Below are 72089 nucleotides of genomic sequence, written 5' to 3' on the forward strand. Positions count from 1 at the left end.
TATTGGAGAATTGTGGAGAGGAGTGTGCTTTGTGCACTTATTATTATAATAAATAATAATTATTTTGGACTTTTACCTGGTGTCTGACATGTGGTCTGAGGGTACAAGGGTGCGAGAAAGCCCTTAATCTGTCACACAGTTTAGCCGAAACATTGCGCACCTCATATAAAAAAGGATATGACACCAAATGTTACTAAATAGTTAGATTTACTGACAGTTAAAAAAATCTTCTTCTCTGGCCTGAAGGTTGTCTAAGGCAACAGCAACAATACTGGCACCTTCTGCTTTAAAAGTTGTCCTATCTAAACTCACTGAAGTGAAAAAGATTTGTGTCCAGTCATATTTTTTGAAGTTTCACACATTACTAAAAAATCTACAGCAGAATGTTTTAGCATTAAGTATGATACGTACATAAAACATTCCACAGTTCAAATGTCTTTGTTTTAATAAATGTAGTGAAATTGAAAGCAAAAGCAGATCACAAAAAACATGATAATGCACACAAAAATAATAATAGCTTATAATGTGTCTTATCTTAATTTTCTTTAATTTACTATATTGGCATGACATTCATCATTACATACATTAATATTTACATTAAAGCATATGGTCACATATACCTCTAAGAACTCTTAAGTCTTATCATTTCATTTAAAGTGTTATATTAGAAACTGAACAGTATTTTAAGAATGTTCCAATAACATGTTAGCGTATAGGGGATTGTCGGGCACATTGTGCATGGGAGATAGTTTAGGAGCTTGAATAACTATGATAAGCTAATAGACCAGGGGTTGGCACTGTTCTCTAATGCATTCTCTGTTTCTCCCTCTGCAGTCTAGCCAACTGAAATCTCCATAACTGGTTCCTCTGGACCCGCCCCTTCCTGTCATCCAGGCATTTAAACTTCCATCTTTGATCTACATGTAGTTTGATTCTTGAACTCTGTCTATAAAGACTATTTTATTTTGCTTTGTTGCAAACTTTTTTTAACTACAGGGTTACCATGGTGGCTGTGGAAAACATCTTGCTTTGTACCTGTTCCAAAAATGGCAGGCTACTGACTAATGACTGCAGACCAGTGGCACTTACATCTCATATCATGATCCTGGATTATATAAGTTCTCTAGTGATAGATCACCTGGACCCACTGCAGTCTACCTATCATACAAAGACTGGACTGGAGGATGAAAATATCTATCTGCTCCAAAAGATTTATTCTCACCTGGACAAAGCTGGTAGAATTGTCAGGATGATGTTTTTTAAATTTCCCCCTTGTTTTCAGTACCATCCAGCCATTCCTGTTAAGGGGAAAACTGAAAGGTTTACAGGTGGTTGAGCCTATGGTGCCCTGAATACTGGACACGCTAACAATGAATACTTTCATCTAATGACTTATTCAGTAGAAGTACATCAAGAAAGGCTACTGAGGCTCATCAGCAATAATGCCTCACATGGACTGTGACAGCCAAGTCACAAGTTTTTCTTTCTTTTAATTTTCTTCTTTTTTAATCATTCTGGTGTGTGGTCAGACCAAAGTGTGTCTATCTATCTATCTATCTATCTATCTATCTATCTATCTATCTATCTATCTATCTATCTATCTATCTATCTATCTGTGTGCTTTAATTTACAGAACATGAAAATTCTACTAGTCATTTTAAACTGGGAAAAGAAAAACTATCCTTTCCTTCGGAAAGACAATGCAAGCAATCTGCAATATAATTTATAAATAAATTCAACCTAAAAATATCAAGCTCATCTTTTAATATGATTGTTTCTGTAACAGTGTCTTTGTTTACCCAAAACGTTGACAGCAAGTTGGCCATGTGTTTTAAAGGTGCACCTTTTTTCACTTCAATACAGCAAATATGTGCAGTGGATGGAGGACACATGTAATGTCTATTGTTACAAAGGTTTAGGGAACAAATGCTCAGGTCTTCCAAAGGTCCAATGGTGTATTGCTTTCAGCTGTTTTTTAGTGGCTTAGAAGTTTAAGTGTAGTTTAAATATTTGGGAAAAAACATTCAATATTAAATATTTAAATATGTCAAGGAAATTAAATGAATGATTACGAAATATCACACTTTTTCACATTAGCAATACCTTTAAATTGGGTTAAAACCTGGCCATATAAATATGAAAAGATTAATAGTTCCAAAAATGAAATATACAATAATATCACATGAAATATAAGCTAAATATATATCATTTCTATAGAAAGATTTCACGAAAATTAAATTTATATAGCATGTTTCATAGGATCTGATTCCAAGGTTAGCTGAGTGGCGCTTGCTGTTCTAGATCCTCATGATACCCTTATCTCTAGAATGCAGCGTACCTACTGTAGGCTTATAAATGGCATTTCTTACACAAAGAGTAAATCATTCGGGCCTTTCACCTAACAATAAACTATGAAATCCATAATAATGGTTATTAATTTTTATCATAGCTTTTTATGCAACATGGGCAGGAACGTAAACAAAATGGTGATTATATTGGAAGGTACTATATAAAATAATGTTTATTTTCCATGTTTTTGGTAGAGAAATTCATTGTAAGTTTGAGATATATTAGTTAATATTGTTATAAATATAAGTAATGTTCTGTCATATATATTTGTAAACTGAAATGCCTTGTAAACTGTAAAATGGGGATTCTGATATACAACATTGTATAATAAAAATATGCCAGTTGCCTAAGACTCACTTTATTGTGTTTTCTAAACATACTTTTAACGTTTGCTATTGCATTTTGTTTTGCTGTTTGGATTTTTCCATATTTCAGCGGGCGTTGACAATGGTGTTTGCAAGGAATAACAACAACAACAATAACAACTTTAATTTATATGGCACATTTTCATACAAATAATGTTGCTCAAAGTGCTTTACATGATAAAGAAAAGACAAATAAAAGACAAAGTAAAAATTAGAATAAGACAACACTGATTAACATAGAATAAGAGTAAGGTCCGATGGCCAGGAAGGACAGAAAAAACAAAAAAAAAAACTCGAGATGGATGGAGAAAAAAAATAAAATCTGCAGGGGTTCCAGGCCACGGGACTGCCCAGTCCACTCTGGGCATTCTACCTAACATAAATGAAAACAGTCCTCATTGTATTTAGGGTTCTCTTGGAAGGGCTTGATGATGATGGACATGCAGACTTCTGGCTTTTAATCCATCAATGTAGGACATCACAGTGCTTTGATTAGGTGGTGATGGTGCAGATCGCCACCACAGAAAACCGGGAAAAGAAACAGAAGAGAGAGTAGCGGTCAGTACGGATTTTAAAGCCACCATGAATAGTTATTATAATGAATTGAATATACAAAGTATCAGGATTAAATGAAGGTGAAGTTATCAGAAAACCATGTTAAAGTAATGAGTTTTTAGCAGTTTTTTAAAGTGCTCCTCCGTATCAGCCTGGTGAATTCCTATTGGCAGGCTATTCCAGATTTTAGGTGCATAACAGCAGAAGGCCGCCTCTCCAATACTTTTAAGGTTTGCTCTTGGAATTCTAAGCAGACACTCATTTGAGGATCTAAGGTTACGATTTGGAATATAAGGTGTCAGGCATTCCGATATATAAAATGGAGCGAGATTATTTAAGGCTTTGTAAACCATTAGCAGTATTTTAAAGTCAATCCTGAATGACACAGGTAACCAGTGTAGTGACATCAAAACTGGAGAAATGTGCTTGGATTTTCTTTTCCTAGTTAGGATTCTGGCAGCTGCATTCTGCACTTGTTGCAAACGATTTATGTCTTTTTTGGGTAGTCCTGAGAGGAGTGCGTTACAGTAATCTAGACGACTGAAAACAAAAGCATGAACTAATTTCTCAGCATCTTTCAATGATATAAGAGGTCTAACTTTTGCTATGTTTCTTAAGTGAAAAAATGCTGTCCTCGTGATCTGATTAATATGCGATTTAAAATTCAGGTTACAGTCAACAGTTACCCCTAAGTTCTTTACCTCTGTCTTGACTTTTAATCCTAATACATCAAGTTTATTTCTAACTAGCAAAATTATGAAGTTATGAAAAAGAAAAGTAAACATTTTAAAAATAACGTAACATGATTGTCAATGTAATTGTTTTGTCACTGTTATGAGTGTTGCTGTCATATATATATATATATATATATATATATATATATATATATATATATATATATATATATATATATATATATACACACACACACACACACACATAAATATATATACTGTGAACGCTGGCCCTGGCACAGACAGACGGACAACATTTTTTCAATCCACACACTGTTTATTATATACAATATATACAAAGTCACGTGCACTCACAACCCCAGTGCCTCTTGCACCGATTTCCCCAATGTCCAGGGCCCACAGTCCTTGTGCCTTCTTGGCCGCCTCCCGTCCTCTCTCTCCAGTTCCGTCTGCTTCCTCCCGACTTCCACCCCTGACTGGAGGGAGGCAGCCCCTTAAATAAGGCTCCCGGATGAGCCCCAGGTGTTCTCGGCATTCCCTCTTTAGCCACGCCCCAGCGTGGCGGAAGTGTCGGCTGTCTTCCTGGCAGCTCTCCGGGCGCCACATAAAGTCTTCCCCCCGGCACTTCCTGGTGTGGCGGAAGTGCCGGGTCCCGGGATAATTAAGCACTGGGGCACCGCCTGGCGGTGACCACGGGCCGCTACAGGGTAGGGCTTCCATGCCCCCGACCCGTGGTCCCCAACAGAACCAGGACGGACGCCCCCTCGCGGTCTGGAGGAGGCACAAGCCCTCCTCTCGTCCTCCTGGGCGTCCGGCCGGGGACCACAATACATATACATATTGTGAACGATAGGGGCGCCCTCGCATCCTTGAACCCCTGTCCACGACTCCAGACACCAGGTAAAAGTCCTCAAGTTGACTTTATTTTGTCGCCACAGTGCACAAAGCACACTCTCCACCACAATACTCATATAATTACAACAAACCACAATAATACAATCCTCCAGCTCCTAGATGCATTGCCACCCTTCCACCCAGCTCAGCTCATTGTCTGTGAGTTTCCATAGTCCTTTTATACCTCCTGACCCGGAAGTGTTTCTGCCCAATAGTCCACAAGTCCTTATTCCTTCCGGGTCAGGGTAAATAGTTCCTTTCTTCAACCCGGAAATCCGTCGCTCTTCCTGTGACGAACCTCCGGGTCACAGGGCACGAAGAAGCCCTCTGTCCTCCCTGCAGCTCCCTCCTGTGGCCTCCACGGCATCCAGCAGGGCTTTGCATAAAAACTCCAATGTCCATGATGCCCTGCTGGTCTTCTGGGGACCTCCACGCTGCAAGGAGGGCTCCACCTGGCGGCTTAGGGGTATTGGCCGGGATAAATGGCCGGCCATCCATCACAGTATTCCCCCCCCAGCGACAAATTATTTGGAGCGGCCTGCCCCGAGAGGGAAGTCTTCCTCCAAGAGGATGTCCTGGTTGAGCCTTGATTAAAACGAACATCTTGGTCCCTGGAGAACCCAGGGGGAATATTATTCCAAATTGACATCTTGTCCCCCTCTCTCCAAGGACAGTTCCGCCAAATATGGCCCAACCTTCGGACCGTAACACTGCCTCGGTCCTCCTGGTATTCTTCCCCTACGGGCTGAAAACAATAAGGAAATGTTAGGTCCGCCCCTTTTGCTGGGAGAGAAACCCCTGCCGCCTCTAACGGTGCTTTCACTCTCTCTGCTTCTTTTCCTTTCTTGTCAGGAGACCCTCGTTTTATTATCGGGATCTCCTGCTTAATCTGGGGCTTATCTACAGTCCGAGTCTCTCTATTAAATAAAGAGAGACCCTTTTCTGTTTGCACCCCTTTACTTTTACAAATTACCGGCAGCGGCGTCTTCAGGGCTGCCTCGCTGCGGGATTCAGCACTGTCTAGCTGCCCCGGATCGATTAGCCCTTCTGCCGACCGCTCGGTTAACGTACCGACCTCTCTTGTAGGGTACGCCGTGTATTGGCACCCGCTACTTATTAAACGTGGGCCCGGATCACACCGCGTCCCTCTATTATGTACGATACGGGTCTCGCTTACCTGTATCGCCGCATCATTCATTATGGGAGGCTCCCCACCAAATCGCCGCATGTAGGCCCTCACCTTCTCCAACGTCTCTCTGGCTGCCGCTCCCAAATCCCCGACGATCTTTTCAATGGTCGTCAGGACCTGTAAGACACTCGCTACGGGCTCGATTAGTTTTTCGAGCTCCCGCAAGTTTATATAATTATTCATTTCAACCAGCAAAACACTCACTTCCTTGTTCGTGTTACCTGCCGACCGGGAGCCAATGAGCACGCCTGCTTCAGGCACGTGCTCTGACGGGTCTCGCGGAGGCTTCTAGGACTTGGAGTTCTCAGAGGGTCGAGTTGCCTTCTTCGGCAAACTGCGGTCTGTCTTTAATATTTTTTCGACATCCCGATCAGCTACTTCCCAACCCTCCTTACTTTCTTGTGGGTTGAGCGATGCCTCGCTCGCCTCCCCCTTCCCCTTCGGAAAGACCAAGTCCATTCCTTCGGGCTCGAAGGTGCAAACAGCAGGACGCGGAGCTCCTCCTTCCCGGAATGCACCGGGTTTGCTACCATGTCCCTCGTCGGCTGCCATCATGTGGAAGTCGACTTCTAGGCGCTTTGGCTTCGACAGGAGAAGGCCGTCGTCGTCGGGGAAGTCTCCTTTTCCCCTCAGAGCCTCCAGGTGGTCATCTCCAAGGTACATGCACGGGACAAGGTGAGAAACAATAAAAGGATTCTTAATGTCGTTCCCGGCACGTACCTTAGAGGGATCGTTGCTTCCTGGAGGTTTCTCCGGACTTGTAAGGCCTCTCCTTAACTCCTCCCAAGTGTCGGCCATTGCACCTACGGCACTCCCGCTGGCGTTGTCGCTTTGCTTGCCCTTCTTCTTTCCCATTTTGGACTCGGTTTTTTCGGGTTTTGGCGATGCTGTGGTGATTCCTGATTCCGTAGTCTTCTCGGGGTTCGTTATCCACAGAAATATTTTATTCAGGTCCTCTGCAAACGACGCTAGAGTATCCTGCCGTCTACGCCACTGTGAACGATAGGGGCGCCCTCGCTCCCTTGAACCCCTGTCCACGACTCCAGACACCAGGTAAAAGTCCTCAAGTTGACTTTATTTTGTCGCCACAGTGCACAAAGCACACTCTCCACCACAATACTCATATAATTACAACAAACCACAATAATACAATCCTCCAGCTCCCAGACGCGTTGCCACCCTTCCACCCAGCTCAGCTCATTGTCTGTGAGTTCCCATAGTCCTTTTATACCTCCTGACCCGGAAGTGTTTCTGCCCAATAGTCCACAAGTCCTTATTCCTTCCGGGTCAGGGTAAAGAGTCCCTTTCTTCAACCCGGAAGTCCGTCGCTCTTCCTGTGATGAACCTCCGGGTCACAGGGCACGAAGAAGCCCTCGGTCCTCCCTGCAGCTCCCTCCTGTGGCCCCCACGGCATCCAGCAGGGCTTTGCATAAAAACTCCAATGTCCATGATGCCCTGCTGGTCTTCTGGGGACCTCCACGCTGCAAGGAGGGCTCCACCTGGCGGCTTGGGGGTATTGGCCGGGATAAATGGCCGACCATCCATCACAATATATACATATAAACATATCTACATATACACATATCTACACACACACATATCTACAGATACACATATTTATATATTTATATTGTGAGACATGCCCGGACACCATCAGACAGACACAGCACCTTTATCAAAAGGTCTTTTATTTTTTCTTCCATTACACCACACACAACTCAGTCCCGCACAGTCCACTGTGCCTTCTTGCCTAAATCACCTTAATCCCGGGCCTTTCTCTTTCTGTCCCTTGTCACACTGTCCCTGTAACTGCGTTTCCTCTCTCTAAGGGAGCCTTGTCCTGCTCCCACTCCCGACTCTAGCTCCCCGACTGTAGGAAGGCGGGCCCTTTTATTCTCTCTTGGATGTGTTCCAGGTGCCCCTCTGACGTCACTTCCTGGTGTGGCGGAAGAGCACCTGGAAGCACTCCGGGCGTCCCTGGAGGGATTCTCCTCCATCTTCCCGAGTGTGGCGGAAGTAAATCAATCCCGGGCCCTCTGAGACTCGGGGCACCCCCTGGCGGTGGCCACAGGTTAAAATAGGTGTAAGCCTCCTTGTTCCTCTCCTGTGGTCCCCCTCTGTTCCAGGGCGGTTGCCCCCTCGTGGCCCTGAGGATGTACAACCCAGCTTCCGGTCCTTCCAGGCGTCCCGGCCGGGTCATAGCCCCAGCAACTCGCCACAATATATGCACATCTACATATATATAAAAATATATACACATATCAACATATATACACACATACATATACATACATACATACACACACACATATACATATACACATACATACATACATACATACACACACACACATTTTTATATATATATATATATATATATATACATATCCACATATATATATACACATATATATACTTACAGTATCTACATATATATATAAACATGAATACATACATATATATCTACATATATATATATACTGTATAAAGCACAATCCCCGTGCTTCGCTGCTTTTAAATTTTTATTAAGAAGAAAAGAAAACCTTTTTAAACTGAGGGAAAATATACCAATAACTATCTGTTAAGGATCTCTTTGTATACCACGTTGTCAGTTCAGCAGTCCAGTTGTAATATGACCAAGCTGTGCACTGAGATTACTTTTAAGAATGCAACATAGTTTTGTCCAGGAGGAAAGCAATGTTGCCTCAAATCAATGGCAACCTTTTGTAGGGTGTGTCCCTGAGACTTATTAATTTTCATCGTGAAGCAGAGCCTTACTGGAAATTTGAGGCATTTCAATTGAAATGGGAGATCAGAGGGTATAATGGTGATGCCAGGAATACATTCATGTTTTATTGTTCGTTTATTAAGATTCTTATAGTTATTGTGTAGCTATTCGAGACTTACTTTACTGTTCAGGTACCCATTTCCTTTATTTAATCCGCGGCTTGTACGTTATTTTTTGTTCGTTTATTACAATTATAGATATTTATTGATTCCTTTCTTTAGCTGACTGCCTGCTCCTATAAGACTCTCCGCTGTTTTTTTGTGAAACAGCCTTTACACAGCTTCTCCGCTGTTTTATAAACAAATGACATATAAAGCCATCACCTTGTCAATTGTGTAATGCGTTTTTTGAACAGGTTTGATGCTTGGAAGTGATCACTCGTACTGAGTTCAGTCAGTTCACGTGAGCTGCTCTATTGTGTGATGTTACGATGTCCACAGCTTTATTTAATGTTAGCTAAGACCCGCCACTTAAAAGTTTCTGGCTGCACTCTGGTTGTAATATGATGAAGCTGCGCGAGCTCACTCTTGAGAATGCAACGTATAATTGTCCAGGAGAGAAGCAATCTTGCCTGAAATCAATGGCATCGTTTTGTAGGGTCTGTCCCTGAGACTTCTTACTTCTCATCGCGCAGCAGAGCCTTACAGGAAATTTGAGGCATCTGAATTGAAATGGGAGATCAGAGGGTATAAAGGGGATGCGAGGAATACATTGAGTGTGGAGAAACTCTAGAGACAACGTGTGTATTTTTCTGTGAGTATTTGGTGGCAGTGTGACGAAGTTGCTTCCGCAAGACCGTGTTAGCTGTGGAGCTCAGCTCGTAGCATATTCTTTTCCTACCTTGTCAATTGTGTAATGCGTTTTTTGAACAGGTTTGATGCATGGAAGTGATCACTCGTACTGCGTTCAGCCAGTTCACGTGAGCTGCTCTCTTGTGTGATGTTGCAATAGCCACGGCTTTATTTAATGTTAGCTAAGACCCGGCACTTAAAAGTTTCTCGCTACAGCAATGTTAACTCCGTTACAAAGTGATCCAAAGTCTCGTTTATACCTCGTGTCTTCTCATTAAACTTGTATCTCGCGAATAAAGTATTCAGCGTTTTTCTTTAGCGCTTTTTGGGAGCTCTTCCTTCTTTTCTACATACTGCGGTCACAATCAGTTGACGTGTTAACGTGGGAGGCGTGATGATGTCACACGCAGCTCTGCGCCCCCACGGCCATCGAGCTAACGTCCATTACAGTATATGGAGAAAAATAGGTTCCAGTTATGACCATTACGCGTAGAATTTCAAAATGAAACCTGCCCATCTTTTGTAAGTAAGCTGTAAGGAATGAGCCTGCCAAATTTCAGCCTTCTACCTACACGGGAAGTTGGAGAATTAGTGATGAGTGAGTGAGTGAGTGAGTGAGTCAGTGAGGGCTTTGCCTTTTATTAGTATAGATAATCTCATTGTCTCCATTATTGCCAATCACTAAGATTTCTGTTTTCCCTTTATTTAGCTTGAGAAAATTACTACTCATCCATGCTAGTGAATTAACAGCGTCTGGGTCATCAGGTGCTATTGATAAATACAGCTGTGTGTCATCAGCATAGCTGCGGTAGCTCACATTGTGCCTCGAGATAATCTGACCTAACGGAAGCATATAGATTGAAAAGAGCAGTGGACCCAGGATAGAGCCTTGTGGAACACCATATAGGATATCATGTGTCTTTGAGTTGTAATTACCACAACTAACAAAAAATTTTCTACATGCAGGTAGGATTCAAACCAATTTAAGACACTGCCAGAAAGGCCCACCCATTGACTAAGGCGATTTCTAAGAATTAGACACAGATCTAAGTCTTCTTCCTAATATTACTTGAGGATACTGGCTCTGTGAATAATGCATGAGACTTCAAGTTGCTTTACAGGCAGCAAGTACCCTAATTTCTGGCAATAATATGGTTTTAATGGAGTCCCAAGTGTAAAGGGCCTCCACCTGTTGTTGTCCTTATGGATGATCTCTGTCCTCACATCCCATTGCCATCTCAAGAATAATGGTCCTCTTTCATTTGCCAAAGGTAATGTATATATTTCTCTGTACTTTGTTGTTTATGTGTTTCTAGTTATTAATTTAATTATTAGTTCATGTTCACAGCCTTTATGAAGTAAATGTCTGATTTGCTTTTTGTTACAGTACCAACTACTAAGTGACTGAAATTGTTTTTATTATATAGACTAGATTATAATTAATACCTTTACTTTTATACTGTGCAGAAAACATTTTTATATTCTTTTATTATGGTAAACACTCTGTAAATAAAAGTAGCCATGAGTCACAGTTAACAATGAATTCAAGGTGGACTTCCTTTCTTACATCAAGCTGGATGGAGTTAGCCACGTGCACTGGTCACTACACTGTGTCAAGACTGACTAATCTATCAAAAATTAGATTAAATAAGCTAGGTTCATTTACATAACAGAGTCAAGAACAATTTTGATTTACACCAAATAACATACAGATAAATGGTCTACTCTTCTAACGCACCTATGCCATGACATTACCTAAAGGTCCCAAAATTGCTAACATATTAGAAGTCTTTGGCACACATATTTATACCTAAAGAAAAGCTTATTTATAAATTCTTAATATAAAATAAAATGTAATGACTGCCTTATAACTATAGCTAAACAGTTAATATTTAATAGCAATTTTATCATGCAAGAAATACAATAACAGCACATCCAATTTATTTTCAAGGCAAAACATTTCAAGGTAAGGCAGTTATAGTCACTATTTAATTATCATGGCGCCAGAGAGTAGCAACATTGCATTTTGATAAGCAAAAATTTCTATTTTGATTTGACAATAATGACCCTATAAACGTAAACTATTATTTTAATAAGAGTAATTAATTCAACAGGTTTCTTGTGGGTCACCAAAATATTTCTGTAAATAAAAATACTGTGAAAGGATATAATACTTTCCTTGAAGAATTCCTGAATTTATTGTATTGAAATTCCCACAATGACAATACAACAATGGAAAAATACATGGGACATTCAAAACGTTTCTGCACTTTTTTTAACCCTCTTTATTAAGAATTTCAAAAACAAATTACCTCACTTTTTTACATAGTCACTTTCGTTTGCGATGCAATTTTCCCAGAGTCATACCAACTTTTTAAAGCCCAATTAATTCTCCTGCCACCTTCACCGTTTCCAACAAAAATATAAAAGTGCAGAAACTTTTTGAATGTCCCTCGTACATTCCCAACAATGTATACATAAGGCATTAAGTTTAAAGAAATGGGTTCTGATTATTTTGTTTTACAAGAAACTGGAATTGCTCTGAAACAATGTTCAATTACACTTGTGTTTAAATTGTTAATTCTGTATTGTTTCTGGAATGTGTATGAAGGTCTATACAGGCAACCAACGAGTTATAAAAAGTATATGAAAATCGATTTCATTTCACAGGCGGCATGGTGCCACAGTGGGTAGCGCTGCTGCCTCACAGTTAGGAGACACAAGTTCCCTGCATGGAGTTTGCATGTTCTCCCTGTGTCTGCGTGGGTTTCCTCTGGGTGCAGGTTAGGTGCATTGGCGATTCTAAATTGTACCTAGTGTGTGCTTGATGTGTATGTGCTCTGCGGTGGGCTGGTGCCGTGCCCGGGGGTTGTTTCCTGCATTGCGCCCTGTGTTGGCTGGGATTGGCTCCAGCAGACCCCCGTGACCCTGTAGTTAGGATAATAGTGGGTTGAATGATGGATGGGTGAATTTCATTTCATAATACTAAAGATCACTCTTAAAATTAATTTTTAGATTTTTTGGTTTAGTTGACAGCTAATTAAAACATTCTAGCATCTGCTTCAATATTTATTGAGTGCTCAATGTCATGTGTCATTTAACACAGGTTTAATTTAAATTAGTTGTGTGAGTGAGTGAGTAAGTGTACCCTGCAATGGGCTGGTTACCTCTCCATGGTTCTCTCCTTACCCCTTTTTCTGTCTTGATAAATGATTTGAAAGTGGCAGAATGGAAGGAGGGAATTCAACAAAAAGGAAATACAAGTAAAAATGTAACTGTTCAAATGCTGTAGCACATCTAATGCACAGTGGCATAGTGATTAACTTTGCTGTTTCAGGGCACCAGTAACCTATGTTCATATCCTGGCCCAGTTAATTTTTCTCTGTATGGCATTTGCACATTCTTAGCACATGTGGGTGGGCTTTGTCCAGATACTTTTTGTTCTTTGAACATTATGAAGATGTTCAAGTTAGGTCAACTGGGGACTAAGAATTGGCCCTGTATAAGTGAGTGTGAGTGTGTCTGTCTTGTGAAGGGATGCTACTTCGCAGCTTATGTCAAAAGCCACTAAGATAGGTTTACTGTGTAACTGTAATGGAGAAAGCAAGTTCAGAAAATAAAAGCATGCTTAACTTTATTGCCTTAAGTGAAAGTTTCCAGAGTATCATGATAAATTTGTGTTGCAAGGTTTCTGGCAACTCCTACCAGATAGTATCCAGTACCGTTACAGGGAATTTGGAACAGGGCACTGTTTTCAGTAATGGAACGTAATAATGTCCCTAACTTCAAAGTCAGCATTAATTAATGCAAGGAAGATGCCAGCCTAAGCTCATTATGATGAAATTCAGGTGGGGAATTATATTCTCATCTAAATACTGCATAACCTTGCTTCTAAATTATTGTGGTTAAATTGATTAAATATATTTCTGCAGCTACTATCATTTATTAGCCAGTATATACTAAAACATGCTTTACAAAATGCAGTCTTGTCAATGTCCTATTCAGTTATCCAGCATACAATATTTATGTACTGTATATACAGTATAAAGGTGAGGATGAGGTGAATTCATCTTCTCTGCTTTTGGATATTGCATTACAGCGTAATCACATTTTAAAATCATCACTGTAAAATATATTAGCTTAAATACATTTATTACAGTACAGTTCTTCTACCACTTACCACCACTTATAATAATATTAATAATAATAAAAGAATGAAATTTTGAATCAAAAAAGAGTCTGAGTTTTAACAACAAAGAAAGCATACATTTTAAGCTGTCTGGTGCAATAACAACTCACTCAAGTAGTTCTTTACAACATTACATCATTATAATTCCATGACTGATCTAATTAAAAATTGAATAGAGACACAATGCAGCAGGTCTGTTGACTTTTTAAACTTTAAGTTCACAAGAGGCTGTGCCTTTCCTATATAATGGACAGCCTGAGGCTCCTGAACAAGTCTGGCATGCAGCAGCAATGACTGTATTTTTATATTTATGGGTATTACTTACTTTAATGATGCAGGCACTTGTTATTAAGAAACCATTATGCAAAATTCAAGACCAATTTATTTTAAATGGCTTATACAAAGAAGGAGATATTATTTTAGGTGCAACATTTGAAATAAGCTTTAAAACAGTAGCTCCAGAACTGTCCTTTACATCTAAACCCCACCAATGGAAATGTGGAAGGTAAGAGAAAAATATTTTCAGGAATTCAGGGCATTTACATTTGTAGGAATGGGGAAGAAAAAAACAGACAAAAAAATTGAAAAGTCAAATGTAAATATCAATATAATTATATTGTTCTTCTTAATTGTTTATATCTCAATTATTATTTTGGAAAGCTTTCATGCTTCTCTTCTATTTACATGATTACAATGCTTAACACAAACATTGTGATGCACTATCTGTAACATCATCCCCTGATTCTGCTAATTTGTTTTATTTGTGTTTCCAACAGCCCTGATTATCAAGTTTTTCAGTGGGCACAGACAATGGCCTTTGCAATTGAAGAAATAAACAAGAATAAATCACTTCTCTCCAATATTACTTTAGGTTACAGAATATATGATAATTGTGTGAATTTGCCTGTGGCTTTGAGAGCTGCTGTATCTCTGCTAGGGGGTCTGGATGACAGCATCTCTGATTACAGCTGTGAAGGACTCCCCCCAATTGTGGCTTTTGTTGGAGATCCGACTTCATCAAGTTCCATTGCAATATCAAGGATACTTGGGCTTTTCCGAGTCCCTATGGTAATTCAGATTTATTTTGTAAAAACATATAAGTTTAAAAAAATAACAAGCAGTTGGCAAATTAAATCTGGGCAATCATTTTCCATGTTAGACTTTAAATATTACAATATTTTTAAAATCAGCAATGAACATGATATAATCTAAGTGTTAGTCCAATTCGACAAATATTATACATACATGACTACAATAAAAATTAAGATTTTTTTATCCATCAAAATTAGATTATCATTCATATTTAATTCATGCATAGCTTTGATAATGCAGCAGATATTTCTGTTGTTTAGAGATGCTGCAGAGATTACACACTGAAATGTTAAACCCAGATGTGTTTTCCAAAAATGTTTGCATTTATTTTGTACTATGTCAGAATATACAGAATATACAAATATACAAGGGTGGCACGATGACACTCATCCTTGCATGGAGTTTAAATGTTCTCCGTGTCTCTGTGGGTTTCCTTCAGGTGCTCTGGTTTTGACCAGCCATCCAAAGACATGTATGTTAGGTGATTTGGTGATGCCAAATTGGCCCTAGTGTGTGTGCTTGTGTGTGTGTGTGTGCGCGTGTGTGCGTGTCTCTGTGTGTGTGCGTGTCTCTGTGTGTGTGTGTGTGTGTGTGTGTGCTTGTGTGTGTGTGTGTGCGTGTGCGTGCGTGTCTCTGTGTGTGTGCGTGTGTGTGTGTGTGTGTGTGTGCGTGCGTGTGCGTGTGTGTGTGTGTTTGCCCTGTGATGGACTGGTGCCCTGTCTAGGGTGTGTTCTTGGACAGTGCACTAGCTGGAATAGACACCAACTACCCCCGTAACCCTGTCTTGGATTAAGCAGGTTAGAAAATGATGTGGCATAGGTATTATAAATTTACATTTTTAGAATATAAAGAGAATAAGAGACAGACAGCATGAATTTAAATGTTGCCTTGTTCAACCAAAAAATCCTCTAGAATGAGAGATTGATTTTAGAATATATAGATGATGTAAAAGCTAAAAGCTTGATTTTTGCAAAAGTAATTAAGGTGATAAAAACATGCAAAATGTAAGAAAAAATGTTTTAACTTTAATATGTTCATACATATTTTGTTTGTACCATCACATTTAAAAAAAGTTGTGTGTGCAGTTTGCATGTTCTTTTCATACCTCAGTTTATTCCAAAGACCTGCTTTAAGTGGTACTAAATTAACCAGATGTGTACTCTGAAATGGGCTGGCATTTGTGAATCATTCCCGCCAGGGATCTAATTTGTTTCATTATAGGCTGAGCTTTCACAAAACCCTGTGAAAGAAAAATCAGATTCAGAAAAGTAAAAGAAGAAGAGACATTTATGTTGAATAAAAATTATTATCAACTAAGAAGCACTTGTACAGTTTAAAGTGTAATATATGTACATTTGCCAACTGCTGAACATAAAATGCATAATGCAAAAAAGAAAAACTATGTGTATAAAAAAACATTTTATCAAACAATAATTATTCCACTATATTTTAACCTATAAAATGCTTCACACATACTTTCTGTTTTATAACAGTATATACAGTAGATGTGTCTTTTTGCATCAACAGGTCAGCTACTTTGCCACATGTTTGTGCCTAAGTAATAAAAAAGAGTACCCCTCATTCTTTCGGACAATCCCAAGTGATGCCTTTCAAGTGACAGCCATGATGGAAATTATTAAACATTTTAAGTGGACATGGGTGGGTCTTATTGCAAGTGATGATGACTATGGTCAGTATGCAATGAGGAACTTCAATGAAGAAATGAAGGCAATAGGATGTCTTGCCTTTTCAGAGACAATCCCTAAAATCATGACAAAGGAAAAGCTTCTTCGTATTGTCAGTGTTATCAAGGAATCCACTGCAAAAATCATAGTGGCTTTTTCAACAGGATTAGAAATGTCTTTATTAATGAAAGAAATGATTCATCAGAACATCACTGACAGGCAGTGGATTGCAAGTGAAGGGTGGAGCACCTCCACGTTATTAGCTGCCAGGGATAACTTCAATATTTTGGGAGGAACCTTGGGCATTGCAGTCCACAGTGGACAGATGAAAGGGCTGACAAATTTTCTTCTTCAAGTACGCCCTGATTTGGACCCTAATAACAATTTAGTTATGCAATTTTGGGAAACAATGTTTGCATGCAAATTTGTTGAAAGTGGTATTAATGAGAGTGGCTCTATAATACCTAACAGTAAAAAGTGCACTGGTTTAGAAAGCCTTGAGGGCACTGACACGGCCTATAGCGATGTTTCCAACTCACGAATTTCTTATAATATTTATAAAGCAGTATACTCCTTGGCCCATGCACTTCATAATTTAATGGCTTGTGAACATGGAAAAGGACCATTTGAAAATAAAAGTTGTGCCAACATTGCCAGTCTTCAGCCTTGGCAGGTAAGAGATAATCTGTAAAGCCTGAATGAAATGTATGAACTGCAGCAAATGAATGCTAGAGAATGGTTCTTTTTATTGCCTGTAAATAAATTTGGATATTTTAATATGCAGTCTCAGTCTGTCTGTCCCAGCTTTTTAAAACCTTATGTTAGATGTAATTCTTTTTCAGCTTTTACACTATTTAAAGAATGTTGATTTCATTAATCAGTTAGGAGAAAGAGTGGCTTTTGATGAAAATGGTGATGCTCTTGCCATCTATGACATTGTGAACTGGCAACTTGACAACAGTGGAACTGTTAATATTAAAACAATTGGCGTTTTTGACAAAGCTGCAACTTTGGGCAAGGAGCTATATCTTCAGGAAAACTCTATGTTTTGGAAGTTTGACAATGGAAGAGTAGGTAGCACTACCTCTATCAGTGTTCATTATTTTGCTTTAATGCAAAACAATGTGTTGTTTCTCTGAATTCTCATACTCCAAATTTATGCACTGTTCTTATATTTCTTTTTTGTTTTTTAGTGTCCACAGTCGATATGTAGTGCAAGCTGTTTACCAGGTACCAGAAAAGCAATAAGGAAAGGACAGCCAGTTTGCTGTTTTGATTGTATACCATGTGCAAATGGAGAAATAAGCATGCAAAATGGTAAGTATTTAACATGACACCATTAAATGGTCCTGGTAGTTAACATTCTGTGAAACTGAAAGGAAACTTAGGCCAGGAATGAAATATGAAAATAACTACATTCATCTAGAGGCAGCATGGTAGCAGAGTGACCTGTTCCCCATGAACATACAGTATATCATACTAGCTGTCCCCCGTGGCTTCACCTGCGTATTAGTGAAACAGGATAGTGAAAAGGGTCCCGCCTGGCTCCCTACTCCTGATGTCATGCTTCCCCCTCCCCTCGGCCCACAGCCTTTTTCTCAGATTAGCGTGAATATATTGCTCCTGCAAGCGAACTATGTTTCTTAGCGTGATGAGAGAAGTGACAAAATAAACTGGAATGTTCAAGAAAATTATAGAAAAAATCCTTATCTAATCTGTTAAGTAGTTCTTTCAGTCACTAGCTAAGCACCCTGAAGCTGGTGCGTAAGGAGGGCCTTGCCCCCCTCCCCTTAACCCGCTGCGTGTCTCTCGTGATTCATGCAAATAAATCAGTACCACAAGCAAACTATAATACATAGCGCACTAAGAGAAAAAAGCCTGATCTAAATCCATGAAGTAGTTCTGTCGTTTAAAGCGGACAGGCATACAGACAGACAGACAGACGTAGGATTTTACATATAGAGATATTACATGGATTTGAAGCATGAATGAATAAATTATCTATTAATTTTCTGAATACTGTTTTTCTAATCAGAAATACCATAAAATAGTTTTTTTTTATGCTGTAGTGTACACTGAATATGTAGAATAGAAATAGTTCAAGTTCAAGCACTTTATTGTCATTGTGTAACACAATGAAATTACTTTTTGTGACAGCCCAAAGGTGCATTTAAAGAAAAGTCAAATAATTCCAAATATGTCGTATACAGTGTTATGTGATCAAGTAACCAGAGCAAATTATTATTGCTCAAAGTAGAGCAGCATAAATTGTTATTGCTTCTGTTAATGAATAGTTCATTAAATATTATATATTATATTACATTAGTATATTGCACATTAGGGCTGTTCGATATAACGATATATATCGGATGACAATATGAAAACGTCTATCGCTGCACATTACGCTATCGTTTGTTTCGTGGTGTCGCAAAATAAACTGTTTACGGCAATATTTTTTTCATTGTTTTGATGGCCACCACGTGGATGCAGACACACTAGCATGGCTGATGAAGACGAGGCAACACCAGGTAGCTCCACACAGAAGGACCTTGTTCCTAAACGAGGGGCTACCTCTGTAGTATGGAGATGGTTTGGATTTGAAGAGTCTGACACGGACCAGAAAACGGTACTGTGCAAATTATGCTGCAAACCGATCGCTACCACAGACACCAACACGACAAACCTCTTCTACACCTCCGCAAAAAGCACGTGAGCGAGCATGCAGAGAGTTTACAACTGAGAGGCAGGCCACGTAGGATATTACAGTTGTAAAGGTGCTATTTAAACGAGCATGTTAAAAGCTTGGAAGATTAATTGCTACCAAAACAATTTGCTTAAGGCATAATTTTCCCTGCAGCGTTTGCTGTCAGCGTTAATCTTGTTAAAATTACTGTAGCGTCTTTTAGACGTAATGACGATCCGAGACGGTCACTTAGTTAGTTCCCTCTTTATTAAACACAAACAAAAAAAAATGGTTGCTGTTGGCCACAACCACTACGAACAGACAGCAATCCAAAAACAAACTCTCTTAGCTAGGGGCGACAAGATCGTCGTCCACTCCTCCTTTTTCACAGCGCCCCCCCGCCTTAGCTCCACCCCCCATCCCTCCGGAACCTCCTTTACCTTCCACTCTATTACAGTCCATCAGAAATAACAGGGACAGCAGAATAAATAACTGAGAGGGATGTAAATCACAGAACACAAACTGCAGAACAGAACTCTACAATAAAGAACAGAACGCTACATTACGTTTACGCCACAACTGCATTAACGGCAAAGCTCCGTTAACGAGTTACCGCGGATCGCCCCGTGCTGGGGGCTGGACAGCATCAACACGTTAGCGCCGTCCAATCCCACGCTCGGGCGATCAGCTGTAACTCATTAACGGAGATTTGCCACACTACAATGTGCAAATTAACATTTTACTAGAATGTAGCCTAAAAAATATTATATTTAATATTATATATTTAATATATTTTTGTCGTAAGCCTTATTGCTGCTACAGTTTGAAGTACAATGTTTACATTTGGTTTTGACAGTTAATGTTAGACTTGTATTTATTTTGTTTTAAGGGTTTATTGGCCTTATATAGTTTAGTTGTTAGTGCTTTGATCCTTTTATATTTAATATATGTTGTGAGAGTTATTGCTGCTACAGTTCACATTTTGTTTATGTCAGGCATTTTATATAGCAGTATTTTATATTGGGCCTTTAGTAATTTGTTTTTGAAAAGTGTTTTATATTTGATACATTAACATTTTATGTTTACATTCTAAGTCAAACATTTGCTCAAATGTTCTAAATAAAAGAACAGAAATAATTACAAGTTGAGTACTTCTCATTTTTCATTTTTTTCATTTAAATGAAAAAAAAAGGAGTGGTGATTATATAAACTATTCACTGAATACAAAGAAAATGTACTATATCGTGATATCGGGATATGAAATGAAATATCGGGATATAAGATTTTGGTCATATCGCACAGCCCTATTGCACATAAGTGATATAGCTTATTGCACGTGTTCAATTAAAAATGATCTCAGACTGAGGAGATTCAGAGTTCAGAAAGTTTATGGCAGATGGGAAAAAGCTATTTTTTAGTCTGTTTTACATGTACACGCATCTACCTAAAACGTATGCCTGATGGGAGGAGCTCATACAAAGAATTTCCAGGATGAGTTTTGTCCTTGAGAATGTTTTTGGCCCTTCTCACACAGCAAGTCTTATACAAGAGTTCGAGTGATGGCAGTTCAGTCCCAATAATGGCCTCTGCTACTTTTACGACCCGCTGTAGGACTTCTTTAGCAGCCTTGGTGCAGCTGTTATACCAGGCCATCAAGCAGTTAGTTAAGATGCTCTCTATAGTGCATTTACAGAAATTAACCAGCAGCTTCTGGGGGAGGTCAGCTCTCCTCAGCTTCCTGAGAAAATAGAGGTGTTGTTGTGCTTTACCTATTATAGCCAAGTTGCTGTCAGCCCAGGACAGGTGCTCTGAGATGGTGACTCCTAGAAACTTATAAATTGTTATCAGACTGTTATTGGTCTTTTTAGTGGTCCTAAAGTCCAGAATAACTTCTTTGGTCTGTTTGGTATTTAAGACCAGGTTGTTGGTGTTGCACCATGCTGTCAGATTCTGAACCTCTTCCCTATATGCAAATTCATTGTTATCTATTACAAGCCCAATGACAGTCGTATCATCCGTAAATCTAACAATAATGTTTGATTGGTGGATGGCTTGACAGTCATGGGTGAAGAGTGCATAGAGAAGGGGACTTAGTAAACATCCTTGTGGCACACCAGTGCTCAGGTTAAGGGTGGAGGATGTGTGTTTGCCCATCCTGACAGACTGGGGGCGGTTGGTGAGAAAATCCAGTAACCAGTTGCATATGGATAGAGCAAGTCCTAGTGCATATATTTTTTTGATCACCTGGTTAGGTATGATGGTACTAAATGCAGAGCTGTAGTCAATGAAGAGCATCCTGACATAGGCGTTGGGCATTTCCAGGTGCGAGAGGGCAGCATGTAGAGCCACACAGATGGTGTCCTCAGTTGATCTGTTTGACCAATAGGCAAACTGGTGTTGGTCTAGATCAGCTGGGATGGAGGCTTTGATGTGGGTGATTACCAGTCGTTCAAAGCACTTTGCGATGACAGGGGTGAAAGTTACTGGTCAATAGTCATTAAGACAGGTTATCCTCGGTTTTTTGGGAACAGGTACAATGGTTGTGGATTTCAGGCACAAGGGGACTACACCTGAGGAGAGAGGTTGAATATGTGTGTAAATACTTCCGCTAATTGGCCAGCGCAGGCCTGGAGCACATGTCCTTGCACATTATCAGGACATGCTGCCTTCCTTGTATTGATGTTTTCAAGTGCCCGCCGCACATCATGTATGTGTACGACAAAAGGCTGTGAGTCTTCGGTCAGCTCGAAGCTGACTGGAGGCTGGTTATTTTCCTTGTCAAACCATGCAAAGAAACTGTTAAGTTCCTCTGCTAGGTTGGCATTGTTATTGGCCAGTGTGTATTGTACATCATTTTTCTGTTTGTAATCCGTGATTAATCAGATGCCTTGCCACATCCGCTGTGAGTTTGAGTTGCTGTCAAAGTCCTCCACAACCCGTTGTTTGTACATTAGTTTAGCAGACTCGATGCCCTTCTTGAGGTTAGATGTGGCAGCTCTATAGGTTAAGGTGTCTCCTAATTTAAAGACTTTGTCCCTTTCCCTGAGCAGCTGTTTGACTTCACTATTCTTCTATGGTTTCTCATTTGGGTAGACATTAATCCTTTTGTTGACAGTGACATTGTCCACACAGTAATTAATATATGACAGCACAGATGAAGTATATGTCTCTAAGTCTGTCTGATGAAAAAATATTTTCAAGTCTGTTTGTTCAAAGCAGTCTTGGCAAATGGCAGGTTCAGGCCAAACTTTAACAGTCTTGCTAATTGGATTAGTACTGTTGATAAGGGCTTTGTATGCTGGAACAAGAAACAATAGAGATGATCAGACTGGCCAAGGTGGGGGCGTGGAATGACCCTATAGGTGTCTTTTATGTTTGTATAGACGTGGTCTAAGGTGTTTTCCCCTCTGGTTTTACATGCTGTACACGCTTGTAAAGTCTGGGGAATACATCTTTACGATTTGCTTGATTAAAATCCCCAGCAATGATAAAAACCTGCATCAGGGTGCAAGTTCTGCTGTTTACTGATAACGTCAAACAATTTTTCAAGCGCTGGCTTAACATTAGCCTGGGGAGGTATGTATACTGCCATAACAATAATGGCAGTATGTTCTCTCAGTAGGTAAAATGGTCGGCATCGTGGCATCAGATATTCCACGTCCGGACAACAAAACTTGTTGATTGTAGTTACTGTATATTAGTGCACCACGCATTATTAGTATAGACACACAGTCCCCCACCTGTTTTCTTACCGGAATCGGGGGTTCGATCGGCTTGATGGAGCGTGCAACCTGCAAGTTTAAGTGCTGTGTCCGGTATGGTGGGATCCAGCCACATCTCCAAAAAAATCAAAAGGCTACAGTCCCTTGTAGTTTTATGTGTGGAAATATCCAGTCGGAGCTCATCCATTTTGTTTGTGAGTTATCTAGTATTCTCAAGAAGAACGCTAAGGAAGAGGGGTTTTATCCAGAGCAGCCTTTAGCCTAGCTAGTAATCCTGCTCGCTTGCTTCTTTTTTGCTTCCTCTCCCTGTGCCGTTTACGTCGCCGTCTTCCAACTTTAGGAGTCAACGTAAGTCGTGGTTATCTGAGAATCTCCTGTGGTACTGCTTCTGTGTTATAATAATTATCTGTGCTATTAAAGCCGATCTGTAGAAGCTTTTGACGACTATAGTGGATGCTCGCTTCTGTGTGTAAAACGATGAAGTTCAATATTAAGAACGATAATAGCAGAAAAGAGCACCTATTCAGGGAGCACAAAGCCGCAGCGTCTGTGCGCACCGCCATTATTACCAATTGTTAGGTACACCTCATACACCTCTTTTCATACCTGAGTGGATCTTTTATTTTATTATTTTCTTTATTTTAATTTGGACTGTATATCACATACAATAAAACTAAACTTTACAGGCCTAGGAGAAAGGAAATGGGCAAAAAGGTATATAAAGTATGTTAAAAACGCAATGCAGTTTCCCTTAAGGATCACTTTAAACTTTATTTAAAAATCAAGTTTATCATACTGAATCACAAACTGTGCCTTAGCTCCCTACTACCCAGGTGTATTACCAAAGCACTAACTAATGTAACATATACAATATATTATTTTTTTGAGCAGATTCCATCGAGTGTCTTCAATGCTCTGACGATTATTGGTCAAACCCCGAAAAAACGTGGTGTGTGCTAAAAGAAGTTGAATTCCTGTCGTATGAAGACTCCATGGGAATCGCTTTGACAACACTTTCTTTATCAGGAACTTGTCTATCCATTTGTGTGTTGACAACTTTCATCTATTACCGAAACACACCTGTTGTGAAAGCAAACAATTCCGAACTCAGCTTCCTCTTACTCATATCTTTAACACTATGCTTTGTTTGTGCATTATGTTTTATTGGAAAGCCATCCCATGTCACCTGTATGCTCAGACATGTAATGTTTGGGATCAGCTTTGTTTTGTGCATTTCTTGCATTCTTGTGAAAACAATTGTTGTAATAATGGCATTTAAGGCTACACTGCCTGGTAACAACATTATGAAGTGGTTTGGTGCTGCCCAGCAGAGAGGTACAGTTTTCTTCTTTACATTTATTCAGTCTTTAATATGTATAATATGGTTGTCTACAGCCCCACCCTTTCCGGCTAGAAATTCTAAGTATATCAATACAAAAATTATTCTGGAATGTGACATTGGGTCTTTGACAGGCTTTAGCTGCCTCCTGGGGTACATTGGACTTTTGGCTTGCATTTGTTTTTTACTGGCTTTCCTTGCAAGAAATCTGCCAGACACTTTCAATGAAGCCAGATTCATTACTTTCAGCATGCTTATATTCTGTGCAGTCTGGATAACATTCATTCCAGCCTATATTAGTTCACCAGGAAAATATACAGTAGCTGTGGAAATATTTGCTATCTTAGCATCAAGCTTTGGAGTGCTATTGTCAATATTTGCTCCAAAATGTTACATCATCCTACTTAAACCAGAAAAAAATAACAAGAGAGTTCTAATGGGAAGATGAGTTCCCAGTCGTTTATGTAGCATTAGTTTATTTTTTAAAGTAGTCCAAGCAACAAAGTCAACTCTGAGCTCTTATTCTTTACATATGATTATGCATAAGTATTTTCCTGATTTTCTGGGCAAGTGTAATAAAGCTGAATTAACGTTCATTTTGTATGCTGTATATTATATTTTAAACCAAGTACTATTACTTATTATAGGTGCTACTATGAATAAAAAGAAACATATGAAAAGTTGTTTTGAACATTGTATGTACAATAGAGTTAGTGTAGTGCTGTATCAGTGGGCATTTAAAAGGGAAAAAAAGTTTAAAGTTTACTTCCATGATGAAAAGGAAAAAAAGTTAAAGACACAATATTTCACCTTTATAGCCTCCACACGTGATGAAGACTATACAGCTGAAACATTGTGTCTTTATCTTTATTTCCTTCTCGGCGTGATAACAACCATCAACATTTTTTTATTTTATGCATAGGTTTCAAAATAAATGCATCCAATGTTTGATGATCTGACAAGCAACAGAAAAATGTATTTTTTCAGTGTAATATTTTTAAGAAAGGAAGATGGGATGAAATGCACTACATGTTTTATTGTATGTATAATCTGTATGTGACAAATAAAATTTGATTTGACTTGATTTTAATCTATTGTTATCTCACAATTCCGGAGGCATTAGCACCACCTGTGTCACACAGCTATGTGGGTGTTCCTTTGTGTAATGTGGTGTCCTTTCCTGCATCCTGATGTGCATGTTAGGATAAAACGCAACTTATATTGGCCCCGTATGCCTGGGTGTAGTTGAGTGTGTGACTGTGCCTATTAATGGACTGACACCTCAGCTACTTTTCTGGGGCAACACCAGGGGCCTCATGCATAATGCCGTGCATAGAATTCACACTAAAACATGGTGTAAGGACAAAAGTGGAAATGTTCGTACGCACAAAAAAATCCAGATGCATAAACCTATTTGTTCGCCAACTTCCACATTCTTCCGCTCCATAAATTTCGGTCAGCGTGAAAAGTAACGAATGTGCACACGCCTGCTGCCGCTCCCCAAATTCCTCCCAGAATTATACCTCTTTGAATATGCAAATCAATATAAATAGCCCTTAAGCTCAGCGTTTTGTGAAAAGGCAATAGCAAAAGAACAGGGGAAAATAGTAGAAATTCAGCATATACCAAGTGGAGGCAAGGAAAAGCGTACTATTTGTTGGTTTAAACAGTGGTTTACACAACAAAAGGAAGTTGATCGAGTGACATAGAGTGTCGGAAAAACTCGAAAGCTCAAGTTCACAAAGTCGCACAGTGCCCAAAATAAAAAAAGAAATTGTCAGATATCAAAGTCACCGTGAAAAGGCGAGTTGTAGCCCACCGTCTGAGTGCCATATGGAAGCCTATTAGAGTACAGAGAAAAAAAAAATAGGCACACAGTAGGAAAAAAGCACAAAATGTCAAATTTCATCTCGGAGAAAGTAGGGTGAAATGACATCTTTTATTGGTGTGGACGAAAGCCGAGAACAACAGAAGGCCAACACCAATAAACAGTAAAAAACAATTTCTATTATTCTTGGTGGCAGAGGCTGCAGCACCTCACAGCTCAGTTTGTCATAGGCAGCCTAGCCTACTGAGCAGGAAGTCTACCTTACTTTAAACTCAAATTTGTTGAAAAGAAGAAAAAAAAAAGAAACGCAGCAGTTCATTTTGAGGTCACATAGAGTTTGCAAGTAGCTTAAGATGACACATTAGATCAATACAGGAGAAGTACACAGTAGTCTTTAGATAAGAAGAACTGTCTGCATATTCAAAATTCCAGGTTCCCTATTCAAAGGCTATGCAATTCAGCTATGGCTAGTTTTACAGAGACATCACTTTGCAAAACACATACTTCCCTATTCTTCTGCACCATCAGGGTTACAGTGCACCCGGAAAGTATTCACAGTGCATCACTTTTTCCACATTTTGTTATGTTACAGCCTTAGTCCAAAATGCATTAAATTCATTTTTTCCTCAGAATTCTACACACAACACCCCATAATGACAACGTGAAAAAAGTTTACTTGAGGTTTTTGCAAATTTATTTAAAATAATAAAACTGAGAAATCACATGTACATAAGCATTCACAGGCTTTGCTCAATACTTTGTCGATGCACCTTTGGCAGCAATTACAACCTCAATTCTTTTTGAATATGATGCCACAAGCTTGGCACACCTATCCTTGGCCAGTTTGGCTCATTCCTCTTTGCAGCACCTCTCAATCTCCATCAGGTTGGATGGGAAGCGTCGGTGCACAGCCATTTTAAGATCCCTCCAGAGATGTTCAATTGGATTCAAGTCTGGGCTCTGGCTGGGCCACTCAAGGACATTAACAGAGTTGTCCTGATGCCACTCCTTTGATATCTTGGCTGTGTGGTTAGGGTCGTTGTCCTGCTGAAAGATGAACCGTCGCCCCAGTCTGAGGTCAAGAGCGCTCTGGAGCAGGTTTTAATCCAGGATGTATCTGTACATTGCTGCAGTCATCTTTCCCTTTATCCTGACTAGTCTCCCAGTTCCTGCTGCTGAAAAACATCCCCAGAGCATGATGCTGCCACCACCATGCTTCACTGTAGGGATGGTATTGGCCTGGTGATGAGTGGTGCCTGGTTTCCTCCAAATGTTATGCCTGGCATTCACACCAAAGACTTCAATCTTTGTCTCATCAGACCAGAGAATTTTGTTTCTCATGGTCTGAAAGTCCTTCAGGTGCCTTTTGCCAAACTCCAGACAGGCTGCCATGTGCCTTTTACTAAGGAGTGGCTTCCGTCTGGCCACTCTACTATACAGGCCTGATTGGTGGATTGCTGCATAGATGGTTGTCCTTCTGGAAGGTTCTCCTCTCTCCACAGAGGACCTCTGGAGCTCTGACAGAGTGACCATCAGGTTTTTGGTCACCTCCCTGACTAAAGCCCTTCTCCCCCAATTGCTCAGTTTAGATGGCCGGCCAGCTCTAAGATGAGCCCTGGTGGCTTCGAACTTCTTCCACTTTACGGATGATGGAGGCCACTGTGCTCATTTGGACCTTCAAAACAGCAGAAAGTTTTCTGTAACCTTCCCCAGATTTGTGCCTCAAGACAATCCTGTCTCGGAGGTCTACAGACAGTTCCTTTGACTTCATGCTTGGTTTGTGCTCTGACATGAACTGTCAACTGTGGGACCTTATATAGACAGGTGTGTGCCTTTCCAAATCATGTTCAATCAACTGAATTTACCACAGGTGGACTCCAATTAAGTTGCAGAAACATCTCAAGGATGATCAGGGGAAACAGGATGCACCTGAGCTCAATTTTGAGCTTCATGGCAAAGGCTGTGAATACTTATTTACATGTGCTTTCTCCATTTTTTTATTTTTAAAAAATTTGCAAAAACCTCAAGTAAACTTTTTTCACGTTGTCATTATGGGGTGTTGTGTGTAGAATTCTGAGGAAAAAAATGAATTTAATCCATTTTGGACTAAATGTGGAAAAAGTGATGCACTGTGAATACTTTCCGGATGCACTGTAAAACACTTCAACAGCTATGCGGCAGTTACAATTTAAGAATCTTTTTTCAGCTTATAAAAGGATTAATGTTATACTGTCAGTTAATGCACAGCATATAATAATTGATTATACGATATCAAAAGCTACCTTAAAAGTTAGTTTAGTACATTTACAAGAATACACTCTTACAGCTTAGTGTGTGTATTGGGTTACAATTTGTTTGGTTAGCTTAACACATCCTTATTTAATGCATAAGTGACACACTTCTTATAGTTCTATTAGTACCATACTTTTGTTATTTTGAAAGGCTAAAGCATCTTAATTCTAAATATTCTTTCTCATTGGCTAACTAAATACAGTTAGGTCCATAAATATTTGGACAGAGACAACTTTTTTCTAATTTTGGTTCTCTACATTACCTCAATGAATTTCAAATTAAACAACTCACATTTTTATGCAATCGTTTTGTTCAACCCACTGAATTAAAGCTGAAAGTCTGCACTTCAACTGCATCTGACTTTTTTCATTTAAAATTCATTGTGGTAATGTACAGAAACAAAATTAGAAAAAAGTTGTGTCTGTCCAAATATTTATGGACCTAACTGTAGATTACAAATGTAAGCTTTCGAGGCAGCTAAGGCCCCTTCATGACGAAATTTCCACTTTAATCACGTAGTTTATTTTGTCATTAAAGTAGAACATCATAATCATTATCTTAAAATCATTTAATTTACTAATTTCTCAAATCCCATCGTAGCTAAAGTAGCACATTAAATGCTTTGTTTTGTATTTGATCGTCTATGTGCTCTATGTGTGTGAATCACTATGTGCTTCTTAAACAGGCTTTCTCTTCCTCCGACAGGACACAGAATCCATTACATTCGGGATATTACGGTTCTCTGAATAATTAAAATACTGAGATGTATACTTGATATCATTTTCATGATGATAGGAGTTAAAGCATGTATTAAACAAGGGAACATGGTGGCACAGTGGTTGTTAATGCCTCACGCAAGATGCTTGCTGCACCGTGCGCGACCATTGATGAAATAATTTATTGCAGCAGTACTGTCTCTTTCAAACATACTAACCCCCAATTCCTGTCCTTACTTTTCTTTCTCCAAATACCCAATCGCCACACAATCAGCTCTGTAATAGACATTAAGCCATCTGTAAGCTTAGAATGCCAAATCTTCAAAACTTTTAAGGAACATTGAAATATCTTCATAGTACATGTTAAATTATTTTATTCTTCTATCCTTCCAGTGTTGCACCAGCCCCAGCAAGAATTCAGCGTGAGGCAGGAAAAATCCACGAATGGAGCGCCAGCTCCTTGCTAGCGCTGCAACACCATAATTACGTTTAATTATTAACAATACAGATTATTTAAATGAAGTTAAAGTTTTATCTGTATAATATAATAAACATATTTTTGCTGTATTTCATCTAAAAAATTATATCATCATCATATGTAAATGCATGCTTTATAAAGTGGCTCAGGTTGTGCAATATTATAACTGTTTCGCAAGTTTACAGTGAGGTAATTGTACTTATAAATACAAAACAGTTCTACAAGGTGCACTTGATGGACTGATTGAGTGTGTTTATAGTTCTTGGGATGAAAGTGTTTCTGAACCGCAAGGTCTTTATAGGAAAGACTGTGAAGCGCTTGCCGTATGAGAGCAGTTGAATAGACAGCATGGCTGAGGCAGCGTGTGCTAGATGCTGTATACCGATAATTCTCTTTCCAATCAGCTGCTGTACAGCTGTGATTCCCCACTCAGATACACTGATATAAATACTCCGAGTGGTGCAGTGAGAGTAATATGAAAAAAGATGATCCGCTGTAGCAGCTATGGTATTAAGAGTAGTTTGACCATTCCGTGGACCATTATATTGTTACAAGTTAATTACAATCAGATGCATTAAACTAATAAACAATATGCGGTTAATTTCAGTGTATTTATAAAGCCATGTCACCAGCCATGTCACCAGGGTTCAAATTCACCTTCTACAATAATGTACTATAATATACTCTCTATATATAAAATCCTTAGCCTAAAAGTGCAACAAATTTTTGCAACGATTTTATGTAACTTTTCACTAACCCTAACCCTAACCCTAACTTGTCACGCTTTAAATCTGGCTCGTTTTAAAATCTACATATATATGTCTGGTATCATTCTTTTCAGAATTTATCAAACTTTAATGTCATGTTGTTAGATTTTTCAGATTCCTATTCAGTTTTTAAATTATTCAGTAAAAAAAATCAAGATCTCATGGCCCTTGAGATGAGACTTTGTGGCAAGAGATTTAACCACGGCAGAAATAAAACACAAAGAGTAGGACAGCTGCTGTACAGGCTTTTAAATGTCAGAAGTGCCGCACAAAATGCAAATCAGCCAGCAGCTGATTTAGCAATGAGGAGGTTAAAAAAAAACTGTATTTGTTTCCCATTGTATGACCATTTAAGAGGGGGTTTCGGAGGAGTGACTGCATCTCCTTGGGGTGTGTTCAGCCCCCCTCATCGCAGCGCGAGCAGCAGAGACACTGTGATGATGCGGGTTCACTCCACGCTCCCATCGTCCTTATGAGAACCCTTGAACCCTACACCGCTGGTAATGTCACCGATGAGCTCGGTGATGAGGCACGACAAATGGAGCAAGGGGATGGTGTAAAAAGTGTAGAAGTGCTTTTATTAAAATCCAACAAAACAAGTGTCCAAATAAATAATGCAGTACTTTCCATAATCTTCAAATAAATAATCCAGTAAAAACAGAGGTGAACAGTGGAGGTTAAAATCAATAGAAAAAACAACAATTCTTTAAAACAACGAGGTTAAAGCAACAGCATGAAGCAGTCTTTTTACAAATCCAGTGCAAACTTCTACTACTGGCGGCTCCCCTGCTTCTCCCATACAGGCCAGCAACAAGGGAGTCGCCCTAACTGTAGCTGACTAACCCTAACTGGTCTGGTGGCCTTCCGATCCCTGGCTCCGGTTCTGCTCACCTAGACCAAGACTTGGGCTCCCCAGAGACCAGGACGCTCACACTGGGGCTTCTCTTCCCAATCTCCAACTCCCCCTGCCTTCGCTGTGGTGAGCCGACCTTCTCCTAGTCACTCCTGCTCCAAACAATCACTCAGCAGGAACGACCACTACCGTCGGCCCTCAGGTGCTGGCCAAACACCTCACTCGGGCTCGCCTCTCCCAGCTGCTTATATACAGAGTGAGCCTACGCTTGCTCGCTCTCCTTCTCTCTCTTTCTCTCTCTCTCTCTCTCTCACACACACACATGCGCGCACACAGGCTTCTCTGCGCTGCTTCCTGCCTTCTTCTCTGCAATCTCTGTCTTTCTTTTCTTTCTCTTTCTCTTTTCTCCATCACTAGACACATTGCGCTACTATATATTATGGGGACGTGGTTCACCTGTGGCAATTAGACAGCTCCCGGGAACAATTACAGATGCGGACGGTTTCTCACCTGTGCACTTAGGTGAGAAACGCCCACATCACGAATTTCCTTTAGGAACCACTTCAGCCACACAACCATGCCCCCTCGCTAAGCTGCTAGTGCGGCAATTATTTATTTTAAAAGTGTCCCTTTTGACATGAGCTGTGGACCCGCTATACCACAGGTGCAAAGTTGCTGACGTGTAGCGCAGGCCGGGGGCATTGGCAATTGAAGCTAGTGGGGGGCAAACCGCCATGTATAATATAATATAATATTTTTACAGAAATAGATTTATCTGTTCATAAGAATTACTAATGAACACTTTGAAATCACTTCAAGTGTTTTTGTCTCGTGCTTCTTAACTCACTGGTACAAGAAAACCCCCACATATGATATACTGTTGATTCATCTTGATGTCAACTTATGCAAGACATCAAGATTTGTGAATTTCACCCCCTCCCCGATTTTTGGTTCTCTACAACTGAAAAACTCTACTTATAGGCCATTTTTAAACCATATTTTGTGCAGGAAATTATATTATGATTATGATAATTATGATAAAGAGAAAACCAATAAGTGTCTTCAACCTAAATGATAAGAAGGATTTGAGTACATGCAACATCAACCGACCCCAGGGATTCACCACCTAATAGACTTGAGGGATCAAAGTTACTTCTTTTCACAAAATTTTGAAAAAATGGGGATCAGTAATATAGGCATGTCATTTTATGGTATTTTTAGGTTGCTAATCATGAAAATAGCATTTTTAATATTTGATTCTTGTGATTTTAAAATAAGCTTATGATACTATAGACAGGAAAACTATTAGAAGAGACATAGAAAACTCAGGAATTCCAGCAAAACTGGTAAAGCTCAGAAAAATGTAAGTCAAGAACCTAACATGTAGAGTGAAGGAGGGAGAAATATGTAAATCTCTTCCGATCTTTCTTTGAGGAAGATTGTTTTTAAATATTGCTATAATTTTCTCATGCATTTGTTGACAAACTAGAGATCCTCTGCCGATCTTTGCTCCTCAAAAACTCAACCTTTAATTAATAGTGCTTTTGTACCAAATCATGATTACGTTCACCTGTGTGAAATCACATCATTATTGTATTATTCTACCTCATTACTAATTTGCCCCGTCTCAACCTTTTTTGTAATGTGTTACAGGCCTGAAGTGCAAGAATGGACCTATATTAACAAATAAAATGAACTTGATTGGACAAAACATGAAATATCTTTCTCTCAGTGGCCTGCATGAGGTGTGTCTGTGTATGCAAATGAAGATCTCTGGCAAATTAACAGTGTAGACGAACAGCACGACTGTGTAGACGAACAACAGAGTGGGCTGACATAAGAAAAATAGGAGATGTCTTGGACCGTAAAAAGACATGGTCTTAACATGTGCCATGAAGACTGACCTCAAGCATTCTCTTGCTTATCTAATGTGACCCAATTGTCTTCAAACTTAACTAAGAAAACAGGAACATATGTTAGTGCTGTACTAGATATACAGATGATATCAGGCAAAATCAATTTTAAAACATCCTGAGAGCAACAGAGTTACAGTTGCTAAATATACACAAGATAATCCTTAAGTGAAGAGATTTGCAGTTACTAAATATGCACAAAAAATTCTAAAGTGAACAGAGTTGCAGTTACTAAATGTGCACAAAAATTATCCAGAAATTCACAGACCTGCTGTTACTAAGCATGCATCAAAACATATGGATATATACAGAGAAACCTCTGTTCAACATGCAAATCATAAAAGAATTTCTTGACTTAGCTCAAAAATAGCAATGATATATATATATATATATATATATATATATATATATATATATATATATATATATATTGTGATGAGTGGCCGGCCGTTTATCCCGGTCAATACTCCCAAGCCGCCAGGTGGAGCCCTCCTTGCAGTATGGGGGTCCCCCGAAGACCAGCAGGGCATCATGGACATTGTAGTTTTTATACGCAGCCCTGCTGGATACCGTGGGGGCCACTAGGAGACGCTGCAGGGAGGAACAACGGATATTTTCCCTACGCCCCAGAAACACACATGGACAAGGGGAATGACGTGCTTCCGGGGTGAAGAAAAGAACATTTTACCTGACCCGGAAGTGATACAGGATCACATGGACTGGGGATTGGGAACACTTCCGGGTCAAGGTATATAAAAAGACTGTGGAAGCTCCCAGACAGCGAGCTAAGCTGGGTGGAAGGGTGGCAACGCGTCTGGGAGTGGAGGATTGGTTTATTTTTGTTATTGGTTATTATTATATGAGTATAGTGGAGGAGAGGGTGCTTTGTGTACTGTGGAGATTTAATAAAGTCAAGTATTGGACTTTTACCTGGTGTTTGGAGTTGCGGACAGGGGTTCAAGGGAGCGATAGTGCCCCCTATCTGTCACTATATATATGCTGTATATATATATAGTCACACTCGAGCGATTAGGGAGCAGCTTATGGACCTGACGAGCAATATGAAACCGCAAGGTAGGGGACTGCGATGATGTACTAAACAATCTCTTTTTATTTTGGCAGGAAAGACAAGAAAACAGCCCTTTGAATTCTTTGCCAGACGTCCAGGTCACTTCCGGGTTCCTCAGCTTCCTCCGGTTCACCAGTGATGATGTCACCATCCCACACCCCTCAGCACACTGTTTCCTCATTTCCATTCCCACCACATAAATTGTCCGTTTTGCCGCTACTGTTCTGTCTGTTGTATATTCCACAAAACTGACCATAAAACTTGCAATTCTAGAAGAAAGTACAGTATACGGGGATGGAATCCCCAACCCTTAATCCTGCTTTCGTGTTTTACAGTGGCGTAGCCGGCATAATACTGTGTCCCGAAAATGACAGAAGGGCAGGACCTGAATGCAGTGCTGAACACATTGGTGATGGAGCTGCAGAATATGAAGGTGGAGATGACCAATACGTGGACGTAGCTCGCGGAAACCACTTGGAAATTGCGGAAGTGGTAAAGCCGGAGTCCACACAGCCTCCACCTCCCCGATTGTTCCCTTATCTGACTCAGATGACATTGAGTCTTGCTTAACACTAGAATTACTGGCTCTGGTAATTCTAGTGTTAATAATATTCGAGAGGACCGCCTGGTGGTAAACTGACTTGGGGGACCAGAACAGTCAGTTCTCTGTTGTTGCTTACTGTTTCATTTTGCTGCAACAATGGGTGGCTCGTAAAACGAGCGTAACCTGTATATATGGGGAGACCAGACTTTACAGGTCCGCTAGGTGCTTTAAAACCTGGGAGGGCAAACCCAAACAACTAGTGGCTGTCCTACCCGAGCCCCCCTACCCGGTTATATTTGGATGTGACTGGCCAGAAATTAAAAGCGGTAAGCCTCATACCACTCCTGACAAGAAGTTGGGTCTTGTCATGGACAGACTGAAGTCTGCCCCAGCTGCTCTCACGCCGTGTTTACCGGTGAATACTGATGACATGGAGCCCCTGGAGATGCACATCCCCGCGCCGGACCATGCTGTGCTGCTGAACTTCAACTCCCGGCATTCCCTGCTGGTTCCCAAATGGGTGTTGATATGAAGGGTTGCTGCCATTTATTGTCCGGGGGGAATAAATATCCCTCTGCTACAATCTTTCCCTGTCCTCTTCTTTTATCTTGGCCTGGAAAGGTACTGGAATCATGTCCGGCCAGGACACCTGCATGGGGCTTCCCATTTGGGTAGGGAATCTTCTTCAGCTGGGATTTACATCCATGCCTTAGGGCAGCCTTGTCCGGGTGCAACCTCCTTCAGTCTCTTGGTCGGGATACCTTTCTGTACCCTAGGAGCCTCCTGTCCAGATAAGGGATGCCTGTCCATCCCGTGTGTCTCTTACTATATACTGTATATATATATATATATATATATATATATATATATATATATATATATATATATATATATTTGATCCTGGGCATCCACGTTCCACCACTGATCTCTGGTAAGTGTTACAGATGCCCAGAATTTGAGCTTGTGCTGAGGTGCCAGTACACGGGGCATCACAGTCTCCCTGCATGTTTTTGCTATTCTTAACTTGAAATATGAGGTCATTTATCAGCTGGTTAACAATTTTACTACGTGCCATGGTGACATTATGGTTAGTGCTGAGTGTGTATGCTGCCAGTTTCTGTATCTGCATTTGCAGTTTATCGCTGTGTCAGCATTAGCTGTTTATTAAGTTTCCAGCTTTCCTCCCAAATTCAAAAGGCACACATTAGATTACTCAGCAAGTTTAAACTGATCTGGTATAAATGAATTTGGGTTTGTGTGTGACTGTGACTTACTGTGGGCAATTTAATAACACATTCAAAGAAATAAATATTCTAAATTCCAACTATACTTGTATTTCAGAATGTAATCAGTGGTACTGTTAACATAATGCACCAAATAAATGTACTGTTGTTGTGTTCAATAACATTATACAATTGTACATTATACATTGTTTTCCACTTACTAGACAGTGCCTCTCTAGAGGATAAGTCAATACCAGTATAAAGAAAGGCTGTGATTCAAGTGCACTAGTCACTCACTTTGAAAGGATGAAACACTTTCTTTATGTCTGCATTTTTCCTAGCTTGATTCTAAATACATTTGCAACTGATGACCCAAAATGCAAGGCCATAGAAACATTTCACCTCAGCGGTATGTATAAAAGTGGAGATATAATAATAGGAGGCATTTTTGAAATATCTTCAAAAATAGTAATGCAGGAGTTAATATTTACATCTAAGCCTGGGCAATGGATATGCAAAGGGTAAGTACAACATTTAAATTTCTTGTGTTTGTTCGAATAACAATCAAATGCATCAAGACTGGATTAAAGAAAAGCCTGTGCATCACTTATGCTCATACAAATGGAAGGGTTTTTCTGTTAAGTGTGGTGAACTACTGTGAGAAGTCTGAAGAACATGAAATTAATAGTTTAGGAGAAAAAAACAAGAAGGTAAACTAGATACCCTGTATGTCTATGCCTCCTTAATATATGCAAAATCACTTTATGTATGATGGCTTATTTTATTGGTTAAGTCTGCGCCCATTATTTTATTAACAAAGTTATTCTTCATTTTTGCATGCAAACTCAAATCAGCTTAACTCTTTGAGGACTGAATATTTTTTCCAAAAAACAGTTTCTGAAAAGCAATGGTTTCACACAGAAATCAACATGAAACATTTGTTGCTGCATGTTGTGGCAGCCAGTTTGACAAGAATGTGTGGCAGGCTTGCTGCCAAACTGTCTTCACGTGGCTGAGGCAGCAGCAGCAGTGATCACGGTCTCAGTGCATTGCAATCTGGCTTCTACCTCTTATCATTGTTAAGTGGCACTCCTCCCTGGTGAACATTGCCGTAGGCATATCAGCTACATGAACCCGTTCAGCACCATGATTAGCTGGGGACCATTTAACTGAAGCTGGAACCTCATATTCGTTTTCAATCACTTGTATCAAAATCGGAGTCCAACAAGTCATAGTCCAGTTCAGAGATAATAGGCAAAACGCCATCCACACAGTAGTTCGCTTTATGCATTCATTTTGATCTCTCACCAGATGTCAGCACCATTTTTGCTGTTGTTTGCACCTTGTTACTCACACGAGCACAGGCAATCTCAGTCAAACCAGTGAGGCTAACTTTTCTTCTAGCAATGAGAGTCAAAAAACAGTTGGTTTTGTGACAGTGTACAGTTGATTACCATCGTCAGCTCCTCTTTTCGACAAAAGTTGACATCAGACCTGAAAGAGTTAAGCTACATTATTTGAATTTTTATTTCAAAGAAATATGAAAACAATATACTGTATTTCTTTAAGTATTAATACAAAGCATAACTAATAGTAAATCAATCATTTTTCCCTCTCACAGTTTTGAAATTTCGTTATTTCAGACAGCACAAACAATGGTTTTTGCTGTCAATGAAATAAACAGAGATCCTAATCTTCTGCCTAATATAACACTAGGCTATAGACTGTATGACAACTGCATGAGGCTTCCAGTGGCACTCAGAGCAGCAGCAACACTGACCTGTGGGATGGATGAACGTATACTGGATTACCACTGTAGTGGTGTTCCTCCTGTTCTCGCCATTGTTGGAGATCCAATATCGACACATTCTATTGCTATATCAAGAATCTTAAGTCTTTTCCACATACCCATGGTAAGAGATGTCATGTTTGATTCTGAAAAGCTAATACTTTATTTTTTGGCATTTTTCATACAAAAATGATTCTTTTCTAAAGTGTGTAAATAATCATTACAACTGTATCAAATATGAAATTGTATATTGCTTCTTCATTTGTTAACATATTCATCATAATCATTAAAAATTTTATTGGATTTTACTAATATTGCTAACATCAACAAATTATATTATTATTGTTCTGCCTTTGTAACCTCTAAAATAGATTGTTTTACTTAAATCATATCTCAATACAGCCAACAATTCATTTAATTATGTTTGTTTTGACAATATGCACATATAGGTCAGCTATTTTGCTTCCTGCCCTTGCCTGAGTAACAAACAAGAATATCCAACGTTCTTTAGAACAATCCCAAGTGACAAATTTCAGATCAAAGTAATTACAGAAATCCTTAAACATTATGTTTGGACTTGGATAGGAGTAATAGCAAGTGATGATGATTATGGACAATATGCTGTGAAGACACTCAGCGAGGAAGTCCAACATTTTGCTTGCATTGCTTTTACAGAAACAGTTACAAATGTTATGGAGCAGATGAAAGTCCTTTACATCACCGACATTATTAAACAGTCCACTGCAAAGGTCATTGTTGTATTTACCTCTGCAGGGGACTTTACTGCTTTGATAAATGAAATTGTTAATCAGAATATTACTGGTAGACAATGGATTGCTACGGATTCCTGGAGTGATTCACAGGTTTTGCTAGAAAAGGATATTTTCAGATCATTCGGTGGGACTTTAGGCATATCCTTTCGTAAAGGTGAAATCAATGGTCTTCAAAGCTTCCTTTACCAGATTCAACCAAATTCTGATCCAGATAATAATTTAGTTCTAAAGTTTTGGGAAACAATTTTTGGATGTCAATTCCCAGAAAATCTGCAGAATTTAACTGGTGAGCCAGATGCTAATTTTTGTACCGGTTTGGAAGATATCACGACAACAAATACAGCGTACACTGATGTTACAGAGTTAAGGGTGTCATATAATATTTATAAAGCAGTATATGCCATTGCACATGCTATTCATGATTTGATGTTATGTGAAAATGGAAATGGACCATTTGCAAATCGAACATGTGCCAATATCAGGGACATACAACCCTGGCAGGTATAATAATGTTTCAATATGATAATATATTGCATACTTGCTTGCCTTCATTTCTGTAATCTTCAATACAATATATAATATCATTTATAGAATGCCCTATATTGATTTCAACATTACAATAGCAAAGATCATACATTTTCAATAATTACCTTTGACCAGAACACTGTGTTTAACTTTATTTTTATTTAAAGGTTTTTCACTATTTGAAGAAAGTCAATTTTACAAATCATATGGGAGAAAGAATAGCTTTTGATGAAAATGGAGATGCCCTTGCAATTTATGACATTGTGAACTGGCAACAAGGTGAAAATGGAACTATTAAAGCAAAAAAAGTTGGTTTCTATGATCAGTCTCTGATGGCTGGACAGGAACTTTTCCTTAATGAAGAGGAAATCTTTTGGAATTTTGACACAGCAAAGGTTAAATAATTTATTTATTTTTGTGCTCTTTATTAATGCATATTTTCAGATTTGCTAGTTTGGGCTTATGCTTTTTTTCTGTAGATGGATGAACTGTACAAAAAGATGGAAAAAAATGTCATGTAAAATATTCTAATCCTCTAGGTTCCTGAGTCTGTCTGCAGCCAAAATTGCCAGCCGGGAACAAGAAAAGCCACTAGGAAAGGTGAACCAGTCTGCTGCTTTGACTGCATGCCCTGTGCTGCTGGTGAAATCAGCAGTCAGATTAGTAAGTTCATTTATAATCCTTCTTATGTTTCATTTACCTGGGAATCAATTATACCTAAAATAGAAATAGATTTAAATTGTATGGTTAAATATTTTGCATCCATCCATCCATCCATCCATCTATTTTCTAACCCGTTAAATCCGAATACAGGGTCACGGGGGTCTGCTGGAGCCAATCCCAGCCAACACAGGGCACAAGGCAGGAACCAATCCTGGGCAGGGTGCCAACCCACCGCAGGACACACACAAACACACCCACACACTAAGCACACACTAGGGCCAATTTAGAACCGCAGGACACACACAAACACACCCACACACCAAGCACACACTAGGGCCAATTTAGAATCGCCAATCCACCTAACCTGCATGTCTTAATTGGATTTTTTTCTATATAACATCTACAAATCATTTTCTAATGTTAGGTTTTAATTATCTGTAAAATTCTGCACATTCTATGTTAGTTAAACCATTTGATTGGAATAAAATGAAAGCAGAGAAGTGCATTATTATATTTTATATGTGAGGTAACTATCTACAGTATCTTGTCTATTTTACCCTATATTTTTTCTAATGACCAAGGGCCTGAAAGTGTTATTCTCTAAGACATAGATTTAGCATTTTCTTTAATTTCCTTCTTTGCAGTTTCTCTTATCTTAATATATACCCACATCTATTCTTTATTTAACTGCTTAATGCGGTTCAGAGGCGCCAGAGTCTATCTCAGCAGTAATGGGTGCCCTCATACACACACCCACACTTACTGTCACTCACCCCAAGTCTGTTTAGAGTTGCCTATAAACCTAACTTGCAGTTCTTTAGGATGTGGAAAGTTAACTGGAGAACAGTCCACATGTATACATGAAGAACCCAATCTTCACAAATAAGTGATCAAACTAGGGTTCAAGCCCAATCTATTGGAGTAGTGAGACCATTGCATTAACTACTGCGCCACCGTGCAACACGTAATATATTTCTGTTACCAATTTCTCATGTTATAAATAATTAAGTTTTAAAAAGTGAGAAAACAATATTGACATATATGTATAGTACCTTGTATATACAGTATTTTGAGTATCATTTTATTACTTTTGCAAATGTCTAAATTGTTTCAAAATAAATGTGTGCTATTCAGAAGTAAACTGAACCTAATATAGTGGAATATAGTGGGATAAGGAAATGCTTGGATAGATTGATGAATGGTTTATATACGTAATTCTATCGTAAAGTACTCTCAAGAATGGTTGTAGGCTAGAAAAAGCACAGACAGTTCAGCTTGCTTCTCTCATAGAGCAGCATATCAGGATACTTTGCCATAAGGATGGGTGCAGATGTAGTTATTTGCGCACCTTGGCAACTATTTCATACCCCACAGTAAGCAGGCCAGGATTCACGTTTCCTTCCACTGTCCAAAGATACAGAGTAGGTGAATTGACAATGCTAACTTTGCCCTAGACTGTGTTTAGTGTGTGGATGTGTGTGTGTATTCACCCTGCAATAGACTGACACCCTGTCCATGGTATGTTCCTGCATTGTGCCCTGTGTTAGCTGTTTTAGGCTCCAGCCCCCCATGACCCTGGTTTGGAGTAAACAGGTTAGAAAATGACATGGAGCTGTGGCCAAATTCTAACACAGACTGTGAAGTAGAAATTACTGTCAGCTGAGGGGCTCCTGAGCTGTCAAGTTATACTTCTGATGCAAAGTCTGGAAGCTATTGCTACTGTCAGGATAGACTGCTGTCATCCCAATTCTGTTTGGGCAGGTATGAGGAGAGCCCATCCATAGTCCCCATCACTGTGAAGCCTTTCTAATGTAAAATTCTATCTTTTTTAACAACCCTGTCAAAAATTTAATGTATGTTAGGATCTGAAAGAAGGGACAAAAAATGCCTTAAAAATCTGACAAGAAAAGAAATCAAAGCTTTCATGAAAGAATGGGAAAAGTTAAAAGATGTTGATCTCTACTTAGTCTATTACATTTTGAGTTCATATAGGCAAACAGTTCAGTTGTCTAGAGCAGAACCTCAGCTAAAGCTGCTAGATATACCACTTAAAACCATTATATGAGATTCATGGCAGATGGTACAGCATGTCACTCTCCCAAACTCGCCCCTATCACGTCAATGAGCTGAGAAATGTGTCAGTCCAAACTGCGGCTGCCAACTCCTGCCCCTTTGGCAATGTTGCCGATTCTGATCAGCAAGGTGAGAGATTGTAAACTGGCATTGAAGTGCATCATGTTAAAATGACCTACGCTATCTAGCAGGAAATACAATAACACAATGGCATCTTTTAAAATATATTGTCTCAGGCAAGACCATTAAGAGTGCTCCTCATCCGTCCCATATTGATGACTTAAGAAGTGCACAGCTTCTCATACCTAAAATGAATTATAAAAATGCCACCTCTGCAGTACAATGACACAGGATTGTCTTAATGGATCTGCCATAATTTCCATGGAGGATAAATGAGGAAGAATAATAAAACAGAAGATACAGTTAAGATCTTCACAGCCATGGTGTCCATGAATGTTTTTTTTTCTTTTATTTACATACACCACAAGCTGGATTTGTGCAGAATGCTTTCTCCCTTAACTTAAGGTTTGAGTCTTTTGATGAGCAAGAGAGAGACCGTGCATTACAGAGACTTTTGTATTGGTATATCAAACCATCATTAAAGTCTTGTAGGGTTTAAGATGGTCACTGTGTGCATATTTACAGAGTTCTAAAGTGGAAGTGTTGTAGTGCTACAATGTTTACACCGTGCATGTATGAGCAGATACTGGATTGAATACAGCTTTTATGTGCTTTTGACTTTTGGTTTTAATCTTCAAAATCAAAATAAGCAGCACAACTGTGCAGAATGGCACATGTAAACTGTGCTTATTCCTTAAAATATCATCACTTCCTATGCAGCCCAAAGCATTTCCCAATGATAACATGCATTAAAAAGATAATCTTTGCTTCTGTAGCTTGAACAACTCATGAGAGACGAGACCAGATAAAGGATATGATCTCATACTGGCCAGAGCATCAGGCTCCAAACTAGCAAAGCCTCGGCACAGCAGCATTTCCACACTGTTAAGCCAGTGACAACTACTGCACAAGAATGCCACAGCCACCATCATGAATGGCCCCTGCTGCCAGTCAGGCTGCCATTCTAAATTCCAATGAACGCATAGCACTGGCAATAGGCACACAGATTTACGCTTTTAGAAAAATATGATGATTGTCAACATTCTTTGCTTGAGACTATTCTAAAATAAGAAAAATAAGTCCAACATAGACTCCCAAGGTTTACATTTTAAGTTAACTAGCCAAGCCAATAAAGCATATTACAAAAGACAATAGACACAGCAAACTAATTTATAAACTGTAGTCTGCAATCATTTTTTTTCATCACAAAACATAGATTTTGAAAGAAATGTAACAAATGAAACTAAATAATTGATGAATGTTTTAATCCATGCGTAATTCAGGTGCGTGCAGTTAATGCTGCATAAGGGAGAAGGAAAATGACTCCAAACCACAAGGTTACCATTGTAATTGCTCTTCAATGTGTCATCTTGAGAATTTCCTTCATCTACCTGTATTCCATTTCACAAAAATGTGTATAGTTGTTTAGTGTATCTGTGCCTATGCCTTGAGCTGGTGTTCAGAAAACATATTAGGTAAAATATAGACTGGTTGAATGACATTATTTTCAAAGTAAAAATAATTGCCCATTATTGATCGACAGTTTAAAATGTAATGTATACAGTGTTGGTATATTAAGTTGTTGCTTGCATTAATTTCTGTTGTAATATTTTCATAGATTCTATCGAATGCATCAAGTGCCCCAATGAATTCTGGTCAAATCCTGCAAGAAATGAATGTGTTCTGAAAGAAATTGAATTTTTATCCTTTGAAGACACCATGGGAATTACATTAACAACGGTGGCTTTGCTAGGAGTTTTTATTTCTCTTGGGGTATTGTTGGTTTTCGTGCACTACAGACATACCCCCGTAGTCAAAGCCAATAACTCAGAGCTCAGTTTCCTTTTGCTGGTGTCATTAACCCTGTGCTTCCTTTGTGCTTTATGTTTCATTGGAGAGCCAACAGATATAACCTGCATTCTTCGCCACATTGTGTTCGGAATCAGCTTTGTTCTTTCAATATCTTGTATTCTAGTAAAAACTGTTGTTGTTATAATGGCATTTAAAGCCACTCTCCCAGGAAATAATGTAATGAAGTTTTTTGGTGTGACCCAACAGAGAAGTACAGTTTTCCTCTTTACATTCATTCAATCTCTTGTGTGTATAATTTGGCTCAGCACAGCTCCACCAAATCCTGTTAAAAACACGATGTACCAAAATGCAAAGATTATATTTGAGTGTGATGTTGGCTCACTAATGGGATTTAGCTGTTTATTGGGGTACATTGGAATACTGACATGTATCTCATTTCTGTTGGCTTTCCTTGCCAGAAACCTTCCAGATACCTTTAACGAGGCCAAATTCATCACTTTTAGCATGCTTATATTTTGTGCAGTTTGGATAACATTCATACCAGCATATATTAGTTCTCCGGGTAAATATACAGTAGCTGTGGAAATATTTGCTATTTTGGCATCAAGTTTTGGGCTTCTGTTTTCGATATTTGCTCCAAAATGTTATATTATTCTAATAAGACCAGAGTTAAATACAAAAAAAGCATTGATGGGTAGAGATTCAGAAAAGTAAATTGCTCCCCAATTCAAATACAATATAATAAATTTAGCACTTAATCTTAACTGTTGTCTTTTTCATTCTTAAAATATTGCTTTCCCTATTATTCTCTAGGACAAATGTGTACAATTTGTATGTTTTTCATAAGTAGTTGCTGTCATTTAACATTTCTTTTAAAAACTAACTTTATAATTCTCACAAGGTTATGTGTCTTGTAGCCCACTTGGTCCATGTTAGAATTGCATGGATCCGTTAAATTTGTGAAAAGGATTCAAAATGTAATCTTATCCTCTTAATTTAAATACACTTTTGTAACTACATTCAAAAGAATATTTGTCCAAATGTGAAGGTGTTGTTTCTTAACATAAAAATCATCACTATGTATTTCACATTCTCAACATCAATATTAAAACTTCTGTTTTGCACAGTTTTCTTGTAAGCTTGTAAATTTCTGGAATTCATAATACTTCAGAGAACTAAGTGACAACATATCTATTGATTTTAATTAGAATTTCATTGTTTACTCATATATAATCTAGAGGATTATTTTGTTAGGCTTGCTAAAATAGCACTTACAGTGGTGTGAAAAACTATTTGCCCCCTTCCTGATTTCTTATTCTTTTGCATGTTTGTCACACAAAATGTTTCTGATCATCAAACACATTTAACCATTAGTCAAATATAACACAAGTAAACACAAAATGCAGTTTTTAAATGATGGTTTTTATTATTTAGGGAGAAAAAAAATCCAAACCTACATGGCCCTGTGTGAAAAAGTAACCCCCTGAACCTAATAACTGGTTGGGCCACCCTTAGCAGCAATAACTGCAATCAAGCGTTTGCGATAACTTGCAATGAGTCTTTTAAAGCGCTCTGGAGGACTTTTGGCCCACTCATCTTTGCAGAATTGTTGTAATTTAACTTTATTTGAGGGTTTTCTAGCATGAACCGCCTTTTTAAGGTCATGCCATAGCACCTCAATTGGATTCAGGTCAGGGCTTTGACTAGGCCACTCCAAAGTCTTCATTTTGTTTTTCTTCAGCCATTCAGAGGTGGATTTGCTGGTGTGTTTTGGGTCATTGTCCTGTTGCAGCACCCAAGATCGCTTCAGCTTGAGTTGACGAACAGATGGCCGGACATTCTCCTTCAGGATTTTTGGTAGACAGTAGAATTCATGGTTCCATCTATCACAGCAAGCCTTCCAGGTCCTGAAGCAGCAAAACAACCCCAGACCATCACACTACCACCACCATATTTTACTGTTGGTATGATGTTCTTTTTCTGAAATGCTGTGTACCTTTTACGCCAGATGTAACGGGACATTTGCCTTCCAAAAAGTTCAACTTTTGTCTCATCAGTCCACAAGGTATTTTCCCAAAAGTCTTGGCAATCATTGAGATGTTTCTTACCAAAATTGAGACGAGCCCTAATGTTCTTTTTGCTTAACAGTGGTTTACGTCTTGGAAATCTGCCATGCAGGCCGTTTTTGCCCAGTCTCTTTCTTATGGTGGAGTCGTGAACACTGACCTTAATTGCGGCAAGTGAGGCCTGCAGTTCTTTAGACGTTGTCCTGGGGTCTTTTGTGACCTCTCGGATGAGTCGTCTCTGCGCCTTGGGGTAATTTTGGTTGGCCGGCCACTCCTGGGAAGGTTCACCACTGTTCCATGTTTTTGCCATTGGTGGATAATGGCTCTCACTGTGGTTCGCTGGAGTCCCAAAGCTTTAGAAATGGCTTTATAACCTTTACCAGACTGATAGATCTCAATTACTTCTGTTCTCATTTGTTCCTGAATTTCTTTGGATCTAGGCATGATGTCTAGCTTTTGAGGTGCTTTTGGTCTACTTCTCTGTGTCAGGCAGCTCCTGTTTAAGTGATTTCTTGATTGAAACAGGTGTGGCAGTAATCAGGCCTGGGTGTGGCTACAGAAATTGAACTCAGGTGTGATACACCACAGTTAGGTTATTTTTTAACAAGGGGGCAATTACTTTTTCACACAGGGCCATGTTGGTTTGGATTTTTTCTCCTAAATAATAAAACCATCATTTAAAAACTGCATTTTGTGTTTACTTGTGTTATATTTGACTAATGGTTAAATGTGTTTGATGATCAGAAACATTTTGTGTGACAAACATGCAAAAGAATAAGAAATCAGGAAGGGGGCAAATAGTTTTTCACACCACTGTATCTATGAGACCTGATTCTGAGTGGTGATGCATTCTGTGTGAAATGTGCATATGGATTGTGTGAGTGAGTTTTATCTGTAGAGATTTAAAATTCCAAAGGGATGCTATTAGTAGTGTGCATTTTACAATGCTGTGTGTTTAGTCCATGATAGCCTGGAGCACTGCCTAAGATTTGATGTAAACTCATACTCATACACCAGGGCAATCTTGTGTCACCTACAGTATCTGCCTGATCACCTGTCTCTCAGATGAAACCTACCTGAACAGCAGGCAATGCTGCATAGAACTGAGTGAAAAATCCCAATCATGAAAACTGGTCTGCCATAATCCTGGCTAAGAACAACATCAAAACCTCTAATTTAATCAAATTTTTTAACTTGGTAGGTTAACCGGTGATTAAAACATCTGTCAGCATATTTGCCAGAAAATATTACACTTGTAGCTCATTAAGTTGCTTTCAAATAATAATGGTGTGGCAGTGACATAATCAAAGACATTGAAAAGAAAAGACTCATCTTTATTCTGTCAGTAAGAAAAAGGGCAGAGAGAAAAATAAAACAAAACAAAAACCTCTTTAGAATTACTAGAATGAAATGCTAGCAGTTTAGCTGGTCATAGCATATGCAAAGCCCAGCAATTTTTAAAATCCAAACTGTCAAAAGGGGTTTATTTTAAAAATAAACTGTCAAAAGGGGACCAAACATGACAAAGTCAAACCAGGAGATGAAGAAAACCAAAACCAAAATGCTAGGCAAACTTGTAGTCAAAATGCTCACAGTAATTGAACTGCAAATCCCAAACCCACATCCTAGCAACAGCCACTCAAAATGGTAGCACCCGTTCATAACAAAACTGTGTCACAGTAAAAATAGAATACATATTTATAATAATTCACATTGTGAGAGATGGCAGGTAGTTCAACCTGGCTGGGATGCTTCTTAAATGGTAGGATGGGGGAAGGCAGCTACTTGTCGACACTGCCTCCCCCAAAACACTAGGTGGCAGCTCCCCTGGAGTATAGCAGTTCCCCGAATTCCCGCAGGGCATCCTGGGATTTGTTCAGGTTTCTCAGCCCTGTTGGGTGTCGCCAGGGGGAGCTGTCAAAGGACCTGAGGACTCATGCTTTCTCTATAGTACTTCGGGGCTTCCATCCACGTGGCTACCTTGTACTTCCGGGCTGATTGGAGGGTTTTAGTTCTCCAGCTGACTAGAAGTGCTGGCGAGTCACGTGGGAGGAAGAGCAGAAGTACTTCCAGGTCAGAGACTATTTAAAGGACTGCTGGGAACCCAGCAAGCAAGCCGTAGTCGGGAAAAGTAGGACAGAGCTTGCTGGGAAGTGTGAAGGAAAGAGAATTGTGTGCTATATTATATTTACTTGTGTTAATGGCGGCTGTAGTGCTTGGAGTTACTATCATTGAGAAGAAAATAATTAAAACACTTCTTAGTGCTTTTACTTTGTGTCCTGAGTGTCTGTCTGTTGAGGCTAAAGGGGCAACAGTGCCACCTAGTGTTCTACAACATATATTCCATTATGTCAAAAACCTTCCAAAGAACATAAAATTCATGAAGCAAAATCAATACAAAATAGAAAAAAAATTAGATTTGTACGAATTATAATATTTTTGGCTCTAGTAGAGTGCTTTCTTGTCTTCTTGTCTATGTAAATGCCATTTAAAATTTGCCATTAACTGGTTCATTATTAAAAGATGATATGAGTTGTGTATTGTTATGCGAGGCAAAGAACAAATTAGTCAAACATGACATACTGTTAGGACTGACCAGTGTTCAATTCTTCATAAACCTCCCCATAAGGTGTGAATACTATGGACGACCAGCTGGTTTGGTGGGAAAATGCAGATAGAAATTAACCAAGAAGCATGAGTCATGCACATCCTTTTCATACACCCATGAGTGACTCACAGGACTGCAACCTTGTCAATGAATCAGACTCTTAACACTAGAATTACCAGCGTCTATGAGAAAACTCGTAAATCCGGCCCACCTTAAATCCTTTCTCACCTTTCCGTCAGAGTCTTTTGTCCTGTGAATGTGTCGATAACAGCAAGCAGCAAGCAGCCTGCTATTACATCCCCCCCACCCACCGCCGCAGTTCAATTCGCAAAGAACTTTCTCAGTGCTCAATGTTTATTTTCAAGTGAAGTGCTGGAGCTTTATAGGGCAAAAAAATAGATCGTCATTTGGAACAAATAGGAATACATTTAATGTGTGTTCCATGTCAACAACAATCTATGTAAAAACGTTGTTAACAAAGAAATGTTTTTCATGTTTTAGTAATAACTAGCAAAATACCCGCGCTTCGCAGCGGAGAAGTAGTGTGTTAAAGAAGCAATGAAAAGAAAAGGAAACATTTTGAAAATAACGTAACATGATTGTCAATGTAATTGTTTTGTCACTGTTGTGAGTGATGAGTGTTGCTGTCATATATATATATATATATATATATATTTACACACACACACATAAACATATATATATATACATATCTATATATATACACATAAATATACACACACACATATATACATACATATATATATCTACATACTGTACTGTATATACACACAAATACATATATATATATATACATACACACACACATATATAAACATATATATACATATACATACATATCTACATATATACACACACAGCTATTTCAGTATCAGTGCAATACGCTGCTTGTTAAAACGGATAACTCCGCTCTTACGTGCAAGTCTGCGTGGATATTATGAACTATCGTATTTGTTCAAGTTCTATTTAAATTTTAAATAGAAGGAATTTTTATTTAGTCGACAGAAATATCTTTGGTAGGAATGGTAAAACAGACAGGAATATTATTCTGAATAAATCAACTCAAACCTTAAACAACTTATAATATTTTGCTCTCCATAAAAATATATCCTGTCTAAATTATACAAGTTAGAAATAAAGTAAACGTTAAAAGAACAAACATTCAAATTTCTTTACTCTTATGTAATTTTATATAAAAATAAACTTAGATTTTAAATATCCCAAAAGATTTTGCTCTCCATAAAAATATATCCTGTCAAAATTATACAAATTCAAATATGAACATGCTGCATAACAAAACCTAGAAATATAAATAAAATGTGTTCCTTTCAGCAATAACAAATCAAATCATTCAGTTGTCTTTGCTCATATGTCATTTTAGAGCTGGACGCCTGGCATCTTTTTGGCAACAAGTTCGTTTCTGTTTGGTGTGAGGTTCTGTGTTGTGGAGATTCTCAGGATGGATTGCAGGTGCTCATCAGTGAGGCGACTCCTGTGTGCTGTTTTGTTAGTCTTTATCACTGAGAAGAGCTTCTCACACAGATATGTGCTACCAAACATGCACAAGGTTCGAGCCGCATGTAGACGGACTTTTTTTGTTCTTCAAAGTCACCAAAGCGCCGTGCAAACTCAGTGCGCTCAGTTTATCAGCAAAGTGCGATTTGGGAACACCGTAGTGACGACTTGGTTTAACATTACTTGGCAACAGGGAAAGTGGGGCAAATTGCACTGGTGCATTTGTGTCTCCCATAAAAGCAGCTTCACTTGAAATCACTTTGTGATTGTGCACGGGTAAAACGTCCGCTGAAGTGTCAGATTCTTATTTAATTCTTCTGCTTTCTGTATCTTCTGCATTGCATTCAGGTTACCCTGATGTTTTTGTCTCATAGTGCCGTCTTAGATTAAATTCTGTAATTACAGCCACATTAGCTCCACAAATGAGACACACGGGTTCAGTAAACATATACTCAGCCTCCCATCGGTTTTAAAGGCTCTATTTTCAGAATCAACTTTTCTCTTCAGCATCGTGTGAGCTAGCTTCGCAATAACTTGCAGCATCATAAGCTAGACTTGATTAACGCGTAAGTGTTGGCAAGGCAGCTGAAGCGCTGCATTATGGGATCTGTAGTTTATTGTGTTACCAGCGCTTCATATACCCGGCCATTAATAACAATAATACAGTATATAAAATGATCTCGCGGGCGGATATAATTACGCCGGGCGGATGTGGCCTGGCCCTTGAGTTTGACACATATGGACTAAATAGAACTTGAAAAGATATATTTTTCAAATGTGATCGCGCAATTCAGATAGAGTTGACGCGCACTACAGCCTGCATGCCTCAATAAGTCATCCTCCCCTCGCTCTTACTTTTTTACCGTTCATCTAATGAATACACTGAGTATGGCTTTACCAAAACAATCATTGATGGCGAATAAAGTATCCATTATTCGAGTATGTAGATCGGGATATATATATACATATATATATACCCGCGATCGCAGCGAGAAGTAGTGTGTTAAAAAGCTAGAAAAGAAAAGGGAACATTTTAAAAATAACGTAACATGACTGTCAATATACAGTATTTGTTTTGTGAGTGTTACTGAGTGTTGCTGTCATCAAGGATTTGATTATCATTATTTCTTTCAATCAGGTTCGTATTTGTAGGATGTGTTGTGTTCAAGTTACATTCCGTGTTTGTCAATCGTTGTAAAGATGACAGGTTTCATTCATCGATTCGTTTCTTACTGCATCAATAAACAGCTCGTCTTCTTCTTTATCTGAGACCTGACACACTGCAGGCACGGGTTTTTTACACTGTCTTCCTTTAGCGGGACATTGACTTTTTCCACGTGTGCTTTGTTTCCGCAGTAGTTGGATTTATGAATATGCTTGTATGTATCAGGCGCTTCATATTTTTGCTGCCTTTTCAATTGTGTAATTCGGTTTTGTTCAGCGCTCTTTGGAACTGTTGCTTTTTATCTGTGCACTGCGTCAGTTCACGTGAGCCACTCGGTGTACATGCATCGAAGGTTCCCAGCTGTGCTGGTGCCATCTCGTGCTATGTCCATGGCTGTATTTAATGTTACCTTAGTCCTGGCACTTAAAACTTTCTCTCGCAGTTTCGCTGAGTTTGTGTCAAACACCACCCTGACCATCTCATCTTCCTCTCCATAAGCACAGTCCTTCACCCGTGAATATTTACCCGTGGCAGTTTGCTATTGGATTGCCGCTGACGGACGGCCTTATATGGGCAGGCACTAAATTACAAACTCCAGCGGCAGCCTGTCTATGAACTTAATTTAAAGTGTAGGGTTTACATCGTGCTTTGTTTCAAGTAGCAGAACTCATGAATATGGTTGTATATGTCACTCGCTCGCTTCTTATTGTTTCGCTGCCTTCTCAATTATATAATGCATGTTTTCTTCAGCGCTTTTTTGAGGTCTTCCTGGTTTTCTATGTACTGCGTGATTACGTGGGAGGCGTGATGATGTCACATGAAACTCCGCCCCCACGGCGTTGAAGCTCATCTCCATTACAGTAAATGGAGAAAAACCTCTTCCAGTTATGACCATTACGCGTAGAATTTCGATATAAAACCTGCCCAACTTTTGTAAGGAAGCTGTAAGGAATGAACCTGCCAAATTTCAGCCTTCCACCCACACTGGAAGTTGGAGAATTAGTGATGAGTGAGTGAGTGAGTGAGTGAGTGAGTGAGTGAGTGAGGGCTTTGCCTTTTATTAGTATAGATTGACAAAATGTAGACATGAAATGTATAAGGTGTGAAGCCTGAAATACAAATATGAAATAAGCACTTTCACAAAAGGTACAAGTATAACAAAACAGGTGCACTTTTATTCAAGAATTTAACCAAAGAAAAAAGAAAGCAAGTTTCGGTAGGTGGTTGATACGACAGCTTGCATGGTGCAATGCTAAGAACTGCTGCCTTCCAATCAAGAGATCGAAGTTTCGATATCAGCTGCTTCCCAAATTTACCATTTTGAGTAGTGAGTTGCTCTTATTGTTTATATCATACAATAAAAATATACATTTGATTTGCGTCTGTCAATTTATAGTACTTGTCAAAGTTTTTTTTTTCAGTTTTATTCTCTCAATCACGTTCAAGCTTCCACACCTCCCGCCCCCACATCTGACCCCGTTTTCAAATAAAGACATGGTATAACAAACAAACTTGTTTTGTTACAAACCCTCTTTATTTGAAAACCGTGTCAGATCTTTTGTGTGAACGAGACTGTGAAAACTGTGGACGTGGATGTGAGTGGTGTATGTGACTGAGAATGACTGTGGATGTGAATTTTTTTTATTCAGTTTTATTCTTGAGTGTTCCTGTTCACACTGAATTAGTATGCACCTTCTGATCCATGATGTCAAATCCACGCTGACAAAAAAAGAGAGACTTAGGTATGTATGACATTTGGAATAATTCATTCTATGACCTGTATTGTACATTTCGGAAAATGTTCTTGCACTAATGCAACATTATATTAATTTGCATACCTTCATGCAGTTGTAGTCATGATGTGACCGCGTTTTTTTTTGTTTTTTTTTTACCCTATCTTGGCCAGTGTTCCATGTTGCTGCATAGTAGTGTTTCTTTTGAACGGCAGGAGATGCAGAGGACAGAATAGTACAGAGAGATCAGTTCCGTGCTATATGCAATCATCAAATTCAAATGTTAACAGTTCCCACACACTTCCTACATTTACGACATGTGTATAATACAATACAGTGGAACCTTGGTTCACGACCATAATTCATTCCAAAACTCTGGTCGTAAACCGATTTGATCATGAACTGAAGTAATTTCCCCCATAGGATTGTATGTAAATACAATTAATCAGTTCCAGACCGTATGAACTGTATGTAAATATATATTTTTAAAGATTTTTAAGCACAAATATAGATAAGTATACCATAGAATGCACAGCGTAATAGTAAACTAAATGTAAAAACATTGGATAACACTGAGAAAACCTTGAACAACAGAGAAAACTAACACTACAAGAGTTTGTGCTGTAGTGCTACGAACCGCTTGCTAAAAACACTTTTTTTTTAAATGAGTTTTAAGCACAGGGAAAAAAATGAACATTTGAAAATGTTCATCCTTAATTTAATAAACCACCAAGAAAAGTAACATTGCAACAATGCGCGCTACGAACCGAACGCTGTAAACAGAAGTGGAGGTTAAAATCCAATAGAAAAAAAGTCTTCATTAAATACAAGGAGGCTAAAACAACGATTGGATCTGTCTCTTTAAAAACAAGCCTTATGCGTCCAGCCGTCTCTCTCTCGTGTGTGTGTGTGTGTGTGTGTGTGTGTGTCTCTCTCTCTCTCTCTCTCTCACTGCACAGGGAGAGACTGAACACAAGCAGAAATTATCAGCACGCACAAACCAAAAGGGGAACTTTTTGGTCGTAAACCGATTTGTACATGTTCTGAGACGTTTGTGAACCGAGGTTCCACTGTACTTACCACAGGCACCCACTGTCAACATGTGCTCCTGCAGCTTGGTCCGGGTATTATGTAAGGTGTTAAGAAATTCTGAAAGAGAGGGTAACACAGAATCAAGATTATTACAAAGTAGCTTAGGTGACATAAATCGTTCATTACATTTAAAACTGGGACATCTTAAGAGAATATTTATAAAGGATATTCATTGAGAATTCTGATATAGGTAATGCATCATACCAACATGTTTGAAATAAGTTAATTGTGCACTGGAGGAATTTTCTTAAATCCTCTTTAACTATTTCCGACAAACCACTGCATTCTCAGTGGTAGCCAGAAGTGAGTTTAACTTGGATGCCCACTTTACTACAAAATCCCTTTAAAGGGGCCGCTATCAGATTAGATAGATTTGGGTAACCCATGCAGCAGTGGTGAATAAAAAATTTCATTAGCTGTTTTGCAGAAAGAACAGAAGTCAATGCTACACAGAGTACACTCCTAGAGAATCAATCAACATAAACTAAAATTATAATATGATTCTTTGATGGAGGCAAATCGGTAATAAATTTTACCTTTATGTTCTTCTAAGAATGAATAGGGGGAAAGCTAAACTGACATTAGCTCTACTGCAGAACTCACGGGATTTCTAAAAGTTCTTGACATCCCTGGCGATATTTGTTTTACTGATCAAAGGATGTCCAAAAAAGAAGAATAATTGCCGCACTTTCCAACCACCTGATTACGAACAAAGAACCTTCCCTCAGACATGTCAGTAGGAGGAGGGTAAGCTGACTGTGCAAATTTATGGTAAGTGATTCCTGGATGAAGTCTAGATGTCTTCCAGGAATCTACTTGGGATGCTATTGTCTGTGCCTCAGGCACAATATCATCTAGTTGAATAGTCCCAAGAGGGCACCGGTCTTCAAACTGAAAAGAAAAACATAAAATAAAATTGAAAACAAACTAAATTATAACAAAACAAGCTAGACTGAAACTGAAAGATAACATTGGATAATAAAGGCCCTGAAACTCTTAGTACTTCCTAGTATGATATCTGAGGCTCCTTATAGCTGCTACTTCTGCTGGTACCTAATTTGACAAGAAATTGTCGGACAGCAGTCACTAGTTGAGGAGCACCTTTCTGGTACTGCCTGATGTCGTGTTTTTTTTAATAGTGCTCAAATCAAAACTTTCCTTTTTGCAAACTCTTTCAATGCATGTGGAAATCTTTTATAACATACCAAAAACTACCACAAAGGTCAGATGACATATACACAATGTGTCTAGCGACTGTAACAGGTGTGGAAGTTGACCCGGACACAGACAGGCGGACATGTTGTTCTCAACCACCACACGTTTATTTACAATATTTACAGATTATTTGGTCACTCAGACCCAGTCCAAAATGTGCACAAACCCCCAAAACAGTCCTGGCCTTACAATGCCTTGTCTTCGGGCCGCCTCCACAGCTCTCCTGAGCTTCGTACTTCCTCCTCCCGACTCCAGCCCCGATTGAATGGAGACGGCCCCTTTTAAACAGTTCCCGGATGAGCTCCAGGTGTTCCCAGCATGCCTCCTCTGGCCACGCCCCAGCGTGGCGGAAGTGCCGGCTGTCCTCCCGGCAGCTCTCCAGGCGCCGTCCTAATTCTTCCCCCCAGCACTTCCTGATGTGGCGGAAGTGCTGGGGTAACAGGTCCCCAAGGCATTGGGGCGCCTCCTGGCGGTGACCACGGGCCCCTACAGGGTAGGGCTTCCATGCCCTGTACCCGTGGCCCCCAGAGTAACCCGGAAGGCAACCCCCACGTGATCCAGGGTGGGCACAGACCCACATCCGGTCCCTCATGTCGTCCCGGCCGGGTCATGGCCCCTGGCATCCCTGACACAGGGTTAATTCATGTTTAATGTTACACTTGTATTTATATATATGCATATTTTTTATTTATATTTCCCCAAAATGTTTGTGTCCATTTTGTTCATTATGTGTTTAACATAGACATGAACTATTATTGGGAGAGCAAGTGTTTTGGGCTATTACCTATGGAGCAATTGTATGGACTCATTTCCTGTCTTCAGTAAGCACAAATTTGGCTTGCTAGAGGTAGGGTGGGCTTTGCAGAGCTCCGTAAAAAAATTTTTGTAATGTTTTTCCCTTGTTTTAGAGGAAAATTAGAAATAGGATCCCCCCAATCCACATAAAGAGTGCAGGGGCCTCAGTTAATTTGTATTTCTTTTTACCCTCCCAGTTGTATACTGTATATGTACAACTGTTTATATTGTTTGTAGAATTTGGCTTGCTGGAGAGAAAAGTTGGAAATAGGTGCATCGCCCAGAAAGCATGCAGAAGACTCAGTTAGTTTGTATTTCTTTTTACTCTCCCAGACGCCAAGGAAACTAAACTTCTGAGATTCAAGACAACTGATGTACTATATTTTCTTCCCTGATTTAAACGGAAGAAAAGAGCAGCGTAGAGGAATGTTACACAACCACATACTATTAAAGCAAAAAGAATTTTGAAAATGGTGGCACCTGTAAAGAAATTAACACAAAAAATTATGACAAAAATGATGTCACCAAAACAATGATACAAATAATAAATAATAAAACAAAAATTGAACATTATTTGTGCAGTCCTAGCTGCTTGTCCCCAAGAAGCCTGAGTTCACGACAGGGTTGTACAAATAAACAGACATCTGTGTTTGACGTTACGGATTACCAATACTATACTTCATGAACATCGTTTGTTTAAATATTACTGATAATCTTGTTTTTGCTTCTCATGTGATAAGAGTAGAAGAGAAGAAAACTAAATTATTGCTATGTTCAGGATGTATATGGTAAAAATGAAATATTTGATTGCTCTCTTGAAACATATTTATTCTGCTTGGTGACCATAGCCTAAACGATATATATTTTTCTTATTATTATTTACATTTACATGTAGCACTACTACAAGTACTTTGGGGTCCACATCTATGATAGTCTAAATTTGTCTCATAACATAGAGGAACTTATATAAGAAAGGGCAGAGCAGACCCTTTTTTACTAGGAGACTGCATTCCTTTAACATGGGAAGTAACATCCTTCACATGTTCTCCAACCCTGTCATGACCAGTGTAGTTTTGGATGCTGTGATGTGCTCGCCTAGTAACGTCTATTCAAGAGTGACCCACTAAATCAACAAACTAATTAAATGGGCAGTGAAAAATGTTGTTTTGAAAAGAAAATGTTGATTTTTGAAAAGTAAGTTTGTTTTATGGCAATTTTGTTATGCTCAGAATATTATTTTATGTATATTTTGAGCTGAAAAATGCCAGGCTTCTTCATTCTTAATGTTAGTTGAGGTGGAAACAACCCAAAATCATGTATTTGCTACACACTTTTGCTCTATATATGCATTTTTTTTCCTCTTAATCTTTCAAAATTACCTGTCATTTATGTTCACAAGGTTACAATGCCTTTCTATTGTCCAGAAGAGAGAATGTTGTTGTTGAAATATTGTTTTTTTTTAGTTATTAGCAAGGCTGGGTTAGTTTATCCATTGCATTCACCAGTTAACAAGTAAGCAAAGATAAAAGAATACACACCTTTACTGTTTTTGACAGGAATCCGATTTTGTGGATACTCTCAGCAAAAAAAAAATCTTTCACTGGTGCTTCTGTTTGATTTCACTGCTATGAATTTTTATATCTGAATTTTAGTATTTGACCTTTCAACCATGTTTTAACTTAGGTGTACCTTCCAGTCCATTTTGTCCAATTTCTCCTTGAAGCAGAATACTACCTGTTGTAAGGGACAGCTGGCAGTTCAAGTCAAAAAATCTAAAGAAAAGCACAATGGACAGAAAAAGAAAAAACACAAAAAAGGTGGAAATGGAACTTTAAACATGTGCCTGGTTTTAATTCTGTTTTTCCACTGATGTCTTTTGAAAGTGGGCAATTGAGCAAAATGATTCATGCTTACCTGCGGTGGGCTGGCGCCCTGCCCAGGGTTTTTTTCCTGCCTTGCGCCCTGTGTTGGCAGGGATTGGCTCCAGCAGACCCCTGTGACCCTGTAGTTAGGATATAGCGGGTTGGATAATGGATGGATGGATGGATTAATGCTTACTCTTCATGCAAAGCAGTGCTACGTGTGACCAATTAACTGACATTTTAAGCATTTATATTGTGCCCATTTTTGATGGACCTGTACATAAAAGTCAGGGTTAGTCACAATTAAAACCAGTGACTTTCTATCAGACATTAAGCTGTTCTCACATAAATGGCACAAATAGTGCTAAAGTTAATATCAGAATAAGTACAGTATATTGGTGATGGTGGTGGTGGGGAGGTGGGTGCCCATATTTCCCACAATAATGGTGGCACACTTCAAAATTGATTTTTTTTGTGTGCAGCATTTAACACAAAAATATCATTTTGCTTCACATTTATCAATATTGTAGCCACGCTGATATACACTGGAAAAATGCAATATTCCTTAACTCTTTTTTATAAAAGAAAAATACATAAGTGATCAATTCATGCAGAATAACAATGAAACAATACACAAATTCTTTTCAAGAATAATAAAAAAAAACCAATAATTTACAAGAACAATTGCCCTATCTTGTTTTTTTGCATACATTCCTCTAGGGGTTTCACTAGTTACTCTATAAAGTAGAGCACAAATTAGTTCTGTTTTAACAATGGCATTCATCCTGCACATTTCTATGTCCTTATTGTTGACTGCTAGCACTGTTGCACTGGAGCAGTTAACATGCAGAGCCATGGAAACATTTCAACTCAGCAGTTTGCACAAAAATGGAGACATAATGATCGGAGGGATTTTTGAAGTTTCCTACAGAACAGTAATTCAGGAATTATCATTTACTTCTAAACCAGGTCAATGGGTTTGTGAAGGGTAAGTAAACAGATAAAAAATAAATTGAATTTTATATTGTGTGACAACATTTAAAATAAAATAAAATATGCAAACAGTTAAAATAAAATCTATATTAATACATTTCAATTCAAATGTCAAAAACAAATGATTAATTTGTTAGGGCATTACATAACGCAACTCTCACAACTAAAGCATGAACACACGTGACACTTTTCTCTTCTTACAGTTTTGATATAGCATTATTTCAGACGGCACAAGCTCTGGTTTTTGCAGTTGAAGAAATAAACAATGACACTCAACTCCTTCCGAATGTAAAATTGGGCTACACTCTATATGACAACTGTATGAGGCTGCCAGTGGCTCTCAGAGGAGCATCAGCTCTTACTCTTGGAATGAAGGAAGATATAACAGAAAACTGCAAAGGGCCTCCCCCAGTTCTGGCCATTGTCGGTGATCCCACCTCAACACATTCGATTGCCATATCTAGGATTCTAAGCCTTTTCCAAATACCAATGGTAGGCATCATTTTGTTCATTCACTATCTGAAAACAAGCAATACTTTTGAAATAATGTTTAGGCAGCAGTTTTTGATAAAGCATAATTCATACAGCTGGCATGGTGGGGCAGTTGGTAGTGTATATATATCACAAATGTAGCATACATGGTTCAAATCTCATGCCCAGCTGTTGCGCATTTGCACATTCTTCCCATATCTATATTGTATTCCCCGGGTACTACAGCTTTCCTCGCACATGCCTAAATATGCTTAGGTTAGGCTATTTCAGAATTCTAAATATGCCCCAATTGTGAGTTTGGGTGTGGATGTTTGCATCAATAGGGCCTGTAATGGACATCAATAGGTCCCTGGTATTTGCTTTATTTCTGACTTCAGCCCTCAGTGGCCTTAAACTGGATTAATTGGGTTTAAATGAGATGAGATGAGATCATTATTTAACCTTTACACTTCAATGCAACATATAGGTTTAGAATTTAATTGTTCAAATTAATTACTAAACAGGCATAAAGAAATGTATTAATAACAATTAGGAATATGATTGTTCCAGGCTGATTGTAAGGATAACATATGAAAAAATGAGTAAATAATTCAGGTTTATTAGGAGTTTGTATTTTTTTTTTTTTGCTTAAAATCTTTTGCTTAAACAATTGCATATTTTCATTGTTTTTCTGGTTTAATTTATTTATTCTCATTCTGCTTCCTGTAAGGTGAGCTATTTTGCTACTTGTCCATGCCTGAGTGACAAATGGGAATACCCGACTTTCTTTCGAACAATACCCAGTGACACATTTCAAATCAAAGTAATCAGTGCTATCTTCAAACATTATGGCTGGACCTGGGTTGGCATCATAGCAGCGGATGATGACTATGGACAGTCTGCAATAAAAGCTCTTAGTGAAGAGATAAAAGATTTTGCTTGTATTGCTTTCTCTATAACAATTCCTAAAATCAATGATATTGATAAAGTTCGTCACGTAACCAAAATGATAAAAGAATCAAGTGCAAAAGTTATAGTGGTGTTTTCACCTGCACCAGACTTCAGCACATTGGCAGATGAAATAAATCAGCAGAACATTATTGGTCGGCAGTGGATTGCTTCTGAATCTTGGAGCAATTCATATGATTTGTTTGAGAAATACAACTTTAGTACATTTGGTGGGACATTAGGTATTACAATTCACAATGGGGAAATGCCAGGATTTCAAACCTTTTTGCATGAGGTTCAGCCTACTTCAGATCCTAAAAATAATTTAATTCTACAATTTTGGGAAACAATGTTTGATTGTAAATTTAAAGAAAATACAAATGAGCAGAATTCTACTAGTTTGTTGGAAGGAAAACAATGCACGGGAAAAGAAGACATAAAAGGAACAAAAACGGCTTACACAGATGTGTCTAAATTAAGAGCCTGTTACAATATTTATAAAGCAGTGTATGCCATTGCACATGCTCTTCATAATTTGTTAACTTGTGAAAATGGAAATGGCCCATTTGTGAACAAATCGTGTGCAGACATCACAAATATGCAACCATGGCAGGTAATTAAAATAACAGAATAAAAAAGTGTTTTGATTTGTCAAATAAATGCCACAGCAGAAAATTACAGTAGGAATGTGTGATTAAGTCCAAGGGTAAATAAAAAAAAAATCTGCAAAGTGCCCATGTAGCTTTTTTTGAGAAATGCCCAGCTGTATTTTTGCAGACATGTAGGATCAGAAGCCCCACAGTGTTTTAGTGGCATTCATGTATCTTTAAGCAGTAATGTTTGCATAGCTACACTGCCACACTGCTCATCACACATAAGAAAGAAGGCCAATCAGTTCTGGCATAAGAATGTCTGTTATTGGATGACAATGCCTGTCTACAGGTAGTTTCCCAGTGTTCAAAAGCTGCTGCAGTAATGCTGTGAACATATTATGACATTAATACAACCATGAGTGGAAAGCAGCAGTCTGTATTTGCCTTGCCAGCCAGCCTAAATTTTATTTTTCTAAATTTGTTCTTTGAAGGTGTAGAAAAGCTTGTGTAACACAAAATGTGTTAAACATGACAAATATAGTATGTTTATCCTTCCTTTGGGGAAACTTTTTGCCATGCCATAAAATGATAGTAACAACATGATAATATAAAGTATCCAAATAAACTGAAATGAATAAACATTAATAGTTTATTCAACAGAATTAGCTATTTGATAGCCACAACCATTAAATACAAAGTGCAACTTTACACTGGGAATTAAAAATCTGTTCTTAAACATGTTATTATTATTTCTTTAAAAAAGCTTCTTCATTATTTGAAGAAAGTCAATTTCACTACTCATATAGGAGAACGAGTGGCTTTTGATGAAAATGGAGATGCCCTTGCAATTTATGACATTGTTAACTGGCAACAAAGTGACCATGGGACTCTAAAGACAGTAACGGTTGGTTTCTATGCTGAATCTGCTCCAGCTGGTCATGAACTGTCTCTTAAAGATGATGATATTATTTGGAATATTAATACAGGAAAGGTTAGAAAATTATTTTATACTGTTATAATTTGAATACAAAATGGTTTGGGCAGGTCTCCAGCGTGGATGTTGTGGAGTCTGCACATTCACCCAGTGTTCACAAGGTTTTTTGGAAGTCTCTGGCTTTCTCCCAAGTTCCAGATGTGCATGTTATATTAAAATGGTCTGGTATGAATGGATATGGGGGTGTTTAGCTAGAGACTGATATCTTGTTAAATGTTGATTCATGCCTTGTTGTTGACACTTCCTGAATAAGTGTAATCTCTTTGTTAACACTGAAGAAAAAGGCCAATTATGAAATCTAAATGATAAAATACATTAATGATATATGTTCTTTGCATAGTTTTTTATGGCACAGAAGTTCCATAGAATAACATAAATATATATTTTTTTTCATCCGTAGATTCCTGAGTCTGTCTGCAGTAAAAGCTGTCAGCCTGGCACAAGAAAAGCCACTAGGGAAAGAGAACCAGTCTGTTGCTTTGACTGTATACAATGTGCAGCTGGAGAAATCAGCACTCAAGTTGGTAAGTTTCTTTATATACTGTAATGGACATGTTAATCCTTTCAGCATGGCATTTAAAGCGCAATAAAAGTATACAGACTACAAAAACGAAAAAGTAAATGGTCACTTTTTTGAAGATGTCTTGAAATTTACACATTCCACAAAGCTATTGACAGGGCTGGTAATCAAACCCAGTGTCCCAGAACCATGAGGCAGTTATCCAATGTATGATTGTGCCATCTTCTTAATAAGCAAAATGTGCAGTATATACAGTAAAAAAAAAGTTTAGTTTTTTAAAGGCACACTTCTTTGAGAATATAAAATTACTAATAACCCCATTGTAAAGAATTGTTTTGTACACCTGAGAAAAGATAAAGCCTCACTTATTACAATCATCAGTTAGGCAGTATTCCAAAGTAGAAGAAAGCAATCTGCTGCTTTAAAAAAACACACAATCAAACACTGGCGGCCCGTTGTTATTCATGAGTAGTGATGTGCAAACCCAGCTGAATTCTCCTCACCTCAGGTTTAGCGAAATTGTGGAAATGTTCAGAAACTTTGCCAAACACAGCAAAGTCAATTATAAGAAACAAATTTCTGAACAGTAAAATTTCTTATAGACAGGAGGAAAGAATTCCCAAAGGCTTGACCACAAATTTGATAGCAGGTACTTACTTCGCTCGGACTGAAAAGTACAGTTTGCTTTTTTTTTTCTCCCTGATACTTTTGTTTTTTTCACTGCCAGTACTACCAAATGTTTCCAACACTAAAGCACATGGATTCTTCCGTACTTCCTGCTTGTATCAACTGCACAGCACTCTGGGTAATATTACTAAAGGAGTAGGCTTACGTATTACATAAAGGTCACATGCAAGTCCATACAAAAAGATGCTACCTTTAAGACACAAATACACAACACATTTTCAATTTTCTTCTGTGTGTGAGTTTTGTGTTTAAATATATTTACAAGTTTTCGCTAATTTGTAGCCCACTACTAGGATCTGTTCTGTTTTGGCTGGGGTTCCTTACCCTGGCTTATGTTTTTTTTTTGTCCTTTTCATTTAATTTTGCAGTTTAAATTATTTATATGGTTATTTCTGTTAATATTGTTCTGTCCACTTATCATTTAGTCAATGTGTTTTATATATTATTACTTTTTATGTTTAAATGTATTTCTGTACTGTTTCTTTAAATTTGTTTAAGTTCCCTATGTTTTGTGGGTGGTTCCCCAAGAGTCTGGACCACATGTCCATCACAGTTGACATACTGTGGGTAATGCAGTGCCTCTCCTATCCTTGAATGTTCTTTGGTGGATTTTTTTTATTCCTTTTTTACTTCCATCATAGGATCTTCATTTATTATTTTGTATTAGGACGTGTTTGCTTTCACAACAGGACTTGCGTTATATACGTAGGTTGGGGTTTGGTTTAGGGAATTGCATCCAACATTGGCTACACCTCTGCAATGTCACAAATTGTCACAGTGAATTTCCAGAAAAATATTCACAGAACAAGGTCATAGACTAACACAGCATATCCACCACAATAAACACTTTTGTCAATTAACCTTATTCATGAATAATATGATCATTATTAGACTTTTTTCTAACATCTTTTATCAGTGTAAATTAATAAGTTGAAAGGATTTTCCCATATTTTAGTTAAACATCTACATAATTCATATGAATATTGTTTGCCTTAGTGAGATCAGTGTTCCTATTCTGTTGAAATTATTTTTGTTATATCTGTTATTTGTGCATTATTAATTTTTATTGTTAGGTAGATGATGTCACACTGATACAATTTTGTGTTGGAAACCATTTTCCACTACTGCCGTTTTGTACCTGGTCACGGGAAATGACACAAAAGTCACAAGATTTATTGAGTAAGCATTCATGCCCAAACATCCTCACTTTGGATTGTGTTAGTGGTAGTTAAAGTTTGCCAAACTCTTCCTGTTATAATAATAATAATTATAATAGTAATAATATTTAATAAACATTTTGCGACTCCAGTGTTTTTATTTACTGATTTTTGTTTAACACTAGAATCCACACCAAAATTTTATTTACTTTGATCACCCTATTTTTCCCAACACACGCAAGGAAACTCATATGGCCTTATCAGCACAGCAATCATTTTCATGAATGTTGCAGCAGTCTATTAGCCAGTGACAGCACTGTAAAGACGTTTTGTTGTTGTTACGCTTCTGCACTTGTCCAGAAACGGATCCATAAGCCTCGTAACTTCATTCTAGGAAAGTCCTTAACCCCCGTGGGATGACTGGTAGCACACATAAGGGTTTTATATGCATAAGTGCTCTGTGGAGTTTCAATAAATGCAGACCCTTTTCAAAAATAAAGACACCAAGACACTCAAAAGGTTCACGTTAAATGCAAATCCTTATTTAGGAAATACAACAGACAACTTCTTCACATTACTGCCGCTGGCTAATTGACAGAGTTCATGAAATATGTTCACACTCCCCTTGTCTGACACTCTATTATTTTTTTTTTCGTTTTGGGACACAATTATAATGAATATATCAAGCTTATGTCATGCTTTAACCATAATTCACAGCAACATGTTATTTGAATGATTTCTTTTTATTTGGTTTTATCCTTGGGTAACAGCGCATTTGTCTCATTGCTGTGAATGTGAAATTCAAATAGCCTTTCCAAATAATGATGTTTGTATGTGTGTGTTTCACATTCTAACAGTCATACTGGATATAATAAATGCATAACTTTAAAGTAACATTCTGTGTAGGTTTATTTGTTGCAAATATTAATGTTCAACGACAGTTTATGTCTGTATGCTGGTTCACATCACTGAAGCGTGACTGTCAAAAAAATATCAACTCACTTTCAAGAGGTTATATTTGATATAAAAAACACATACATTTGCTTTGTGTCTACAAGACAAAACATTTCTTGTTTCATCGTACATTTACATGGATCGTTGTAGACGTGGAACACACATGAAATGTATGTATTTTAAATAACAATATATCATTACTTATATATCTCCTTACAAGTCTTTGCCGTATAAAATCTTCAACGCAGACTTGAGCTGTGAGAGGATTCCAGATGGCAGTGCTAAACAGAGGGTGTAAGTTTCAGGAGGGGCAAATGGCTGGCTGAAGGAGGGATGGGTGAGTTCAATACTAATTGACGCATTTGCAAAACAAATGTGGTTATCAGCAGTGCTGATGAGGAAATACAATTTTTACAGACTTTGGGAATTCTAGTGCTAAATAATGCATATTGTTTTTTCTAGGCTGGCAGGTCAACTGATACATCTTTATTAATTGGCTCGCGGTCAGTGTGCGAAATACCCTGTGGTAGCTAAATAGACTCCTGTTGGCGGAACATTGAAATCTTACTCTGGTACTATGAAATATGCAGTAAATTAGATATAGAGACAGTCATCAGTTAGGAAATACACATCTTTGGCATATGAATTGTATTATACACAAATATGCAGCCTGCAAACACAATTCACTCCAGCATCACACAGAAAAGCCACTTTTTAGGATATACATACACTTAATTGATATCTGTCAAAGACTGCAGCATTGCTTTATTTCTTTTCCTACTAAACTCCAAATGGCAATCGACACTTGGTCGATTTGAAGTTGCCAGATAATCTGAAGTGCTTGTCTTTAAGGTGAATCAAAAAGTACCCACAAAAAAAAAAACTACAACAAACTGCAGCATTCAGGCTTGTACATAAACAATCACTAGGCAGGGTTGGTGGAGCTATGAAACAGAAGTGTTAACTATTGTGCCACAAACTCTTTATTTTACCAATTTTGTGCCTGAAGAAGGAACCTGAGTTGCCTCGAAAGCTTGCATATTGTAATCTTTTTAGTTAGCCAATAAAAGGTGTAATTTTGCTTGGCTTTTCTCTACAATCAAATAATAATAAATATGAATTAAAGAATGATTGCATATTTACTGGTTATAAAAATCATATGCCTGGCTGATAAAACTAATATGTATTATCCATTTTATTTCCATGTGTATTAGATGCTGTTGAGTGCATCAAATGTCCAATTGAATTCTGGTCAAATGTTGGAAGAAATGAATGTGTTCCAAAAGAAATTGAATTTCTGTCATTTGAAGACTCCATGGGCATTACTTTAACAGCAACAGCGGCATCAGGCGTTTGCTTGTCTGTAATTGTTTTATCCGTTTTCATTCACTACAGACACACTCCGGTGGTGAAAGCCAACAACTCAGAGCTGAGTTTTCTTTTGCTAGTTTCATTAACTCTGTGCTTTCTTTGCTCTTTATGTTTTATTGGCCACCCAACAGAGTTAACCTGTAAACTGAGGCACATATTGTTTGGAATCAGCTTTGTTCTCTGTATTTCTTGCATTCTAGTAAAAACAATTGTTGTAATAATGGCATTTAAAGCTACTCTCCCTGGCAATAATATTATGAAATGGTTTGGAGTCATTCAGCAGAGAAGCACAGTTTTCTTCTTCACATTTATTCAGGCCCTAATATGCATAATATGGCTTACTGCATCTCCACCGCTTCCAGCTAAAAACATCCAGTATCAAAACTCAAAAATCATATTTGAATGTGATATTGGCTCAGTAACTGGATTCAGCTGTTTGTTGGGATATATTGGTTTACTAACCTGCATCTCATTTTTATTGGCTTTTCTGGCAAGAAACCTGCCAGACACTTTTAATGAAGCTAAATTCATCACATTCAGCATGCTGATCTTCTGTGCAGTCTGGATAACATTCATACCTGCCTATATTAGCTCACCAGGAAAGTACACAGTGGCTGTCGAAATATTTGCTATTTTGGCCTCAAGTTTTGGCCTCCTTTTTGCAATATTTGCTCCTAAGTGTTTCATTATTCTTATCAGACCAGAACTTAACACTAAAAAAGCCCTAATGGGCAGAGATTCTGAAAAGCAAATTTAATACAATAATAATAATTACATGAATTTATTGTATATAGCTGGTGTCCCACCAAGAATTTGTTCTTGCTTTGAACCAGATGCATAGACTCCAGCCTCTCAAGCCCTGCAAGTTAATGAAGTCGATTCCAGAATGGATGAATATTTACATACATATACAGTACATACTGTACAGATTTTTGGACTATGACTATGTGATACTGGAGCAACAATAAAAACATTTTGTAGAACAATCAGTATGTGATCATTTATTTCCATTGTTTCAGGAACAGTTTAAGAAACTATTACATATACACTGTATATTAATTTAAACCAATTTCTTTTTTCTGAGTTGATTTTTGTACTGTGGCATTTGCTTCTTTTGTATTAGTATGTTTTAGGTATTTTCTGAATAAATGCTTTTATTATTTTGAAATGTATGTGTTACATGTTTTGGAAAAAATATGTATACCGTATAATTTTCCATGCAAACAGTATGCCATTTTCAACTTGTTTTTATAAATAATGTTTTTCACAAACCCATATTGCATCCTAATCTCTTGAGATTAAAAGCTCTGACTATAAAAGAAGGTCACAATAAAGACATCAGGGTTATTTCCTCTTTTGAGTAAATGGCATCAGTAGTCTATTTGTGTGCATTTCTGAGTTTTATTCTTAAAAACAGTTTATGTGATATACCAAAATGCAAAATCCAGCAAACATTCCCACTCAGTGGATTATATAGAAGTGGAGACATTATGATAGGAGGCATTTTTGAAGTAAGTACCAAAGCAGTTTTGCAGGAGTCCCTGATCCAGTCCAAACCTGGACAGTGGAAGTGTGAAGGGTAAGTGTCTGATTGATCTTACTGTACATTTATTACAATATTTTCATTTATTTTGTCTAATTTAATAGCAAAATGTTTATTGTTTAATTTTAACCAGACAAAGATATTTTACTACTTTCAAAAAAGCCAACAACCAATAAAAGGTGTCATTTTGCTTGACTTCTCATTGCAAAAAAACATTAGCAAATTCTCATGCTTCCAACTTTTTGTCTACTGTTACATTTGTTTTAATGGTTATGAAGGTTTACTGTTTTTTGTATACTATGTTCATTGTTTTTATTTCATTTTAATTGCTTTTTAAAAAGTCATTAGCATTGCTCAGATTGAACATGCTGTAAGTCACTTTTGATTATGAAAAAGTGCAGGATAGAAATAGGTTGTAGGAACTTGTGGCCATAAATTAAATAAAGTGGCTTGGAAATAGATGAAAAGTGTTACAGTAATATTCTTAAGGTCTCCATTGGTAAAAATACTGGCTTTCTCTAGAAAACACCTGAGTAATACAGGAATAATTGTAAAATTGCAAAATGTTACAAATATTTTATTTGATTTAAAACAGACAGTATTTGGGCAGTAAATATATTCAGTAAATATATTTTAAAATTAAACAAGAAAATGCATTGATTAAAAGATCATGAGTATATTAATTAAATAATTAAATGTATAAATAATTACAAAAAAAGTATAAGTTGCAGACTCATGCAGGTACCCACAGAATTTTGTTTAACTAATTTTGAGAAATCTGTGAAATCAGTTTACAGAAAAACAATTATTATATCAGAAATAATAATAATTATCTTGAAAGTCACCATACTGACAGCATACATACAAATAATTTACTGGATATTTTTAAACTCATAATTTGTTCTTTTGTCTTCTGACAGTTTTGATATTTCATTATTTCAGACAGTACAGGCTATGGTGTTTGCTATTGAAGAAATAAATAAAGATGACAGACTTCTTCCAAATATAACAATGGGTTACAGCCTTTATGATAATTGTATGAAACTGCCTGTCGCACTGAGTGCAGCAGCAGCCTTAATAGGTGGTCTAGATGAAAATATCTTGGATTATTACTGTGCTGGTCTGCCTCCAGTTCTGGCCATCATTGGTGATCCTGCATCAACACATTCAATAGCCATATCAAGAATACTCAGCCTTTTTGGCATTCCACTGGTAAAGCAAACTGATAAGTTTAATATAATTATCACTCATTCTGTGTTTTTAGTAATAAATTTAAACTTGATACATTTGATTTTTTACATTATTTATTGTTATAAAAGCAAACTGATTAATCTTTACCCAAATACCTAGCACATTCTATATTTCATTGTTATGTTGTTAAAAAACATATTTTCACTAAACATTCTTAATTATATAGCTACAGATCATATATTTAATTGAACATCCCGTTTAATGTGAATATGTCAGAAATAATAAATTTAAAGTATTGCAAATGTGTGGCAAGCTACTACTTCTTACAAAGTACAAAATTAATTTTAAGGACCTCACATGCTCAGAAAATACAGTACTACAAGCATGGAGGAATTACAACCTGACTTGTGTAAGTGTTAATCTTTCTAAAACACAATAATATCTGACACATTTCAATATATGTTGTTTTTTTGTTGCAATTTGTCATTTCTAGATTAGTTATTATGCTACATGTCCTTGCTTAAGCAATAAACAAGAATACCCATCATTTTTTAGAACAATCCCAAGTGATGCTTTCCAAGTGATGGCAATTCGTGACATTCTTAGACATTATGGATGGACCTGGGTTGGTGTGGTAGCAAGTGACGATGACTACGGGCAGTATGCAGTGAAGACTTTTAGTGAAGAAATAAAGAATTTTGCTTGTATTGCTTTTACGGAAATTATCCCTAAAATTAATGAAAATCTAAAAGTTTCTAAAATTGCAAATACTATACGAGAGTCAAGTGCAAAAGTCATTGTGGTATTTTCATCTGGTTCTGATTTAATCAGCTTGGTTAAAGAAATTATTCACCAAAACATAACTGGCAAGCAATGGATTGCAAGTGAAGCATGGAGCACATCTCATGTATTAATCACCATGGACATCTTTAAAATCTTTGGAGGTACACTGGGCATCTCCATTCATAAAGGTGAAATCTCAGGATTTCAGGAGTTTCTGTACAAGGTGCATCCTGATTTTAATCCCAACAACAAATTAGTACAGCAGTTCTGGGAAACAATATTCAAATGTAAGTTTAAGGACAGTGTTAATAGTACAAATTGGTCAGACACTAAGCTATGCACAGGAACTGAGGATATAAAAGCAACAGCAACTGCCTACACAGATGTCACAGAATTAAGAGCTTCTTATAATATTTATAAAGCTGTGCATGCCATAGCACATGCCCTGCACAATTTAATTTCTTGTGATACAGAAAACAGCTCATTTATGAATAAAACATGTCGTATCACAAATGTACAACCCTGGCAGGTAAGGTTATTTTTCAGATTATGAAACAATGTCACAGGCATCTGCATAATAATAATTTAAATATATTCAAATATTAATTTGATATCATTTGAGTATAAATATATTCAAATATTACTCTGAATATACTCTGTATTTTGGTGGAAACAAATTTTTAAAAATAATATATAATAAGGGATTGTCAAATGCTGAGCATTAAAACACATTTTATAAAAATTACAAATATACTCTATATACATTTTATATATAATTATATATCTATATGGATATGGATACGTATGTATATGTGTATATCTATGTATCATATATATATGGGCATGGATACGTTTGTATATGTGTTCTTATGTATATTATACAGCATATTCAGTATTTATGTCTATCTGTCTACTAATTCATATTTATGTTTATTTACAATACAGCTAATTTATTTTAAATAATGTATTTCTCTGTAACAGTATGGTAATACAGTGGTTAGCACTGCTTGCTTCCTCAGTGCTTTATAGGTGTCACCGTCTGTGTGGAGATTTTACGTCTGCTTATGTTTTTCTCGGGCTGTTCTGGTTTTCTTCTCACATCCTAAGATCTGTTTTAAATGGCAGCTTTAAATTGCCCCAGTGTGTATGTTTGTGTTAGAATGCCATTCAACAGACTGGTGCAATTTTGTTGCTCAGATAGACTCTGGATCCCCGTGATTTTGAAGGTGAATTAAGCTGGTTTCATTAAAGGATGGTTCCCTGTCTTAAGCACATTGCTACTTAGAGAGACTCATATTTCTTGCTTCCCTGAATTGCAGAAAAAGGATGGTTGAACTACTATATTTTTTTCTCCAGTATTTGTTTTTTTTTCTCTCTGAAACTAAGGTTCTTCAATATTTGAAGAAAGTCAATTTCACCACTCATATGGGAGACAGAGTGGCTTTTGATGAAAATGGAGATGCCCTTGCAATTTATGACATAGTGAACTGGCAAGAAAGTATTAATGGAACAGTAAAAATAAAAACTGTTGGTTTATATGATAGATCTCTTCCAATTGGCCAAGAAATAAATCTTAAAGAAAATGACATTTTTTGGAATTTTAATAATCAAAAGGTAAGAATAATTATTTACCCTATTTTTAAAAAAATGGGAGTTATTGTTGCACTGGCATGCAGCCTGTAAATAAACCAGTTGTAGCTATAGTGATTTTCTCTGTAATCATTTCAGTACTCAAACACTCTGCTTGCTGTTCTGCTATCTGACAGAGTCCTGAATCAGTATGCAGCAGAAGCTGTCCACCTGGAACGAGAAAAGCCACACGGAAAGGACAGCCTGTTTGCTGTTTTGACTGCATACCATGTGCTGCAGGAGAAATCAGTTTTGAAATTGGTATGTAAAGAATAGTGTCTGTTCAGCAAAACAGAGATTTTGTTGTAGGACATAATAAATGTGCATTGGAGATCCTAAATTGTCCCTAGTGTGTGCTTGGTGTGTGTGTGTGCCCTGCAGTGGGTTGGCACCCTGCCCGGGGATTTGT

General features: G+C 38.1%; 4 protein-coding genes across 4 annotated transcripts in view; all 4 read left to right on the top strand.

Annotated features, from left to right (window-relative positions):
• Nucleotides 1–14105: 14105 nt before the first annotated feature.
• On the top strand, nt 14106–24784 carry LOC120518175 (extracellular calcium-sensing receptor-like). Its single transcript, XM_039740817.1, has 6 exons — nt 14106–14320; nt 14592–14883; nt 16435–17265; nt 17435–17662; nt 17786–17909; nt 23889–24784. Exons 1-6 carry the CDS (start codon nt 14106–14108, stop codon nt 24782–24784), a joined length of 2586 nt encoding a protein of 861 aa, XP_039596751.1.
• Nucleotides 24785–36475: 11691 nt separating this feature from the next.
• On the top strand, nt 36476–44488 carry LOC120529525 (extracellular calcium-sensing receptor-like). The gene is made up of 6 exons (XM_039753434.1): nt 36476–36540; nt 37641–37932; nt 38258–39082; nt 39274–39501; nt 39646–39769; nt 43581–44488. The coding sequence occupies exons 1-6, from the start codon at nt 36491–36493 to the stop codon at nt 44486–44488; spliced, it is 2427 nt and encodes an 808-aa protein (XP_039609368.1). The 5' UTR covers nt 36476–36490.
• A 14212-nt stretch (nt 44489–58700) lies between these two features.
• On the top strand, nt 58701–67291 carry LOC120529592 (extracellular calcium-sensing receptor-like). Its single transcript, XM_039753554.1, has 6 exons — nt 58701–58834; nt 59043–59331; nt 60041–60871; nt 61615–61842; nt 62246–62369; nt 66378–67291. Exons 1-6 carry the CDS (start codon nt 58701–58703, stop codon nt 67289–67291), a joined length of 2520 nt encoding a protein of 839 aa, XP_039609488.1.
• A 733-nt stretch (nt 67292–68024) lies between these two features.
• Nucleotides 68025–72089, top strand: part of LOC120529649 (extracellular calcium-sensing receptor-like) — a 6541-nt gene continuing 2476 nt past the window's right edge. The window contains exons 1-5 of the mRNA XM_039753676.1: nt 68025–68113; nt 68998–69289; nt 69762–70580; nt 71438–71665; nt 71818–71941. Of these exons, the coding sequence (XP_039609610.1) occupies nt 68025–68113; nt 68998–69289; nt 69762–70580; nt 71438–71665; nt 71818–71941 (1552 nt within the window). The remainder of the gene's footprint in view (nt 68114–68997; nt 69290–69761; nt 70581–71437; nt 71666–71817; nt 71942–72089) is intronic.

The sequence above is a fragment of the Polypterus senegalus genome, chromosome 1, assembly GCF_016835505.1.
Source record: "Polypterus senegalus isolate Bchr_013 chromosome 1, ASM1683550v1, whole genome shotgun sequence".
Classification (NCBI taxonomy): Eukaryota; Metazoa; Chordata; class Cladistia; order Polypteriformes; family Polypteridae; genus Polypterus; species Polypterus senegalus.

Excerpts from the sequence above, each read along its gene's own strand:
- LOC120529525 (XM_039753434.1), top strand. The coding sequence starts at position 36,491 with ATGCAGGAGTTAATATTTACATCTAAGCCTGGGCAATGGATATGCAAA. Across the intron at positions 36,541-37,640 it reads GGGCAATGGATATGCAAAGG|TTTTGAAATTTCGTTATTTC; the intron begins GTAAGTACAACA and ends TCCCTCTCACAG. Across the intron at positions 37,933-38,257 it reads GTCTTTTCCACATACCCATG|GTCAGCTATTTTGCTTCCTG; the intron begins GTAAGAGATGTC and ends ATGCACATATAG.
- LOC120518175 (XM_039740817.1), top strand. The coding sequence starts at position 14,106 with ATGACTGTATTTTTATATTTATGGGTATTACTTACTTTAATGATGCAG. Across the intron at positions 14,884-16,434 it reads GGCTTTTCCGAGTCCCTATG|GTCAGCTACTTTGCCACATG; the intron begins GTAATTCAGATT and ends TTGCATCAACAG. Across the intron at positions 17,266-17,434 it reads CCAGTCTTCAGCCTTGGCAG|CTTTTACACTATTTAAAGAA; the intron begins GTAAGAGATAAT and ends ATTCTTTTTCAG.
- LOC120529592 (XM_039753554.1), top strand. The coding sequence starts at position 58,701 with ATGGAAACATTTCAACTCAGCAGTTTGCACAAAAATGGAGACATAATG. Across the intron at positions 58,835-59,042 it reads GGTCAATGGGTTTGTGAAGG|TTTTGATATAGCATTATTTC; the intron begins GTAAGTAAACAG and ends CTCTTCTTACAG. Across the intron at positions 62,370-66,377 it reads AGAAATCAGCACTCAAGTTG|ATGCTGTTGAGTGCATCAAA; the intron begins GTAAGTTTCTTT and ends CATGTGTATTAG.